At 50.4% G+C, this 66,642-nt stretch overlaps 6 protein-coding genes and 1 pseudogene across 20 annotated transcripts; 2 read left to right on the top strand and 5 right to left on the bottom strand.

The window, feature by feature from the left end:
• Positions 1-1,443: 1,443 nt before the first annotated feature.
• On the top strand, positions 1,444-2,883 carry LOC717855 (docking protein 1 pseudogene; annotated as a pseudogene).
• Positions 2,884-8,524: 5,641 nt separating this feature from the next.
• Positions 8,525-13,566, top strand: PHOX2A (paired like homeobox 2A). 5 transcript variants are annotated; one of them, XR_013404068.1, is made up of 4 exons: positions 8,525-8,957; positions 11,453-11,640; positions 11,994-12,201; positions 12,426-13,566. XR_013404068.1 is itself a non-coding variant. In XM_077963639.1 (3 exons), the coding sequence occupies exons 1-3, from the start codon at positions 8,741-8,743 to the stop codon at positions 12,051-12,053; spliced, it is 465 nt and encodes a 154-aa protein (XP_077819765.1). In that variant the 5' UTR covers positions 8,525-8,740; the 3' UTR covers positions 12,054-13,566. The 5 variants fall into 5 exon arrangements, 4 of the variants coding, with proteins under 4 accessions (XP_077819765.1, XP_014970629.1, XP_077819764.1 ...); XM_077963639.1 differs by having other exon boundaries at positions 11,994-13,566; XM_015115143.2 differs by lacking the exon at positions 11,994-12,201 and having other exon boundaries at positions 8,569-8,957.
• Positions 13,513-27,845, bottom strand: INPPL1 (inositol polyphosphate phosphatase like 1). 6 transcript variants are annotated; one of them, XM_077961291.1, is made up of 30 exons: positions 27,751-27,845; positions 27,470-27,627; positions 27,095-27,185; positions 24,297-24,360; positions 24,052-24,202; positions 23,703-23,823; positions 23,326-23,466; positions 22,998-23,091; positions 22,802-22,891; positions 22,536-22,631; positions 22,284-22,434; positions 22,087-22,193; positions 21,695-21,797; positions 21,398-21,594; positions 20,972-21,089; positions 20,257-20,353; positions 19,829-19,967; positions 19,619-19,718; positions 19,430-19,518; positions 19,071-19,152; positions 18,849-18,938; positions 18,223-18,336; positions 18,003-18,091; positions 17,428-17,515; positions 17,181-17,336; positions 16,874-16,952; positions 16,638-16,778; positions 14,828-15,500; positions 14,444-14,577; positions 13,525-14,356 (listed from the first exon to the last, which is right to left on the bottom strand). In XM_077961291.1, exons 2-30 carry the CDS (start codon positions 27,528-27,530, stop codon positions 14,266-14,268), a joined length of 3,747 nt encoding a protein of 1,248 aa, XP_077817417.1. In that variant the 5' UTR covers positions 27,531-27,627; positions 27,751-27,845; the 3' UTR covers positions 13,525-14,265.
• LOC144334325 (uncharacterized) lies at positions 27,723-29,297 on the bottom strand. Its single transcript, XM_077963642.1, has 2 exons — positions 28,800-29,297; positions 27,723-27,856 (listed from the first exon to the last, which is right to left on the bottom strand). Exons 1-2 carry the CDS (start codon positions 29,242-29,244, stop codon positions 27,789-27,791), a joined length of 513 nt encoding a protein of 170 aa, XP_077819768.1. The 5' UTR covers positions 29,245-29,297; the 3' UTR covers positions 27,723-27,788.
• A 1,341-nt stretch (positions 29,298-30,638) lies between these two features.
• Positions 30,639-35,820, bottom strand: FOLR2 (folate receptor beta). 4 transcript variants are annotated; one of them, XM_077961287.1, is made up of 5 exons: positions 35,675-35,820; positions 33,837-33,998; positions 31,524-31,712; positions 31,271-31,406; positions 30,639-31,112 (listed from the first exon to the last, which is right to left on the bottom strand). In XM_077961287.1, the coding sequence occupies exons 1-5, from the start codon at positions 35,699-35,701 to the stop codon at positions 30,820-30,822; spliced, it is 807 nt and encodes a 268-aa protein (XP_077817413.1). In that variant the 5' UTR covers positions 35,702-35,820; the 3' UTR covers positions 30,639-30,819. The 4 variants fall into 4 exon arrangements, with proteins under 4 accessions (XP_077817413.1, XP_077817415.1, XP_077817416.1 ...); XM_077961289.1 differs by having other exon boundaries at positions 33,837-34,010; positions 35,681-35,820; XM_077961290.1 differs by having other exon boundaries at positions 35,681-35,820.
• A 3,148-nt stretch (positions 35,821-38,968) lies between these two features.
• Positions 38,969-40,118, bottom strand: LOC100430401 (heterogeneous nuclear ribonucleoprotein A1-like). Its single transcript, XM_015115142.3, has one exon. The coding sequence runs from the start codon at positions 40,061-40,063 to the stop codon at positions 39,101-39,103; it is 963 nt and encodes a 320-aa protein (XP_014970628.3). The 5' UTR covers positions 40,064-40,118; the 3' UTR covers positions 38,969-39,100.
• Positions 40,119-59,739: 19,621 nt separating this feature from the next.
• On the bottom strand, positions 59,740-66,335 carry FOLR1 (folate receptor alpha). Of its 3 annotated transcripts, NM_001194647.3 has the most exons (6): positions 66,126-66,335; positions 65,248-65,313; positions 63,554-63,729; positions 60,603-60,791; positions 60,315-60,450; positions 59,740-60,165 (listed from the first exon to the last, which is right to left on the bottom strand). In NM_001194647.3, the coding sequence occupies exons 3-6, from the start codon at positions 63,719-63,721 to the stop codon at positions 59,885-59,887; spliced, it is 774 nt and encodes a 257-aa protein (NP_001181576.1). In that variant the 5' UTR covers positions 63,722-63,729; positions 65,248-65,313; positions 66,126-66,335; the 3' UTR covers positions 59,740-59,884. The 3 variants fall into 3 exon arrangements, with proteins under 3 accessions (NP_001181576.1, XP_001114655.1, XP_077817412.1); XM_001114655.4 differs by lacking the exon at positions 65,248-65,313 and having other exon boundaries at positions 59,763-60,165; positions 66,126-66,263; XM_077961286.1 differs by lacking the exon at positions 65,248-65,313 and having other exon boundaries at positions 59,763-60,165; positions 60,315-60,441; positions 66,126-66,263.
• Positions 66,336-66,642: the final 307 nt, after the last annotated feature.

The raw sequence follows: 66,642 nt of genomic DNA, 5'->3' as shown, positions 1-66,642 counted from the left end.
TGGAAAGCCCTGATGCTAGAAGCTAGAAGCTAAGAACAAAAAGGAAGACTGTGTGACCTAAGGTACTGGTAGGGAGAATGGTCAGCAAGTGTTGTCCTCATAACAGAGGGATGAGCAAAAGACTATGGATTCTGATAGAAAGGTCAGGATCATATACAATAGATGTGTTTGCTTCTCACCCTCCCTGGACCAGATAGTCCCAGCAGCAGAGAATAGAGACTTGAAATATGGCTGCTTATGAAGTTGGCAGATAGATGGGGGGTAAAAGTTCTTGTCCTTAAGCAGGACCAGACAATGTGTTAACTTTTCACTGATAGAGAAGTTTCATGACTTGGCCGGGCGCAGTGGCTCATGCCTGTAATCCTAGCACTTTGGAAGGCCGAGGTGGGCGGATCACCCAAGGTCAGGAGTTTGAGACCAGCCTGATCAACATGGAGAAACCCCATGGAGAAAACCCATCTCTACTAAAAATACAAAATTAGCTGGGTATGGAGGCGCATGTCTGTAATCCCAGCTACTCGGGAGGCTGAGGCAGAAGAATTGCTTGAACCCGGGAGGCAGAGGTTGCAGTGAGCCGAGATCGCACCATTGCAGCCTGGGCAGCAAGAGCAAAACTCTGTCTCAAAAAAAAAAAAAAAAAAAAGGAGTTTCATGACTTAATAGAAGTTAGATTGAACGTCTGATCAAGCTCGGCTTCTGATCATAATTGAATAACAATGACACTGAAGACATCATTTTGGAGGGTACAAAGATACATTTCGATGGTAGGGAAGAGCTGCTACTCCGTGTGCTCCCCCAGAGGGCTGACAGGAGTGCACTGGAGTAAGAAGCCAGCGCGGTGGCCACACTCTGAGCCCAGGACATTCTTGCTCAGAGTTCTGAGGGGAGGCTAAGATCAGTGTTGCTGGCAGAAGTGAGAATAAGGTGGTGGCAACTGGGAATCCCCAGGATATCACTCTCCAAATGAACACTGGCAGAAAGAGTTCTCCAGGACAGGGGTCCTTCCTCATCCGCTTCCACTGCCTGAGCTCACAGACTAAGTTAATGTCATAGCAGGGACCAAAGCAGAAGATCCAGGGCCGTCCCCACTGTATCTGTCCCCAAGAATCCTCTTATGTGCCGTTCCTGCTGTGGGGGACTCCTCCTCTGACACATGCTCATTGGTTTTACTTTTACTCTTTCTATGGGATCCCTTGCTGGGCCTTGGTCTCTTCATCTGCAAAAATGAAGGCATCAGGCTGGGTAATTCTGCAGGGCCCTGATGCCTTCTGAAATCTTTCAGGTAAAGGTGATGCTGTGGTGCATCGTGTCTGGGTTATATATGCAAGCGTCAGGAGTAACAGATCAGAGGGAGCCTGGCCAGAGTCTGGTGTGGATCTGTCAGTGCCATAGTACTCAGTCACTTGATAAGAGGGAGAAGCGGGGAAGGAACCGCTGGGGGCCATGGATGGAGCTGTGATGGAAGGGCCACTCTTTTTGCAGAGTGAGCACTTTGGGACCAAGAGGTGGAGGAAGACCTGGGCTGTGCTCTACCTGGTCAGTCCCCGTGGCGTAGCGTGGCTCAGGTTCTTTGACCATAAGGGGTCGAGCTCTGGGAGCGGCTGAGGGAGCTCGTGCTGCCTGTACTGCAAGGTGATCCATCTGGTGAAGTGTGTGAGTTTGGCCCCCGTGGCTGTGGAGAGCCCCCCTGAGCCCAGCGCCACTGCCTTCCGCCTGGACACTGCACAGCACTAGCACCTGCTGGCTGTTGATGTGCTGTCCAGTGCAGCCTGGATGCAGACACTGCCAAAACCCCTTTCGGAAAGGCAGCTGGATTCTGGAACCTACCAACAACCCACCTGAGCTTTCTGCCCTGGAGATGCTGGAGAACTCCTTGTGCAGCCACACCTGGGAAGGATCCCAATTCTGGGTAACGGTGCAGAGGACTGAGGCGGCTGAGCACTGTGGCCTGCATGCCTCTATTTGCTGACGGTTGGAGGCTGAGAGGGTGACTCTCCTGACCATGGGGGCCCAGAGTCAGATACTGGAGCTGTCCTGTCCTGGCCCTACACTCTGTTGCATTGCTATGGCCGGGACAAGGTCGTGTTCTCTTTTGAGGCCAGCGCCACTGCCTCCTGGGCCCTGGAACCTTCACCTTCTAGACAGCACAGGGAAATGACATCTTCCAGGCAGGTGAGACTGCCATCCACTGGCAGAAGACCCAGGGAAAGGCCAGACAGGGTCAGAATGTTCTCAGAGCTGACTCCCAAGAAGGAGAGGTGGCAAAGGGGAAATTCCCTTCCCTACCTGGCCCCCAAGGGCTTCTTGACAGCCCCCCAGCCCTGTATGCTGAGCCCTTAGACTCCCTGTGCATCGCTTCAGGCCCATCCCAGCACTCCCTATACTCAGACTTCTTGGACAGCACCCTTGCTCGGGCAGCAGAGGGAGTACAATGGAAGAAACCTCTCTATTGGGACTTGTACGGACATGAGCAGCAGCAGTTGCTGAAGGCCAAGCTGATGGACTCCAAACAGGATCCCATCTATGTTGAACCTGAGGGCCTGGTCCCAGCCCTTCCCCAGAGCCTTTATGATCTGCCTTAGGAGCCCAAGGATGTGTGGGGATGCCAAGCTCAGGTGAAGTAGGAGAGCTATGAGCTCCCCTACAACCCTGCCTGATGACTATGCTGTGCCACCCACCGAGAGCACAAAGACCCTCCCTGCTCCCAAGCCCCAGGGCCCAGCCCTCCCTGAACCTAGTACTGCAACTGGCAGTAGCAGCAAAAGCCACAACTCAGCTCTGTACAGCCAGGTCCTGGAGAGTGGGGCCTCAGGGAGCTGGGACTGTGGGCTCTCTAGAGTAGGGACTGACAGGACTGGGGTCAAGTCAGAGGTCCCTACCTGAGAAGGAGGGCAAGGCTGAAGTTGCTGAGGAGGACCATGGGGAGGTGGCACTAGGGATCAGAGAAAATGGTTAGAACCAGCAGAAGCCAGAGGGTGGGAGGGGCCATGCCATGTGAGACCAGGGGACCAGAGGGATGGGGGAGTCAAGGGAAGGACAGTCAATCCCAGGAAGTCCTAAGAAGTGGGGCAGATGGCATGGCTGAGGGACGGACTCTGCATCCCCCTAAAGCCATCCCTTCCCCGCTTCCCCAAAGGAAGGGACAGCTGCGGGACCAGGTCTGTGGAAGGTGGTGCATGGTCAGAGTGGGTGCAGTTTGAGGGGCCTGTGTGGAGGCCTCAGAGAGATGTTAGACTGTGCCTACATCCTTACCCCTGCATTATTCTTTGCCAGAGATATATTTAAAAATTTTTAATTCCTATTAAAGTCAGCTTGGGTTTAAAAATAAAAATTAAAAAAAAAATTTTAAAAGAGGGAGAAGGGGTTGTCGTGGTGGTGGTGGTTAAATAACTGATTTATTTAATGTGCCAGGCACTATTCCAACACTTTATGTACTTTAATTCATCTAATCATAAAATAAACTAATTTAAGCTGGGCATGGCGGCCTATGTCTGTAGTCCTAGCCACTGGAGAGACTGAGGCAGGAGGATCACTTGAGCCCAGAAGTTCGAGGATGCAGTGATCATGCCACTGCACTCCTGGGCAACAAAGGGACATCCTGTCTCTTCAAAACAAACAAAAACTAGTTTACAGATGAGAAAACTGAGGCACAGAGAGGTTGAATAACTTACCCTAAGTCACACAGCTCATCCATGGTGGAACCAGAGTTGGAACCCAGCAACCAGGCTCCAGAATTTGTCATCATTCTTGGAAGTGAAGCTGTCCTGCTCTGCAAGGAGGCTTCGCAGCAAGATTGCAGTGACAATGTTTCATGCCAGAGCATTTTTAGCTCCCCCAGGAGTACACACATTCTGGGGGTGGAGGCCTTAGTCAGGATGAGCTCCCCATATCAGACTCTCAACCACCAGTCGCTCTGGTATGAGGCCCTTGCAGAGTCCTTCCCACTCTGCCTGTCTCCTTCTTCTCTGATGGTGAGTTCTCAGGAAGCCCCTTTGCCTACCCCTATCTCACACACACACACACACACATGCACACATGCACACACGTGCACATGTGTGTAGGCTGGCTTCTAAAGTTCCCTCACCTCTGCCATCTGAAAGACCTGTCTATATAGGTCTGAACCCAATAGCGGACATGGTTTAAAACACTTCCTTGGAATGCTTCTCAGCTCCTATGCCGATCAGCAGATGCAAACGGATGCCTGCAGGGACAGAAACCCCAACTCCACATCCTGAGGCCTGGAAAGGCCAGTTCCTGCCCAGCTGACCCTGTAGCATTTTACAATAAAGCTTCTAATCACCACTACCATTTGTTTGATTACCTATAAATGTGTTAAGTCTTTAAAGATTGTATTGATCAGAACTATTGGTAGCAAGAGTCAGAAGCCCAACCAAAAGTAGTTTAGATAGAAGGGAATTTATTGAGTCAAGGACCAAACTGTAGAAATGACAGGGCGTAAGCCGGGCATGGTGGCTCATGCTTGTAATCCCAGCACTTTGGGAGGCTGAGATGGGTAGACCACTTGAGGTCAGGAGTTCGAGACCAGCCTGGCCAACATGGTGAAACCCCATCTCTACTAAAAACACAAAAATTAGTTGGACATGGTGGCAGGTGCCTGTAATCCCAGCTACTCGGGAGACTGAGACAGGAGAATCATTTGAACCTGGGAGGCAGGGGTTGCGGTGAGCCAAGATCATGCCTCTGCACTCCAGCCTGGGCAACAGAGCAAGACTCTGTCTCAAAAAAAAAAAAAAAAAAGAGAGGAAAGAAAGAAAGAGAGAAAGAAAGAAAGAAGGAAAGAAAGAAAGAAAGAAAAGAAAAGAAAAGAGAGAAAAGAAAAAAGGGGGGAAAAAAAACACAAATGACAGGGTTAGATCATGGTCTCTGAGACAGTTGGAGTCAGGGCCTTAGGCAGCACTGGGACTCTGCCTCCCCTCATATCTCTGCTTGTCCCTGAATGCAAGCTTCAGTTGCTCCTAGTGCTGGTCAGCTTCACTGGGGAAGGAGTATGGCCACCTGCAGGTTCCTCAGATGAGGAAGGACTGTCTTCCAGGCAGAGGTTGGAAGAAACCTCTACCCACAAGGGAAAAAGTCTCCTGTCCCTGGAGAGAGGGGAAATGAAGAGGGCAGGATGATCGCTCTTCAGAGAGTGCAAAGTGGGGTCAGGGGATGAGAATTTCTTCCCTGGAAGCGAGGACAGAATTTTCCAACACAAAGATTTCAGAGTAGCCTATTCCATTCATTTGACAAACAGATAAGAGAGGACCTATGACATGCAGAGTGACGGGCTAGGCACCACGGTAGGGCTGGGGAGTGAGTGAGAAACAAGATGACATAGTTCTGCCCTAAGACCTTGCACTGTATTGCAAACACTTCAACAAGGTCATTTGAGTGACCAAAAGAGAGGAGGCACTACTGTGGGACATGGCAAGGATGCCCAACCTAGTCTAGCGGCATCAGGGAAGGCTTCCAGGAAGCAGTGATATCCAAATTGAGACCCAATGGATAAACAGGAGTCAACCAGGCTTGGGTTTGTTTGTTTTTGCTTGTTTTGCATGGGAGGGCAGGGAATGAAGTGGGCATTCCAGCCAGAGAGAACAGCTCTGAACTAAAAGATTAGTGTGTGACAGCTGCAAAGAAAGCCAAGATGAGGGGGAGGCAGGCTGGAGCGCTAGCATCGAGGACATGGCCGGCCAGCAAGAGCTTGAACTTGATCATGAGGGCAATGGAGAGCCATGGGAGGGTCTGAGAGCAGTTACCCCATCTGATTTCCCAATTCTGAGATCCCTTGTACTCCCTGTAGAGGATGTATTGAGGGGGAGAGGTGCACCTCTCACACCAGGAGGGAGAATCTTTTGAAGCAGCTGAGCTGGCAGGTCTCAATCTCTACAAGTTTAGACCCAAAAAGTCATTTGAGAAAAACAGAAATTAACAAGTGTTGGCAAGGATGTGTCGAAATCAGAATACTGGTGCATTGCTGGTGAGAATGGAAAATGGAAAAGCCTCTGTGGAAAACATTGTGGCAGTTCCTTGAAAAACAAAAAGAGAATTACTGTATGATCCAGCAATTCCACCTCTGGGTATATATTGAAAAGATTTGAAAGCAGATACAAACATCTTAAGCAGGTATGTGTACACCCATGTTCACAGCAGCATTATTCACAACAGCTAAAATGTGGAAGCAACCGAAATGTCCATGGATGGACGGATAAGGAAAGGGGGTATATAAAAGGAGTATAAGTAAAAAAGACAAATACTGGGCTGGGTGTGGAGGCTCACTCCTGCAATCTCAATACTCCGGGAGGCTGAGGCGGAAGAATCGCTTGAGCCCAGAAGGTCAAGGCAGCAGTGAGCTGTGATCCCACCTCTGCACTGCAGCCCTGGTGACAGAGTAAGACTATCTCAAAAATAAATAAGTAAACAGACAAATACTGTGTGATTCCACTTATACGAGGTCCCTAGTCAAAATAACAGAAACCAGCCTGGGCAACATAGTGAGACCTCCAACTCTACAAAAGATTTAAAAATTAACTAGGCATGGTGGTGTGCACGTGTAGTCCCAGCTACTCAGGAAGCTGAGGCGGGAGGATCGCTTGAGCCAAGGAAGGCAAGACTGCACCATGATCTCGCTGCTGCACTCCAGCCTGAGGGACAGAGTGAAAGACTCTGAAAAAAAAAAAACACAAAATCATAGAGACAGAAAGAGGAATGGCGGTTTGCAGGAAGGATGGGGAAATGGAAGGTATTGTTTAACGGGTACAGAGTTTTGATTTTACAAGATTCGAAGAGTTATGGAGATGGATGTATTAATACATAAATATGAATGTATTTACTACCACAGAACTATAGCTTAAAGTGGCTAAGATGGTAAATTTTATGTTATGTGTATTTTGTCACAATAAAAACATTTGAAAGGAGGTAATCTGAGAAACCTCGAAGAAATCCCCTGGCATGGAGTGGTTCCAGAGATTGGGGATGGAGAGGCCTCCTGCGAAGCCCAGAAGGGATGATGGGGGAGGGATTACCTGAGGAAAGATGCACTCCTCTCTGACCTGACAAACTTGGGGAGAATTCCAGGAGTCCTTATACCAACCCCCAAGGACTTCAGCTGGAACCAAAGACACACCCTTCCCGCGGCTTCTCCATGGGTCTCAGACTCCCCATCTACAGGACCTGCCAAGATCGGTGGAGGAGGCTGGGGGTTGAGTGGACGAGCTCCCCAACGGTAAGGATTCTGAACGTGTCCCGCTGTCCCACAGCATGGGAGAGCTGGTGACTGAATCTGTGTAGGGATGTCGGGGCCAGGTGCAGACTGAGTCTAGGTGGTTTCCCTGGAGAAAAAAAGGGGGGGCCGTGGAGAACAGAGGTAAGAGACTGAAGAACAATAAAGAGGTCACGGGGTACGCTCCCTTCCTGACATCCATCACACCCTGAGCCCAAGGTCACAGGAGAGGGTCGCATACCGCAGATGGAGCTGAGGGAACTGGGGGAGGGAGAGGCAGGCGGGCCCTGAAGGTGCAGGGTCGTGTGGGCCTCGGGACAAGTCAGGGTAGAAGGACCTGGCTCCCACGACCCTCCCTCCCCGCAGCCCCCCAGAGCCTCCAGCACCATCCCTGGGCCCCCTCTGCGTTCCAGCCCTCGTGTCTAAGCTCCCCGGAGGCGTTTTCTCTCCGCCCTCAGCCCCTGCTCTCGCGCTTATGGCTGTCCCTGGCCCTGTCTCTCTGAGACTGTCCCTGGGCATATGTGTCTGTCTCACGATTCCTGCCTCTGTTTTGTCTCATCCCTCCCCTGCTCTCCACCGCAGTCCTGGTTGCCGTCCATGTCTCATCCTGACCCCTTCTGTCTCCATGCCTACCTCACTCTCTTTCTCGTCCCCCTCTGTCCCTGTCTCCTCCTGTCTCTCTCTTACCCTCATCTCCTGTCTCTGCCCTGTCCCCGCTCCATCCCGTCTTTCGCTGTGTATGTTCCGTTCTTGTCTCCCTCTGTTTACCTGTATCTCTTGTCCCTGTCTCCATCACTGTTTCTGCCCCTTTTTCTCCCGGTCTCTGTTTCCTCTGTCTACCCACGTCCCCTCCCTGTCCCCATCCCAGGCTCCGTCTCGTCCCGGTCTCCATCCCCCTTCCTGGGCCGCCTCCGCAGTCTCCACCGGGATGGGACCTCGCCGGGGGCGGGGCTGAGGGGCCAGATCGGAATAACTCGGTTATCAGAACGAATTGAATTAACTTCTTCACACGAGCGCCGCCAGGCCTGCATCCCCGCCCTTCCGCGGGGCCGCAGGTGGGGAGGCCCGGGAAAAGGGCCAGTACCCTCTGGCCTCGGACGCTGTGCAGAGACCGAAGATCTGGTCCGGATTGGGGCAGGATAGGCACTCCTGGGATAGGGTCCCGCGCATCCCAGCTCCACACCTCTAGAGCCCTAAGAGGGCGGCTGGGACCCTTCGGGGTGGGGGTCGGGGCGGCTGGGGGCGGGGTCTGTGCGTCCCAGGCCCCGCCCCGCCGGAGCTAGCCCCGCCTCGCCCCCCTCCGCGGGGTCCTGCGCGTTAAAAGGCGCGCGGGCCGGGCAGGCTGCACTTGCGTAGCACCCGGGCTGAGTGCGGCCGCGACGGGGCGGGCGGGCTCTCGGGCGCTCAGAGCCGGCCTCGGGTCCTCGGAGCCTGGCGCTCGAACCTCCCTTCCGACCTCGACCCGGACCCAGACCCCGACCCGGCCTGGCCCGGCCCCCGCCCCCGCCCCCCGGGCCGATGGACTACTCCTACCTCAATTCGTACGACTCGTGCGTGGCGGCCATGGAGGCGTCCGCCTACGGCGACTTTGGCGCCTGCAGCCAGCCCGGCGGCTTCCAATACAGCCCCTTGCGGCCCGCCTTCCCTGCGGCAGGGCCGCCCTGCCCCGCGCTCGGCTCCTCCAACTGCGCGCTTGGCGCCCTACGCGACCACCAGCCCGCGCCCTACTCGGCAGGTGAGCGCAGCCCCGGCCCAACCCTCCCTCCAATTCCTGCAGAATCCCCGGGCCCGCTCGCCAAGTGAATGCGACTGACTCCCTCAGCCGCCCCCATTCCTGCCTTGGCCAGACCCTCTAATGCCCCGAGAGACCCCCAGAATACGAGAGGTTCTCCGCAGGAATGAGCCTCACCCTCTCATCTCTCCTGTTCCTTTTTCTCGTTGCCAAATCTCTGTCTCGTGCCCTTCAGGTCAAGGAAATGGATCCCCATCCCGCTCTGGGCCCCTTACCAGGCCTTCCCCTCACCACCTGCAAAGACTGACCGCTAAACCTTCCCCTCACCACCTGCAAAGACTGACCACTAAACCTCTACAAGCCCTGGATCTTTGAAAAAGGCTCCCAGCTCAGCCCTGTCACCACTTATCACCCCACGCCGTCACCCCTGCCCCACAAGATGCATGACCCCCAGCAAGGACCTCTGCAGGCAGCTGAGCTGCCCAGACGGGAAGCTTCCTAGAGCCCCCCGTGGCCATCAGGCCCTTCCTGCCCTGTCTTGGACCCATGCTGCCTGGGCCGGAACCCTTCTGTAGCCACCAAAACCAGATCCCGTAGCCCGCAATAAAGGGGCCCGGGTTTTTAAGCCACTTGTATTTCCCCACTCCCCCACAGACTCTCCCAGCTAGAGTCCTGTAGAACATGGAAGCAGCTCCTGCATCCCCAAGCCTTTTGATCCAAGTCCCTGTCCAAACCCTCAACCTCACTGAGCTTCTCAGTCATCTCATCCCTCTGATTACAGTCCCAGCCTGCCTCATGGAATTTTATCTCCTTCCCTCCTGGGAAGACCACTGGGGACCCAAGTAGAAGACTGGGGCCTAAGGGCCAGGCACAGTGGCTCACGCCTGTAATCCCAGCATTTTGGGAGGCCAAGGCGGGTGGATCACTTGAGATCAGGAGTTCAAGACCAGCCTAACCAACATGGTGAAACCCCATCTCTAGTAAAAATACAAAAAAAAAAAAATTAGCCGAGCATGGTGACCCACGCCTGTAATCCCAGCTACTTGGGAGGCTGAGGCAGGAGAATCGCTTGAACCTGGGAGGCAGAGGTTGCAGTGAGCTGAGACCATGCCATTGCACTCCAGCCTGGGAGACAGAACGAGACTCCATCCCAAAAAAAAAAAAAAAAAAAAAAAAAAAAAAAAAAAAAGACTGGGCCCCTTAGACTGGGAGCTGGGGGAGAGATACGAGAAATGAGAACCTGGATTTGGAGAAATGAGAACCAGGGTGGGGAGATTGGGTACCCTGAGCCAGATGAGGGTAGGGATTGGGAAGAGGGGAGACAGGCTCCAGAGATACAGGGTTTTGAGACCAGAGAGATGGGGATAAGGTACAGAGAGATGGGAGCAGAGGTGGAAGCACTGGAAATCCTAGGAGAAATGGGGACTCAGGGTTGGGGAGATAGAGATAACAATCAGGCGATGGGGACCAAGGAAGATTAGAAATAGAGATGAGGAAGATGGGAATACAAATGGGGTGCTGGAGACAAGAATCAGGGGAGATGGAGGCCTGGAGAGATGGGGCAAAGATGGAGATTGGAGACCTCTGGTGAATATGAAGACTTAAACCAGGGTTAGAGACAGGGAAGGGAGGTACTGTCAGAAACACTACCTATGGGGCAGTGGAGACTGGGATGGGTATAGGAAGACAGTTAGGGGGCAGTGTTGGCTTTGGAGGAGATGGGACATGGAGAAGGTGCCTGGGGAAGAAGAAGAAGGGCAAAGAGAAGATGGAGGAAGTCTTCTCAATGGGCACAAAGAGAAGAATGGCCCAGAAGTGGAAAGTTGAAGAGAGATTCAAATGGAGGAAGATGAGGAAGAGGAGAGGGGGACATCTAGGGGAGAATGAGGGCCAGGGGAGTGGGGCAGGATTGAAGAAATGAGGCTTGGGAAGGGGGGAGGTTGATGGGTGGAGGGAGCCAAATGTGTATACAGCTGAAAGCCAGTGGGATGGCTGGTGGTAGGGCTGAAAGGAGAGCCGGTGGGAGGTTCTCTGTTGCAGAGCCTTGGCCCAGAACTGGTTAGTGGGAAGCCTGGCAATGCTGATGAGACTTGACAGACATCCAGGGCCAGGGTAAACAGAGGGAGCAGACGGGCTGAGAGACAGGAGGGGAGGGCCAGAGGCAGGGGTTGAATGGGGGTGCAAGGGGAGGTGGAGGGAACAGGGCTTGGGAGGAGGGCGTTGACGGGGGTGGGGTGGGGGAGGGGGTGTCTTGGCTGGAGTATTGGATTATGCTTTCCCCTTGGCCGCTCTTGGGGCTCGGGTCTCCCTGATCTCCATCCGCCTTTATCCCGCGGGCTCCACTGAGTGATAGGGTGAACAGGCTGTTGGGACCAAGAGGAGGGACCAGGCCAGGGACGGGGGAAGCGTGTGATTCCCTCGGAGCTGGAAACAACGGGTTGAACTCTGCTTCTCCCCTATCCTTGTTGCTCCCCCACCCGCCCTGCACACACCCGCAGTGCCCTACAAGTTCTTCCCAGAGCCGTCCGGCCTGCACGAGAAGCGCAAGCAGCGGCGCATCCGCACCACATTCACCAGCGCACAGCTCAAGGAGCTGGAGCGCGTCTTCGCTGAGACCCACTACCCCGACATTTACACGCGTGAGGAGCTGGCTCTCAAGATCGACCTCACTGAGGCTCGCGTGCAGGTGCGTATATGCACGTGTGTGTACGAGAGTGTGTGCCCATGGAAGGAGGAGACCCGATCTCCCAAGGTAGCTTCAGGCCACCTCCGCTCTGTCTCCCTCCTAGGGCAGAACGTTCCTAGAGATGCTTGAGAAGCCAGGAGGGAGGCCGAGGGGGTAGAGGGAGAGACCCAGGCGACCTCAGGGCCGAGCTGAGGAGTGGAGGGAGGCCAGTCAGCACCCCTGGGGTTCCCTATCCCGGCGCTGCAGCTTTGAAAACCCGGAGCCCGGGAGGCTGAGTTTGTGGCAGGCACAGGACTGAAGAGAGCCGGGCTAGAGCAGACTGTTGTTGTCTATTTGTACAACTCCGTGTACAGATGTTCATTTGGCCCACCTTGACTGGACGCCCTAGACAAAAGGTTTTCCTGGTGCCCTAAACTGCTCTCCACGGCCCTGGAACGCTCCAGGAGGGAAGTCCCAGAGCTTCCTAAAAGAAGGAATTGGGGGAAGAACTTAGGGTGAGGAGAACGGAGGCAGGGTCCCCTCCAGGAGACCAAGAGTGCTGGGAGGCAGCGGAGTCAGCGGGTGAGTGGATCCCAAGGGCAAGAACCCAGGGATCTGGAGGCAGGGGCCAGTGGAGCGCGCAGAGGGCAGCGGGCTGAGTGCAGGAGGGCCGAAGGCCCCTCCAACTAGTAAGAACCCGGGCCCGGTTCTCTCCGAACCAGGATCTCACTCGGGCCTTGCGACCGCGGGCTGACCCCGTGCGTTCTCCGACCCTCGTCCAGGCTGACTGGCCCCTGTGCCCGCAGGTCTGGTTCCAGAACCGCCGGGCCAAGTTCCGCAAACAGGAGCGCGCGGCCAGTGCCAAAGGGGCGGCGGGCGCGTCGGGCGCCAAAAAGGGCGAGGCGCGCTGCTCCTCAGAGGACGACGACTCCAAGGAGTCCACATGCAGCCCCACGCCGGATAGCACTGCATCGCTGCCGCCGCCGCCTGCGCCCGGCCTGGCCAGCCCACGCCTGAGCCCCAGCCCACTGCCCGTCGCACTGGGCTCCGGGCCGGGACCCGGGCCAGGGCCACAGCCGCTCAAGGGCGCACTGTGGGCAGGTGTGGCGGGCGGTGGGGGCGGCGGGCCCGGCGCAGGCGCGGCCGAACTGCTTAAGGCTTGGCAGCCGGCAGAGTCCGGCCCCGGGCCCTTCTCCGGGGTTCTGTCCTCCTTTCACCGGAAGCCCGGCCCCGCCCTGAAGACCAATCTGTTCTAGCTGCCAGCCTCTGGAGGCTCCGAGCCTGCCCCCAGAGACGTCCCTGCCCCTCCAGGACCTGACAGTCCCTCCCATCCTGGCCACCCACCTGGAAGTCCCCATCCGTCTCCACTCCCTACTGTCTCACCCCTGGGTGTGTCCTCCCTAACTTTGGAGACCAAGTCAGGGCCACTCTCGTCCTCACCCACCCTCTACCAGCAGAGCGGAATTCTTTTCACCGGGACCCCCTCCAGGAGAACCCCGGAGCCCCTTCTAGCTTGGCCTTCTTTGGATGCGGTACCACATGAGGCCTGCCCGTAACACAGTGCCCTCAAAGTGAAGGTCCTCAAGGAGGAGCGGCACAGGCCCCTTCCCTGGCTCTGCAGTGGCTGGGTCACCCCTTACGTTGGTGACCAGGAAAGTCTGCTGCCCCACCCCTCGGGCCCACCCGCCTTAACCCCACCCATACAGAGGCTGGTGGTTGCGGGATAATCAGTGGCCACTGCCAATTCGTCCCTCACGTGTCTCCTCTCTTCCCTAGCCCGTCTGGCACAGAGGGTGGACCTGTTGGAGGAGTGGAGGGGCTGCCCAGGGAATGGGACAGAGGTATTTCCTTTCCCTAAATTTTTTGGTTGTCCTTTTTCTTTGAAAAACTTGTAATTTATTGAAGTTTTACTCAATCCAAATAAAACTTAATTTATTGAAGACATCACGCCGCAACCCTTCCGACTGCCCAGGAGACTGCCTGTAAGACCTTGTCCCAGGCTGAGACCTGCGAGGAACCTCCCTCCCCAAGCCCGCCGCCATGCATCCGCAGCGCAGGGCAGCACGGACAAGGAGACAGAACTAAGCAAACTGGCACTTTATGGCTGAGATCCTGCCCCACCCCAACTAACCCCAATAATATTAAGGTGCCCTCCCTCCCCAACCCACACAGAACAGTTTAAATAAACCCCAGCCCGGTCCTCGGGCTCTTCCTTCATTTCCGGAGGGACACCCGCCCCCACCCCCAGCGGGGTTGGGGAGGTCTTAGCGAAGCGCCTCCCCTGTGGTTCAGGCCCGGTGGAAGGCTGCAGAAACACTGGTGAAAGTGGGGGCCCAGACGTACCCAAATGGGCCCCCACAGGTACCCCTGGGGCTGGGAGGCGGAGTCCAGTAAAAGGACAGCACCAGAGTAACCAGGGTCCTCGGTAACCATGGCAACTGACCTTCCGACCTGAGCCTAAAAGGCGAAGGGCAGGATGCCCTAATTAGGGCATTGCAAATGATTGGGCAGCGGGGAATGCTGATCCCCAATAAATAGGCAGAGACATACTCCCCTGACCCTCATAACTTTTCAACCCTGGGGCCATAGCTGGGCCTTGGTAGCAGGGAGGGGCGCTGAGTTCACAGCTTCGTGGTGCCTCCGCTATCACTTGCTGAGCTGCAGGGTGTCCAGAAGGAGGCGCTTGTGAGCCGGGTCCTGCACCCCAGCCTCCTCCAAGTCCTCCTCGGTGATGTCACTGTGGAGTAAAACGGCCTGGGAAGTGAGATGGGCTAGGGGGTCCTGAGGGCCCCAGCTCCGCCCCCGGGGCCAGCCCCTCCGCCACCTGAGAAACTCCAGGTCGTCCCAGCCATTATGCACCAGGCCCTCCTCATAGCGCTCCAAGCCGATAGCCCGCAGCCAGGCACCCATGCCTGCCTCGCCCAGCCCGCTGGCCCGCCCGCCCTGCGGGCACGGAGCCTAAGAAAACAGGGCATGTCAGGGGGAGCTCAGTGTCCCCCATAGAAACACCTGCAGACAGTCACATTCTGCTGCATGCTCTGGGGAAAAGGAAGGGAAAGGCTGGGCTGATTCATGTGTCTCCCAACTTCCCAGTGCTCGGTTCAGGGTAGCGGGGACACCATGAGAGCTGAATGGTGGAGTGAAAGGGTACCAGTCTGTGGGCAAGCACACTCCTCAGGCACAAAGACAGCCACCCTGCTCCACACACCTCCTCTGCCAGGTCTTCCTGGATGCTCTCCCGGATGCGGGGTGGAGGGAAGCTGAGGGGCCGGCCATAGTCCGAGGACAGTCCCCGGTGTGGCTGCAGCTCCAGGGGGCCTGGGAGGAGTGCTGAGCGTGCGGGCCCAGCAGGGGCGTAGTCCACCTCGCTCAGCGTCTTGGCCATCTGCAGCACCGAGCAGGACCGGTCATCCCCACCGGCCACTTCCCCCAGGAAAGTGCTGGCTGGTGAGGGGCCTGGGGGCAGTGGGGGCCTTGGATGGGCCTTGGGAGGCGGCGGGCCACGGGCCTCACCCCCACCACGGCCCCGGACCACTGGCCCTGGTAAAGGATCCAGGCTAGGTGACAGGAAGATGGCTGAGTCCGGCAGTGGTGGAGGTGGAAAGTCTGGAGGGGGCAGCGTGCCTCCAGACTCTTCATCTGAAGAACTCCCCTCTCCCACACGAGGTGGCCTGTGGCGCCCAAGCTGTGGAGCAGGCACTGTAATGGCCACTTTGTTCTTCGTGGCAGGTGGGACAGGGGCCCTGGCAGGCGAGGGTGGCTCCGGGGGCAGCAGCTGGTGTGGGACCCCTTCAAGGACGTAGTAGGCAGGGTTATTGAAGCTGTTCTTGGGTGGGGGGGCGGCCACCCCTTCTGGTTCAGGAGTTCCCTCTGGCTTCAACCTGGGTGTAGAAGCAGAATGACTCCAGGATCCAGGAACCCAGGTCTAAGGCAGTGGGAGCAGTGGAGGGAGAACTAGACAGGAGTCAGAAAGGCCCCTGGTCCTAGACTTTCTCATGACCTTGAGCACATCAGCTGCCCTTAGTTTCCTCATCTATAAAGGTCAGTGGGAGGATAACCCTTTGAATGGATAACCCTTGCCTCACTTGCTAAGATTCTTAGATCTTTCATATCTTTATCTGTGGCTGTGAAACCTAAGCTAAATGGTTCAGAATAGAGGTGCCAGAAGACAGGTCAAGTAAAGCCTCCAATGAGAGGCCAGGTTTGGAAAGCCTCTCGAGGCACCCACAGTCAATCCACTGCAGAATCTTTCTCAGAGATTCAGGTGGGTCTTATTCAAACCTGGGGATAAAACCCGGGTGCCTGACAACAGCTGAAGATGAGTAAAAAAGCACCAACCTGTACCTAGGAATTTATGTAAGTTTAAGCAACCATTGGATATAATTAGAAAGCAAGCCTCACTTTCCCAAAGTGTGACACAGAGCACTAATTCCCCAGGACGTTAATAGTTACTATGTGGAAAATAAGTTTCCTGGCCCATTAAGTTTGAGAAACCATATTAAACAGAGCTGAAAAGAGGTTTCCTTCCTGTCCACATGCTCAGAGCTTTTGGTAATACCAATGTGCACTGGGAATGTCTAAGAAAAGAATCTAGAAAAAAGCATTTCCCAAACTCATTTGACCACAAACCCATTTCAAGTGGGGCCTCTTGCAGGACAGAGTTCCAAAGAAGGTACCCTGGGAAATCCCAGGCTGAGCCGTGTGCCTCCTCTAAACAGAAGGCTCAAGCTAGGTCTGTTTACATGGAGGGAGCTGTCTTAAAAACAATTTCAAATTCCATTTTTAAAGGCGGAATTGAGAGGAAAGGCTGACTGCTCCCTTTGACTCAGAGCCACACCTAAGGGTGGCCTGGCTGGCCAGAGTGGCCACAGGCATAAGGCTGTGGCACCTTCAACCACAGGGTAGCAGGGCACCTAAGCAGCTGACGATCCCCAGTCCAGCCCTGAGACCCTGCAGGGGATAGTGATGGATAGAGGTGGGCAGGGGAAGCAGGGGCAGTGACAGGTTCCTTCTCTCACCTGGGGGTCAAGGGCTCCTCCCGGGGAGCTGCTCGGGGTGGGGCTGGGGGCCTCCCAGTTGGTGGAGGTTTCTCTGGTTCTTCGAATAACCTGGAGAGCGGGCAGGAGGCCTCTGTGAAGGCTGGCTTGCGGCTCCCTGACCTGCCAGGGATGCACAGGAGAGAGGAGATGAAGTGGGGTTGACCAGATGCCCCCAGGTGCCCTTTCATATGACATTCAACACAGCCCTAGCTCACCTGGGCTCCTGGATCCCTCGGGACACAGAGGGGGCTTTGCTCTTTGCTCCTGCCTCATCCTTATCAATGCTGATCCATTCTGAGGGGGCAGGAAGGGAGACTCAGAGGAGACCTAGGGTCCTGGATCCCACAGACACCCACGGGGCCTTCCAGCCCTTTCCCAGCTATGCCTTGGGGCAGACAATTCCCAGCTGTGGCTGCAGAACCTCCAGGTATCCCAGAGGTTCCAACATGCCCCCGACACCCCAGTCCTGCCCTCCTAGATCTGTTCACACCACCCTATCTCATGTCCCATTGAAGTCCCCACCGTAGAGCCGCTCACGGGTGCCCAGGCGCTCCGTGGGCACCCGCACCTTCATGGAGCCTCTGATATTGCCTGTCTCCTCGCCACGGTGGGACAGGAAGGTCAGGAACTGTTGGGCCGTGCTGCCAATCATGGACTTGAGTGCAACCACACATTCCCCTGAGGGGCAGATGGGACAAACCAGCAAATTACCAAGCCAATCTAGGCCCTGCCTGGCTTCCTGTTCCCCTCAGCACCCCTCACTCCTCACCATAGGATTCATAGCCATCCATGGACTTGACTGTGAGCAGGAGGTGCTGGTCCTGCAGGTACTCAATATCAGCCAGAATTGGTTTGAGCTGGGAAGCAGGGAGGCCCAGTGAGGAACAAAGCCCTGCCACTTCCTCCTGCCCCTCCCACATGCTGCTCCTGACACTACTCATTCTTCACCCTCAGGTCATCTGTGCTCACTCACACTCAACTCTTCAGAGAAGAGCCAAATCCTTAATGCAGAAGACACAGCCCTATACAGGCCTTTTACAGCACTTAGCATCACTGTAACTAATTAATTTTCTCAGTAGCTAACACAGGACCTGACATTTAGCAAAAGCTCAAGAAGCATCTCCTGAATGAATGAACAAACTGCAACAAGGTTCCACACTCCCAGAATAAAGCAAAGGCCTTTATCCTCACTCATGCCCATACACACACACACACACACACACACACACAAACACACACGCTCTGCTGGCCCCACACTCCCTCCCAGGCAGGCTCCTCAATAAACTCTTCTGCACTCCTCTCTGTGCCCTCACCCATAAGCAGGGGCCCTGCCCACAGCCTCACCGTGGGCAGCTGGCGTGAAGACCACTGCACTTTGAGGAAGTTGATGTTGTCACTGCTTTGGGCATCATTCTCAAAGCTCTTCTTGTATTCTGGGTGGGGGTGGGAGACACCCAACTGAGTACCACCTCTCAGCTTCCCTTCCCACTAAGTAGGGGGCTGACTGCACCCTCTGGCCTCCCATCCTCCTTGGCCCACACCCAGCCCCTGACCCGCCTCTGACCCTCCAGGCAGGTAGAGTAGAACTCGATGAAGAACTTGGTGCGGCTGGCTGTCTTCACAATGGCCTCGATGCTCTCAAACTCAATGTAGGCCTGGTCTGAAGTCTTCGAGAGCCCTGAGGGGAAAGGGAGAAGAGCAAACAGGAGGGCTGAGAGGATCACAGGAGGAATGGGACAGAGAAGCAGGGCCCTGGGACATGAAATCAGGGGTCCAGAGCAAGGAGGCAGGGCCACCAACAGGGAAACTCCAGAGCCCAGACCCTGGACCAGAGCAAAGAGACAACCCAAGAATAAAATGCCCATTGAAGAGGATGCTGGGGACCAGAATGCCTGCGGGATTGCCACATGTCCAGGCATACTCAGGGACACACACGTGGGCCCAGACAGACACAGGCACATAGATACGTGTACACTCACGTATGTACACACGCAAGCATGGGCACATAATTCTTGTGATGGCCCCAGCACACAGACACCCTGACACATCACACCTTGAGAAGCACTCCTGCACTCACTGGTACACACACCCACACACACACTTACATAGTCAAACCTATGTACATCCCGAGGCCACCAGCTGTGCCCACTCAGATTATGCCACATCCACAAGCACATCTGGAACAGTCACCTTTCTTGGAGATGAACTGGGAGGTAACTCCAACCTCAAATGTCCCAAACACAGGGGAGTGGTCACTGGTGACGATGTCATCAGTGCAACCTGGGGAGAGGCGATAGGAATGGGGACTCAGGGAGAATATTCCCACCCTCTGCACCCACCTCCCAAGGTTAGGGCAGAGTCCAGATGGTGACCACCCCAGATCTCCCATCACTCTGTCCGGGAGGCTCTGACCATAAGAATTGCAGATGATGTGAGTTTCAGGGTAGGATTTCCACAGAATCCGGTCACACCATGAGGGCACATTGGTCCGGACCTGGGGCAGGGGATGGCAGCATGGTTAGAGCTGACAGCTAGGGGGCTGCTTGGCATGGACCCCACTCCAGAGCTGATAAGTCCCCACACTTCTATTACAAGGGGCCCCAGCACCCACCTCCCTTCTCGGATCCTCACAATACCCAGGATCACCCAAAGGCCTCAGAGGGGCCATGAAGGCTGGAGTGGAAGCTGCAGAGACCCATACCCTTGACCCAAATTCTTGATTCATCGCAGGCCTGGGGTCCCCCAAGGCCCATGCCATTTTCTTGGCTCACCCCAGTTGGCTTCTGCTTGTGCCAGGCATATGTGTCCCGGGAACCCCGCTCATAGCGGTAGGTGGGTGGGAAGGAGATCTCCTCCTCACCTGAGGAAAGCAGGGGACAGGTGGGGTTCAGGGCCCTGATACCCAGGGATACTGCAAGCCTCCCAGCCCTCAGATCACCACCTGCCGGGCCCACACTCACTGAATCGAAGGAAGACCTTGTGCTTCTCCCGCTCCAAGTTGAGCTGGTCCACCCTGAGGAGGGGCTCAAACTCCTTCCTGCTGATGTAGTTCAGGATCTCCTGGGGTGCAGGATGCAAAGGCTGGAAACTTTCCTCCTGAGCCAGAGCCAGGGGTGATAGCCCATGTGACCCTTAGTCTCCCTACAGCCATGGCAGGGCCCTGCTCACACCTGGATATCCATGTCCAGGCGGTAGTTGAGGTCCCCAAACCAGAAGAGGTGTGTGAAACGCAGAGAGATGTCAAAGGCACTGAGCTGCCGGTCGCCCAGCGAGAGCAGCCGCAGGATGTCCAAGTAGTTCTGGTTCCTCCTAGGGTGAGGGGTGTGGGGTGGGGAGGGGTAGATCCCCAGGGTCAGAGCCAGAAGTCAGGGATAGGCGTAAAGGGAAGAAGTCTCAGGAGTCAGGGATGGGATAAAGATCCGGACCCCTGGGGACAAGGTCAGGGTCAGGAACAGAAGGGTCTTGAACTGGGGTAAGAGAGCAGGGGGTCTCTGGAGACAGGCCTGCGGGAGGGCCATGGGCTGGGATATGGGAGCGGGAACAGGCCTCAGGTGAACAGGATGGGTGTAAAGAGACCATGGGAAAGGTGCCCCCTCACCGAGCCGTCTTCTCATTTCCTGAGGTAAGGTGACAATTCACAAAGCCAAATGAGGTGCCATTGAACATGAAGGAGACTCCCACAGCCCCCTTGTTCCCTTTTAGGACAAGCAAGAGAGGAAGGCCTGGGTCACCCTCAGAGGGCTCCCAAGTCTCCCTTCTGCCTCTCAAAGCTGCAGTGAGAGGATCCTCCCACTGAGCCACCAGACGCTGTGACACGGGCAGGCCCCTGCACACACCCACACCTTCCCTGGGGGGGGGTCCTCATTGGGCACACATGGTCTGTGTGGATGGCCTGAGTCTGTCTGCAGGTGTGAGCAGAGCCCCTGGAGATCACAGGGGACCCCAAGGGTGAAACTGAAAGGCCCTGCAAATTCTGAGCAGAATCTCTCCTGGGAGAGCACCAGACTAAAAATCAGGAGACCTGGGCACAATGCCTGGCCCCACCACTTACTTGCTATGTGACCTTGGGCAGGTCACTCAACCACTCTGGGTTTGAGTTTTATCATCTGTGAAACGGGGGTAATTATCCTGGCCTTGCCTTCCCAGTGGTGCTGGGAGAGATTTGGAATATGAATATGCTTTTCAAAGTTCAAAGTACCCTATATATGGGAAAACTAAGATCACCAAAAAAGGGGAATACTAGGCTTGAGAGGAAGCAGAAGCCATGGACAGAGGGACGCTGCCACCCTTGGGCACCTGCCAGCCCCGCTTACCCAGGGTATTGGCGATGCCAGTCTTCACACTGGACGTACTGACGTGGCTGATACGGTTCTCGTGCTCTGGCTTGACCAGCACTGCCACCTTGATATTCCACAGTGATTGCATGGCAATCTGGGTAGAGAGTGCATGGTCACCACTGCCCTGCTGCACCCACTGCCTGCATTTCCCCCTGCACTGTAAATAGACTTTTGTGTCCATCACAGGATAGGAAGGCTTGCCACCCCTCTTCCTGAGGGACTGGAGATAAATGGTTCCTCTTGTGGCATGAAGGACTCAGGTCAGATCTCCCAAAGGATATGCTCAGGGATCAGAGAAAAAGCCAGTGAAGCTGTGCTCCCGGGGTTGCCCATGAAGTCAAGTAGGATAGTTTGGAGGTGGTGTGTGAGGACAGGGGCCTGGACAAGATGACCCCCCCTCACCGGGCGGTAATCCAGATCCGTAAGCTCCTTGAGGCCCCCGCGCAGTAGGTCCAGCCACTCGCGGTCACCCACTGAGTTCTCCTGGGTCCCAAAGACATAGATGTCATGGGGTATGGTCACTGTGACCTCGTCCAGGGTCTTCCCCAGACCCCTCGATGTGAACCAGGATGTCACATTTTTTGGAGGTGGTACACTTCCTGGAGGTGAAGGGGGTAAGTTGGGTCTGGAGGGGTTAGGCACCTGCTCTGGAGCCATCCCTCCCTCCCGCCCCAGCCCCAGCCCCAGCCCGGGCCTGACCCATGTTCCAGGTGCCTATGAAGATGGAGATCATGTCGGGCTCATCCTGCTTGGAGTGTTTGTTCTTCATGAGCTGCAGCAGCTGGCAGAAGGCCTCCCGCTTCTGGGGGGACAGCAGCCACTCAGGGGCAGGTAGGCATCCAGAAAGCCCCCCTTCCAGAGGGATACCCTGCCAGTTGGCTCATGTCCATGAGGAGAGGGTCTGTCTGGTTCTCCACTGTATACCCACTGCTCAACCACCCGTTCTCAACACCCTCTATGCTGTCAGACCCACCCTTGCCAGGAGGGAGGGCATGCCTACATCATGTGTTCCCTCTCTTCCCATCCAATGGGAAGCACCCATGTGGGGGACTCCCGCAGTCCCCAGTGGCCTGGCCCAGCCTGCTGCTCACCCGGGCACTGACAAAGATGAAGTCCTTGCGCTGAGTCCGGTCCTTCTCCTTCTCAAACACAACACCCAGCTTGTTCTGGACACGCTGGGACTTAATGAGCTGGCGGACTAGGGCATGGAGGACGGGTCACACAGGCCTGTGCCCCTGGGCCAGGGGCTCCACCCTGCCCACCCCTCCCAGGTCTGGCCCTGGCTCACTGCGGTCGTGCGTGAAGGTGGTCCAGTCCTCCTGGGAGTCCCGCTGTCTCCGCAGCAGCACCAGCCGCCCACCCTCCACATCTACGCTCAGTGTGAACTTCTGCGACTTCCCAATCTTGGTCAGGTCACCCAGGGTCACATCTAGCTTCACCTGTAGGCCAGGTGGGGAGGCTGCTGACAAGACCTTGGAGCAGGCAGCACCTTGGTCACCTCCAACCACCCTTTGCCCTGTGAGGCCCCACTGCCACGTACCTCAAAGGCCTGCACGGGGATGGTCTTGGCCTTACGTGTGGATGGCTGCGGAGCCGGGGGTGCTGTGGAGCTCATGTCCTGTAGGGCCTTTAGGGCCTGGAGGGAACAGGGCAGGGTGGGGCCAGGGGACACACTGAAGGCTGGGGCAGGGAGGGGCACAATTGATGTTGGGGCCAATGTTAAGTTGCAGACTCAGGGTTGAGATCAGTGCTAGGCCAATGACAGTGGCCAGTGAATTGGGGGTCAAGGGTCAGAGGTCATGCTACCTTCTTCTGGATGCCTGACAGGAAGTCCTTTAGCACTGACAGCTTCAGCACCAGGCTCTCTAGTTCCTGCTCCCCTGTCTGTGGCAGGTTCTGGCGGGGAGGAAGAACCAGGCTTGTACATGAGTCACCTACACAGAGCCTCCCACCCAGCTCCAGAACACGAACCCACCTCCCAGAGGTCTCCCTACAATCCTACCTGCTGCTGCAAAAGGCGGGTCACCATGGGCGAGCTCTGCTGGTCAAACACCTTGGACAGGATCTCCAGGCCTGACAGGACTTTGTCCACCTCACTAGAGGAGACATCAGATCAAAAGAACCCCCACCCCAGCCTAAGTATAGGGAAGGGGGCACTGGGTGTAGCCTCCACTTCACCACAAGGATAAAGGGTACTGGTGAGGAAAGTCAAGAGGCAATGGCTAGTTCACTGTTCAGGGTCAGAGATCAGGGCACCTGTACAGCCAGGAAGCAGGTGAGGACAGGTCAGAGGTAAGGGTGTAATACATGGGGTTGGATGTCCCAGATACCTGTGCAGCCTCCGGCATGAGGTGGCGAGGGTACGAGTGAGGTGGGGCAGGTGGCTGGCTCCACCCCGCACAGCCTCCAGGTCCAGCCCGTAGCTGCCTTTCAGGTACTCGTGCGAGACGGTGCTCAGTCCATTGGGAGCACTTTGGGGAGGGGTTAAGAAGTCAGTGGAGGTCCTGCTGACCTGTCCCACACCTCTGCCCCATCCCTAGAGGAGACAGTACCTGTGGCAACCAGGATTGATCGGGGTATCTGCCTCTGGGCTGAGGTGGGGTAGGGGTTCCTAGTGGGGCCTTAGAAGGCCTCCCCACCCTTGGTAGGGAAATAGTTCTCAGAGGAGAAAAGGTCTCCTGTTCAGTGAATGGGATGGGGGTCTCACCTCTCAGCAGCTGGAGTTGTGGGAGTCTCAGGGACTGACAGGGGACTGCTGGGCCCAGTGGTGGCAGAAATGCTGGTGGAGCCAGAGCGTGGTGGCAGCGGGGGCTTCTCATCCTCCCCATCTGTAGGCAGGGGTCAGTGGGCAGCCGTTTGGACCTCCCACACTCAGTGGAGTAGGAGGCACGATGCAGCTGTAAAGTGACTTCCATGGAAAGAAGGATAAAGGGCCCCGGCATCATGGCCAAGGAAAAGGGGGTTACAGGAGAGGTGGGGTTGAGAAGGGGGGATGGGAAGAGGCAGGCAGAGCCAAGGGACAGGGGCAGGGAGGGGACCTGCACACTGGGAAGTACCTGAGGCATCCCGGTCATCCGGCGGGTCCGGCTCTCGCTCCCCCTCTACAGGAAGAAGCAGGGCGCACACAAGGCCCTGGTTGGGCTGGGCATAGAGGCCGATGAGCTCGCCCAGGGTCTGAAAGCGGCGCACAGGCACACCCTGCGAGGTCTGTGGGCCAGCAAGAGGGGGAGGAAGGGTCAGCCAGCAGGTCCCCAAGCCCTAGGCTGGATCAAGGTCAGGGGTCAGGGACCCAAGCTCCTACCTGTACAGCCAAGAAATCTTCTCCATCAGGCAGAATGCGATATGTGTGCACATGCTTCTGATACCTGATGCCAAGGCAGGGACAGAATCTGTCACCCCCAGGCTGGGGTCTAAGACCCAAAGCACCCCTTCCTCCTGCCAGCAGGCTCAGCACACCGACCCCCTCTGCTTGGTTTCCCTAAAACCACCTCACAGGGTTAATGATGGGGCCAGTCCACTTCCACCCTCCTGGTGTTGCCTATTGGGCAGGAATGACCAGAACACCCCCCTCTCCCCACCAGACCTACACAGACTCCACATTCACCACAGGGCAGGGCCCGGGAAGCAACAGGGAGATCTTTTGTGGCCTCCACAGCTGTCTAAACAGCCCCTGTGGGCTGTGGTACCAGTCTGGGCCCCCCGCCAAACTAAGAATCTTCAGAAGCCTGGTTAGCCTCTGTTTGCACACACGGGCAACATGCTAACACGCGTGTGTGCCTCCCGTGTTTATGCTGCTGTCTGGCTCTGCTGGAGTCGGGTATGTCTAGGGCACTTTTGCCGAGGAGTGTGGGGACATCACCCTAGGCTTTCCCACCAAAGACGGCCCCCATGGGAAACCCGGGCCTCTAGAAGCCCCAAGCCAAGGAGGGGCAAGAGGGGTGCTGACAGACAGAAGCCCAGCTGAGCAGGTGACAGCTGAGCCAGGTGCACAATCAGTGGGGTATGGAAGATCCTCTGCCTCCACACCTCAGGGCATGCTCCCCCAAGGAGTCACCCAGGAATCACCCTAGGTATTTGGCAGGAGGGAGGTGAGGACCCCCGTACCGTGGCCCCCTCAGGGGCTCTCCTAGCTGCTTATGCTGAGTGAGTGTCTGTCACTGGGTGTTCCTTTGTAGACTATTATAAACACTATCTGTGTTTATTACAATAGCATACCATTAACTGAATCCTATCTGTGACACGCTGGGTACCCAGTGTCCTATCAATCTTACTCAATTCTCACATTTCCAAACAGATATTATTATCCCCATTCTCCAGCTGAGGAAATAGGCTCAAAGAGGAAAAATCATTTGCCTAAGGTCACAGAGTAAGTAAAAGGTGGAGTTGGGGTTTTAAACCATGGCAAAAGCCAGGGCCAGTATCCTAGCCTGCTGGTCAGATTGCCTGTGCCTGCTGGGGCAGGGACGTGTCTTGCATGTTATCCATGAACACCCGGAATGTATAAAGGTAAGCAAGTATGTGTGTATTTGGCAAATCTAAGATATTGCCCATGTCTGATCGTCCACGTCTGATCCTTATCCCCAGGCTCTTGAGATGCAGGGAGGAGCCAGAGTCAGCTGGCAAACCTGAAGCCCCCACTCACAGACAGACCCCTCACCCCATTCACAGCCTCCCCTGGCAATGGGGCCAGAATTCTACCCCTCCTGGGACAATAATGTTCCTCACCCAGACACAGGCCTCAGCTGTCCCCCTCCCACTCAACAGCTGACCCAGCACCTGCCTCCCTCCCCAGCCTAATTAGGGGGTATGCCTTAGAGGGGGCTGGGAGGCAGGACTCGGGGATATTCATCTGCCTAGTCTGTCCCTCCTTAGTCTCCCCCTACTGGGCCTCAGACTTGAGGCCTAAGCTGAGACTTACAGGGCCCCTTCCTTGTTGGGTCAATTGACTAGGCTAGAGTTTTTCAACCTCCATACCACTGACATTTTGGATTGCACAGTTCTTTGTTGTGGGGGACTCTCTTGTGCACTGTAGAATGTTTAGCAGTATCCCTGCCTTCTACCCACTAGATGTCAATAGCACCATCCCAGTTGTGACAATTAAAAATGTCTCCCCAGCTGGGTGAGGTGGCTCACACCTGTAATCCTAGCACTTTGAGAGGCCGGGGCAGGTGGATCACTTGAGGTCAGGAGTTCAAGACCAGCCTGGCCAATATGGTGAAACCCCATCTCTACTAAAAATACAAAAATTAGCCGGGCTTGATGGCAAGCGCCCGTAATCCCAGCTACTCGCGAGGCAGAGGCAGAAGAATCACTTGAATCCAGGAGGTGGAGGTTGCAGTGAGCCGAGATCGCACCACTGCACTCCAGCCTGGGCAACAGAGCGAGACTCTGTCTCAAAAAAAAAAAAAAAAAAAAAAGTCTCCCGTGGTCTAGGCTAATGTGCCCCCCCACCAAAGATGTCAGGAGAACAAAGGGGTAAGCCGGGCGGATGGCGTGGGGCAGCGGGCGCGGGCGTTGCTGAGCCCTGCTCGGGCCATGGCCAGGACAGCCAGACAGGAGTTTGGGAGGGGGTTCACAAGGCCAAGAAATATCTAAATAAAGATCTAAATAACTGATCTAAATAAAGCAGCCCCCCCAGTTTCCCACTCACTGGGCCCACAGAAGCCAACTCAATGTCAAACTGCAGGGCAGGAGGTACAAAGCAGGTAGAAGGCTGCAAAACCAGGAGTGCTAACTCACTCCAGCACCACTACCACACTCGGCTGACAGGCACAGCCACAGGACCTGGCCCACTCAGAGAAGGACGAAGTATGGCTCTGCTCTCAGCACTCATAGCTCAGGGCTAGGGCAGCCAGGTAACCAGGGCTCCAGCCCAGAGCCAGGGCTCACTCACTCATTGGTTCAGAAATAATGGCAAGGTCCCATACAGCCTCAGCCTCTGCTTCCCCAAGCCTTCCTCTCTACACCACCCACCACCGCCCCCACCAGCCATACACGGCCAGTCAGAACCCCAAAGCACAAAAAGGGGCCCTAAGGAAGCTGCCAGGCATCCCCACACACCCCGTCAGTCCCTCTGCCCCGACTCCCTCTCCTGCTCACCACTCAGTCCCTATCCAAACGGGACTGCACACAACGTGGAATGCACATCCTCTCCCCTGCTCACTTCTACCTGGAGGATGCCTGAAGGGGTCTGCCGGGGAATGCCCGAATGTTTCGTCCATCACAGTCACACTGGGCCGCAGAACCCCATATCCTCTGCCCTCAAGGCTCCTGAAAGTGCCCCCAGACACACAGCAGGAAGTGCCCCTGCGTTCTTCCTCAGACCCAGGAGAAAGCCAAGGCTCCCACTCTAGGGGGTGGAGGCGGGTCTGGCGTCCCGCCGCCCCACGCACCCTGAGCCGGGCCCTCTCCACACCCCGCCGTGCCCGCGCTCCCTGTCCACGCCAGCCCGCAAGGAGCCCCCGCCCCACTCACAGGACGCAAAGCGCGAAGGCCCCCGCCACGCTCTCGCTGTCTCGGACCAGGAAGCTGCCATCGCGGCCCGCCCGGGCCAGCAGCTCCTCCGCGGCCGCGCGGCTCAGGTCGCGGTGGTACCAGGAGGGGGCCTGGCTGCCCAGCGCGCCCCCCGGGCCCGGCGCCCCGCAGGCCGAGGCCATGGCCCGCGCAGGGCTCAGCACCGCCCGCGCCCGTCTCCCCGCGCCATCCGCCCCGAGACGCTCGGGGCTGAGGCTGGGGCCGGGCCCGGGGCCCGGGCCTGAGGATCCGTGGGCCGGACAGAGCCGGGGATCGGGACTCAGCACTCCGCCGCGCAGGCCGCCTCGTTCGCCGCGCAGCCGCCGCTGCCTGCAGCGCCGGCCTCAACTTGAAGAGAAAGAAAAGTTTGTTCAGAGGCGGCGGGGGAGGGGCGGGAGCGGAGCGCAGAGCCGGCGGCCGCCCCCTCCCCCTCCGCTCGGCCCGCAGCCGGGGCCGCCCCTGCCCCCAGCTCCTCCTGCGGGGACTGTGCCCCCACCTTCCCGCAGGGCCCGGGACCTCCCCGACCCCACAGTGATCCTGCCCCCACCATTCACCCGAGGAGATCCAGTCCCCAAACCCCCATCGAAATCCAAGTCCCCCAATCCTGGCCCGACACTTCGGGATCCAGGCACCTCCTGGAGAATTCAGCGCTTCTCAGTTCTCCCAATGATATGACCCCTAAACCCCATAATGGTCTGATTCCACTCCATGGCTCTTCCTCTCGGCCCCCGTACAGCTTGGCTGCATCGAGTTCCCCAAACCTGCGAAGGATCCAGGACGACCCCCCCACCCATTCCCTCCACCCAGGCAGGCAGGGCCCCCAACTCCCGCGAAATGCAGCCCCCTCTTAGATCTGAGCCCCCAACTCCATGGGGACCGTTCCCCGGCAAAGCCTGCGGTAAGATCCGCTCCCCCACACACCCCCAGACGAAGTGGGACGTTCTCGAGCCCCTCACGCAGCCCCTCCCAGCCCGGCAGAGCCCTTCCCCCTCTCGGCCAAGTTCCTCGGCACCACCCCCCACACCCGCAGGCCGGGCCTTGCGGGGGTTCAGCAGTCCGAAGCCAGAAGGATCCCCTGGCCCGTCTAGGAGAAAGTTCCCTCCCGGGATCCTGGCCGCCGCACGCAGACCCCCACCTCCCGGGCTGCTCCGGCGCCCCTTCCCCGGACAGCGGCCCTGGGCTCCAGGCGGCCACTTAAGATGGCCATCCGCGCTCGCCCCCGCCCTCCGCGCCTCCCGCCCCGCCCCGCGCCGCCCCGGGGAGCTGGGGGCAGCACCGCGCCCCGCCTCACCCCGCCCCGCGCCTCGGTCCGGGAGCCGCTGGCCCACTGGGTGACCTCGGGCAAGTCGCGGCGTGGGGCTGAGCTCGGCTTCCCGCTCTGGAAAATGGGGATCCTGTGGCGAGGACCGGCTCTGGGGGCCAGGCTCGTACCGCGCTCGGCACCGGGCCTGGCGCCCAGCCCGCGCTCCCGAACGGCGGCTATTTTTATTATTAATTAAGGAGGAACGAAGGTGACAGCTGTGTAAACTGTAAAGCGCGGCTGCTGGACGAACGGGTATTATTAGCACTCGCCCCCGCCCCAGCGGCTCCCTCCGAGTCAGCAAACTCGCGCCTCCGCGGGCCGGACGCCCAGCGGGGAGCTCCCAGACGGGGTCCACTTCAACGACCCCTGGCTCCCTCCCCTCACGCCGTGAGCGGAAAGGGGACGCGGCCGCTGGAAAGGGGGCGGAGTCCATAAAAGGGTCTGGCCCGCCCCCTCCCAAAAAAAGACCTAGCCGGTGGCGGCGTCTCCGGGGAGTCGTCTTCCTGCCCCGCCCCTCCGCCCCCTGGCTCCTTAAAGGCGCAGGCCTCCAGTCGGGCTCCCGCCGCCACCATCTCCTGGGCCGCCTTGGGAGAATCCCTTTAACCTGGGAGAGAACTTTCACTTTGCTACGTTGAACCTGTTGACGGAGCCCGGGTCAGTCCCGCGAGCTCCTTCGTCTGTTTCAAATATGCATTGACTTAACCCAGCTGGAACAGAGCCTGGGACGTGGAAGGGGCTCTGTGGGGCCTTCCACACTAGATAAATGTAATAACTAAGAGATCCACCCACCCACCCAACAGTGCCTCCAGAACGCAATAACTCATCCAACAATCTGTGCCACCTTCCTCATCAGCCACCTTTTAGTATAAGAAAAGATGAGCCTGATGTGAGGGGACTCCTTGGTAGTGGGGGAGAGACCTGGACTAGGAGTCTGCACACCTGGGTTCTAGTCCTAGCTGGGCCACCTACCTGCAGGGTGTTCTCAGACGCTTACCTGTGCCTCTCTGGGGACAGTTGTAGTAGGAGTGTGCAAACAAAGACTTATCCAAAGGGAAAGGGGTGTTGGGAGACCCAGAGATAACTCAGGCCCAGCCCCCGAGGGCCTTGCGAAGACATAGCAACCCCCTCAAGATAGGCATATCTACCAATCCTAGGAGGAGACAAAGGTGCCAGAGGCTCCTGACCCCAGGAAGCCCTTAAAGGTGTCTAACTCTTCCAGCCACACCTCAAGGACACCAAAGCGCTGGACCAGTTCCAGGCTGTTGAATATTCCACTCCAGGAACCCCCTAGACCGCCCTCTCCAATTGGCTCTGTTCTTCCTCTGAGAGTTCCAAGCCCCAACTCTGCTCCTTCAATGTGCATCACATTTTTTTCATCCCACTGGCAATCCGGAGCCTTTCCTGGACTCCCATTCCCAGCTTTTCTGTTAGAGCCGAGCACAGAGCCAGGCAGACAAGGGCTGGAGGACCAGGAGGCTGTTCGGAGACCAAGACAAAACAGCTCAGGACCTGGCTCCCACTTGGGGCAACAGGAGCAACAGGATCCCTGAAGACTATTAATGTGCAGACACCAGGCTCATGGGCTTTCTAGGCAACAGCTCCTCTATATTTCACAAGCCTGAGGGCAGGACTATTATCCTCTTTATACCTGGGAGGAAACAGAGGTTTAGAGCAGTGAAGCAAAGTGTTTCATTTTCACAAAGTAAGTAGCAGAGCTGGGATTCAAACACAAGTCTAGTTGCTCTAATTTGAAGGAATCCAGAAGCCATAGAATCTGTCTCCCACCCGCCCCCCCACAAACTCACAACCATAATAATTCCACAGACATGGATGTGTCAGTCTGTTTATTAGAAATGACTGTTGGCCCCACCATGGAGCAGTGACTGACCGGGTGACAGAGGGTTAGGTGACTTATAGAAGCATGCTTAGGACGCTGTCTTTTGTGGGAGCTGAGCTGAGCCCAGCCTGGTTATCCAAGCTGAGGGCAGGTAGTCTGGGAGAACTGAACTCAGCCAAGGAGCCAGAATTGCAGCATCAGGGCCAGGCTGAGCAGGAGACCCCCAATCCCATGAAGCATCTCGCCAGCATTTACATGCATGACTGCAGCATAGAACCTCGCCACTTCCTCATTGGGGTTGCCCTGGGCTGAGTCAAACCACATCTGGATGCAGCGGCCGCTCCCTCGGCTGTAGTTGCTGACCTTGTATGAGTGACTCCAGAGGCCCTCACAAAGGGCGACTGGAGTGGGGAAGTAGGACTCAAAGGTGAGGCAGAGGGCCCCAGCTGGGCACTTGTTAACTCCTTTAGGGAGAGACATGGTGGACACCGACATTCAGCCCCTGGGCCCAAAGCTCACTTCTTGCCACCCCCAGAAATCTTCACCCCACCCCAAATCCTGGAGGATCTTCCAAACCCCACCTCAATCTCCTTTTTCCTAACCCCACCTCAATCGCCCTCACCTGAGGTCCAGTCCCATCCTCTGTGCCAGTTACTCTTGCAGGTGTGGGAGGTGTGACAATCCTCCCACCAGCGCTGACAGTCCTCTTTGCATAAGGGCACATCCAGGAAGCGTTCTTTGCGCCAGCTCTGATTCACCTGGTTGGGAAGTGGGGAGGCAGGGCTCCACTCAGCCAGGGCTGCTGGCAGCCATCACCTTGAAGTGATGGAGGGGGATGGCAGTCTGCTGGGGTGGGTCGGGGGGAGACACGCTACCTGCCGGATCCAGGGCCCCAGGTTGGGTGAGCACTCATAGAGACAGGTGTCCTGGATAAAGTGGCGCTTGCAGGCGGGCTCCATCTTACCACAGTGGTCCCAGTTAAAGTTGTAGAGGCGAGAGGTGTCCTTGTGCAGCTCCTGGCTGGTGTTGGCCGTGCAGCAGGCATTCTTCTTCCAGGGACTGCACTGGGTGGGGAAGACACAGGACTAAGTGCCATACCCTCCTCCTCCTGCCACCTCCTGTCTCTCCCCCATTTGGTTCTTACTCCTCTGCCCTAAGCAGGTTGCCCTGGGAACACTGACTGTGATGGACCCTCTGTCCTAGGCCTCCAGGAACCCCTTTCTTGGAGGAAACACAATTACAACCATGTGATCAGGGGACTGTGGGAGCCCAGGGAAACCCTGTCTTGAAAGTAATAGCTATCATTTATGAGGCACGTAACACTTCATAAAAAGTTTTCACATACTCATTTAAAAATTATTGAGCACCTACTTTATGCCAGTCATGCTTATAGATGCTGGAAATACAGAAGAGAACAAATCAGACAGAAATATGTGTTCATGGAATTTTCATTCTGGTCAGAGGAGACAGACAGTAAGAAACTAAATATATATATGTATATATAGTATGTCAGGATATGATAAATGATATGGGAAAAGTTAGAGCAGGAAATGGTAATGTGGAATTGCTGAAATTTTAAATAGGTTAGGAAACGCCTCATTGATAGGTGACATTTTGAGCAAAGGAAGAGAGGGAGTGAGCCATGCAGTAATGGAGTTTGAATACATTTATTCTTCTTGGCATGTAGTAAGATCTGTGTCCCCAGTGGCTAGGCCAGTGCCAGACACATAGTAGGCCCATGAAAATATTTGCTGGAAAAAGTAAGCAAAAGCCAGGCTGGGCGTGGTGGCTCGTGGCTGTAATCCCAGCACTTTGGGAGGCCGAGGCAGGTTCCTAAGGTCAGGAGTTTGAGACCAACCTGGCCAACATGGTGAAACTTCATCTCTGGTAAAAATACAAAAAAATTAGCCAGGCATGGTGGCGGGTGCCTGTAGTCCCAGCTACTTGGGAGGCTGAGGCAGGAGAATCACTAGAACCCTGGAGGCAGAGGTTGCAGTGAGCTAAGATCACACCATTGCACTCCAGCCTGGGTGACAGAGTGAGACTCCTTCTCAAAAAAAAAAAAAAAAAAAAAGTAAGCAAAAGCCCTACTTTTTAAATCTATCTCTATCTTACATAGAGGCACATCATATTCTCACAAGATTATAATCTAGACTGGGTTTTCCAGGACTGCAAATACCATGAAATAGAAGGTTGTACTATGTGTTTTGTTCTACTAGAATTATTCACTATTTTAGAAAAGTATGACATCAACAGCAACATTGCTTATATTATAGTATCTTAGAATGTTTAAGTCACCAATAGAATATACCTGTATCAATCTTCATTTGTAGCTCCCCATTCATAATGATTTTATGACAAAAGCAAGCATGTGCTATTTCCTAATGCCTTCTAATATAGTCATACCAGAGAACTGACATATTGAAATACGTATTATTTTATTACAAGTTACTTTCTGTGTGTTTCTCCTTTATATTACAGAGCATTATGTTGATATTTGCAAAAATTATGCATATAAATAGGTTCTTTGAATTTCATTGCAGGATAGAAAAAATAATCTAAAAAAAAATCTGTAATAAAAGGGAGACATTGAATCTAATAGGGTTGCAATCCACTGGCATACATGTATATAGACTGTGTGAATGTCTAGCCCCTGTGCCTCAAATTACAGCCAGAAGGGCCTCCTGCTCTTCTCCCTTGGCACTCCATGGAACTGGCACTTAGTGAGGGTGGGAAAAGCCAGAGCTTCCCTAGTCTGTTGCCCACCAAAGGAGGAGCCTAACCCAGTCATATTCCTACCCCTCCACAGGGGCCATTCCTGTCCAGCTCCTTTGTGGGCCTATGTGCTTTTGTGAGCCTCATTTTCACTTACTTGTGTAATGTGGAGAATATCATCTACCTACATCAAAGAACCCCTGGGAATATGAAATTTTATACAAAAAACACATGACAATTGGCAGGTGCCCATCGAATGACGACTCAATATCATTGCCAACATGGTATCCACCTCTGGGGAGGGCCCCCCTAAAATCACCTCTCTACTCTTCCTACTCCACCTTCATCTTCTCCCACAGCAAAAATTCAGGGTGTAGAGGTATCTGACCCCTCAATCCCTCTCCCACCATCCTGACTTTCTCCTCCCTGTTAGAACCATCCCCCTCCTTAGCAGAGGCACACTCCAGCCATACTTGGTCATGCAGCTTGTCCTCAGGACCTGGCTTTGTCTTGTGGTGCTTGGCATCCATACAGACATTGAGGAGATCACTCCTGTCCTGGGCACTGCACATGGTGGCTACCCAGACCAGAAGCAGCAGAAGTGGCATCCATTTCCAGGCCATGTCTCTCTGTCCCTGCAGGGGGAGCTAGGGCAGGGAAACCAAATCCTGAGGGGAAAGGGCTCCAGGCTGGGAGCCCATTCACTTCCTGCCTCAGTCTCCCCATCCCTACAGTGGCAAATGAGGTCAGACCCTGTTCCTTCAATGCTGGGGCCCTGAAGCTCCCTGAGGCTAGGGTAGAGAGGGTTGACCAGGAGGACTCCCTCGCCCCCAGGCTTTAAGGGCTCAGGAGAACTGGCATTAGTGAGTTGAACCCTGGGGAAGTCTTCCCAATTTGGAGGAGATACTTTGTGCCCTCATCTTTTCTCTAGGCTTTATCTATGACAAGTAATTAAATTCTTCAGGCCTATGCCCTGCTTCCCTGAACAGAGCCAGGGACACATAATGTCTGTCCAGCAAGGGCTCTGTGGTTAGATGCTGGATCACCTGGGGTCTTGTGCCAGCTTAGAAACCAGGTTAGCCCTGGGGAAGGCAGTGACCCAGCTCTGCCGAGTTCTCAGATCAGCATGAGGATCAAGTGACAGAACCCACAGGATAGTGTTTGGTTAAATGATGCAGAAATGGAAAGAGCAGTGTTTTTAAGTAGTTTTGCTTCCTCAGATTTTTTCCTTCCCTTTTCTCTGAAAGCCATTTTCCTTTCCAGCCTCCTCAGCTGTCTCTGGGCTAATGCAGCAGACCTCACTTTACCTCTCAAAACACAAATGCAGATGAGAATGATATAGACTGGGGGCGGGGCAAGGTGAGGAGGGGGTGAGGAAAAGACTACATATTGAGTACAGTGTACGCTGCTCCGGTGGCGGGTGCACTAAAATCTCAGAAATCACCACTAAAGAACTTATCTATGTAACCAAAATCACCTGTGAAACGATAGAAGTTTAAAAAATTAAAAATAAATTTTTTAAAAATGCAGAGAGCCCCTTAGATCTGAGAGACAACATGAAAGTTTCCCGTGCTGGAGCAGCCCGACCAGCACTTGGTATCCTGGAAGGCACTCAACAACAGGAGCAGCCCTCACCTCCTCTGTTCATTGCTGCCCTTGTCCCCACCTCCAGCCGTTACAGAGCTGTTCCTTTGGGCTCCGTCACTACAGAGTGGGTAATGGAGACTGCTTCCTCTCCCTCTATGGTAAAGATCCCTCCAAAAACTTACTGCCCATGGCTCTACATTTAGTGTCAAGTCTTCCCTCTTCCAATTTCTTCCCCTTCAAGTTGCCTTCCCCACAGGAGCCAGCGTGATCTTACTAAAGAAAGATGTGGCCAGGCATGGTGGCTCATGCCTGTAATCCCAACACTTTGGGAGGCCGAGGCGGGCAGATCACGAGGTCAAGAGTTCGAGACCAGCCTGACCAACATGACGAAACCCCGTCTCTACTAAAAATACAAAAATTAGCCAGGCATGGTGGCAGGTGCCTGTAAACCCCACTACTCGGGAGGCTTAGGCAGGAGAGTCTCTTAAACCTGGAAGGCAGAGGTTGCAATGAGCCAAGATTGCACCACTGCATGCCAGCCTGGGTGACAGAGTGAGACTCCACCTCAAAAAATACAATACAATACAATACAATACAATACAATACAATACAATACAATACAATACAATACAATACAGAAAGAAAGGTGTATTCCTCCCCTCTGCACAAACCCTCCAAGTCTCTCCACTGCCCTTGTCAACCTTCCCTCCTTTGGGCATCTTACCTGAACCTCCATTGCTGCTGGGAGCATACACGGCTGTGTCTGAGTTGGCCTCTCTCTAAGTGGGTAATAGATCCAGGCCCCTAGGCTGTCCCCACAGCTTCTGTCTTCAGTACAGGGTAGACAATGCACTCTGGTAAGCACAGAGTGAAATCTCCCGACTTAGCTATTCTCCTTCCTCTCTTCCTTCCCTTCCAGGCCCCACCCCCTTCTAGGCTCCCTAAGTCTGTCCATTTAGTCATTCCTCTTTGCATTCATCTCCTTACTTGTTAATTTACTCATTCCAGCATTCACACATTCAACTTTCATCAAAATCTAGAGAATTGCTCATCACCAGGGGGCATCTGGATTTTGTAGGTACTCCAAGTGGTTCTTAGGATAAGGCCAGCTCGATGGAGATAAGGTCTGGTGGAGACGAACCCAGGCTTTAGGGTCAGGCCAATGGGAGCCAGTGAGAGCTCCATCTCTTGCACAACCTTGGGAAAAGTCACTGGACCTTACTGTGCTTCAGTTTGCTCACTAGAAAATTGTTCAGAATTGTATAGGGAAAAACCTGGCACATACTGAATAGGCTTAAGTGACAGCTATCGGGTTAATTTATGGGCAGCTAGGTGGACATAGGTAGAAGCTGAGGTATAGGCCGGGCACAGTGGCTCACGTCAGTAATCCCAGCACTTTGGGGGGCTGAGGCGGGCAGATCGCTTGAGGTCAGAAGTTCAAGACCACCCTGGCCAACATGGTAAAACCCTGTCTCTACTAAAAATACAAAAATTAGTGGGGCATGGTGCTGTGCGTGTGCCTGTAATCCCAGCTACTTGGGAGGCTGAGGCACAAGAATTGTTTGAACCCTGGAGGCAGAGGTTGCAGTGAGCTGAGATCATACCACTGTACTGCGGCCTGGGTGACAGAGTGAGACTTCATCTCAAATTAAAAAAAAAAAAAAAAGAAGAAGTTGAGGTATAGAAGTCAAGGGTTACAGAAAAATTAAAATTGTCTCAAATCTGTTAAACAGCAATATATTACCATCTGGCATTTCTGAAATCATAATTAAGCAATTTTCGATGGCCTTTTTAAAACTGTGGTAAAAACACACATGACATACAATGTGCCATCTTAACCATTTCTAACGGTACAGTTCAGCAATGTTAAATATATTCATACTGTTTGCAATCAATCTTGGAAACTTTTTCATCCTGCAAAACTGAGACTCTATATTCATTAAACAATTCCCCATTTTCCCTTTCCCCAGCCCCTGCCAACCACCATTCTACTTTCTGTCTCTGTGATGTGGACTACTGTACTATAAGTAAGTTCCTTGTCTAAGTGGAATCACCCAATATTTGTCTTTTTGTGACCGGCTTATTTCTCTAAGCATAATGTCCCTAAGATTTGTCCATATTGTGAGGCGTATCAGAATTTAATTCCTTTTTAAGGCTGGGTAATATTTCATTATATGTATGTACCACATTTTCTTTATTTATTCATCTATCAATGGACCTTTGGGTTGCTTCCACTTCTTGGCTATCATGAAGAATACTGCTATGAAAATGGGCATCTAAATATGTCTTTAAGACCTTTCTTTCAATTCTTTTTGGTACATATTCAGAAGTGAAATTGCTGGATTATATAGTAATTCTATATTTAATTTTTGAACAGCTGCCTCACTGTTTTCCATAGTGGCCACACCATTTTACATTTCCATCAGCAGTGCACAAAGGTTCCAATTTCTCCACATCCTCACCAACACTTATTTTCTGTTTTGGGAGTTTTGGGTTTATAGTAGCCATTATATTGAGTGTGAGGTGATATCTCATTATGACTTTGATTTACATTTCTCTAATGATTACTGATATTGAGCATCTTTTCCCATGCTTGTTAGCCATTTGTATATTTTCTTTGGAGAAATGTCTATTCAAGTCCTTTGCCTATTTTTAAAAGTGGGTTTTCTTTTTGTTGAGTTGTAGTACTCTTTTATGTATTCTGGATTCACCCTTTATCAGGTATATGATTTGCAAATATTTTCTCCCATTCTGTATGTTGCCTGTTGATTATCCTTTGATGGACAGAAGTTTTTAATTTTGATGTAGTCCAGTTACCTATTTTTATTTTTGTTTCCTGTGCTATTGGTGTCATATTCAATAACTCATTGTCTAATTCAATGTCGTGAAACTCTTTGCCTAGGTTTTCTTCAAAGGCTTTCATCATTTTTGCTTTTATGTTTATTTAAGTCATGGATCTATTTTGAGTTGCTTTTAATATTGTATAAAAATGTGTTTATACAAATGTATTACACCTGTGTAAAGCTGTAAGATAAAGGTCCAACTTTTTTTTTTTTTTTTTTTGCATATGAATATCCAGTTGTGTCCCAGCACCATTTGTTGAAGACTATTCTTTTCCCCATGTTTTAATACCCTTGTCAAAAACCTGGACTCTCAGTTCGATTCCACTGATGTATGTCTCTCCTTATGCCACTACCATGCTGTCTTGATTATTGTAGATTTGTAGCAAGTTGTGAAAGTGAAAAGTGTTATTTCTTCAATTTTTTTCTTTTTCAAGATTGCTTTGGCTATTTTGGATCTCTTTCATGTCCATATGAATTTTAGAATCAGGTTGTCAATTTATTTTTTTTGTTTGTTTTTGAGACGGCCTCTCACTCTGTCGCCCAGGTTGGAGTGCAGTGGCGAGATCTCAGCTCACTGCAAGCTCCGCCTTCTGCATTCCCGTCATTCCCCTGCTTCAGCCTCTCGAGTGGCTGGGACTACAGGTACCCACCACCTCGCCTGGCTAGTTTTTTTGTATTTTTTAGTAGAGACGGGGTTTCACCGTGTTAGCCAGGATGGTCTCCATCTCCTGGCCTCGTGATCCGCCCGTCTCGGCCTCCCAAAGTGCTGGAATTACAGGCTTGAGCCACCGCGCCCGGCCCAGGTTGTCAATTTCTACAAAAAAGACAGCTGGGATTTTTGACAGGTCTTGAGTTGAATCTGTAGATCAGTTTGGGGGAGTATTGCCATGTTAACAATATTAGGTATTCTGACTGATGAATACGATATTTGTTTCTATGTATTTAGGTTTTTAATGTCTTTCAACAATTTTTTTTTTAAAGACATTTATTCAGTGTCACGATCAGACTATTACATTTAGCAATCAACAGCATGGGTGCAAAAAACAAAAATCTACATTAAAATCCTTTGTTGGAATGCTTTACACTTTCCACAGAACAGAAACTAAAATAACCTGTTATACAATTAGTCACAAATACAGTCCTCAAGTTTTTTGCCCATACACATGAGTGTTTGTCTAAAACATGTCTTCTTTGTAGCAGCTAGGCCCTGCCACCACTGTGCTTGGCTGAGTTCACAAATCTGTTGTAACCTGTAGCTTCCCTGTCACTTCTCTGGCTCTCCTCTCCTGCTAAGCTTTGTTTCCTAATTAAAATCTTCTGCCACTGCCATAGCTACTGCTGCTGCTGGAACCGCCATAGCCAACTTGGTTTTGTGGTTTTGCAAAGTATTGGCCTCCACCGCCATAGGGGCCAGAGCTTCTGCCTCCAAAATTTCCTCCCTTCATGGGTCCAAAATTTGAAGACTGATTGTTGCAATTGCCAAAATCATTGTAGCTTCCACCACCTCCAAAATTGCTTCCATCATTACCAAATCCATTATAGCCATCCCCACTGCCACCATATCCACCACCACCATGGCTGCCACCAAAGCCACCACGACCACTGAAGTTTCTTCCACGACTGAAGTTGTCATTCCCACCGAAACCACCTCCACGACCGCCACCAAAGTTTCCAGAACCACTTCGACCTCTTTGGCTGGATGAAGCACTAGCCATCTCTTGCTTTGACAGGGCTTTCCTAACTTCACAGTTGTGGCCATTCACAGTATGGTATTTCTGAATGACAGTCTTATCCACGGAGTCATGGTCGTCAAAGGTTACAAAGGCAAAGCCCCTTTTCTTGCCACTGCCTCGGTCAGTCATGATTTCAATCACTTCAATTTTCCCATACTGGTCAAAATAATCTCTTAGGTGATGTTCTTCTGTGTCTTCTTTAATGCTGCCAACAAATGTCTTTTTCACAGTGAAGTGGGCACCTGGTCTTTGAGAATCTTCTCTTGAGACAGCTCTCTTTGGTTCCACAACTCTTCCGTCCACCTTGTGTGGCCTTGCATTTATAGCTGCATCCACCTCCTCCACAGTGGTATATGTGACAAACCCAAAGCCCCTGGAACGCTTGGTGTTTGGATCTCTCATTACCACACAGTCCGTGAGTGTTCCCCATTGCTCAAAATGGCTCCTCAGGCTCTCATCAGTTGTTTCAAAGCTCATCCCTCGAATGAAGAGCTTCCTCAGCTGTTCGGGTTCTTTAGGAGACTCTGACTTAGACATGATGGCAGGGAGAAGAGAGACTTTCACATGCTTCTTCGGCGGCGTCCACAGGCAGTCAACAATATTTTATAGTTACAAGTCTATTACTTGTAACTTTTACTTTTGTTAAACTTATTCCTACATATTTTATTCTTTTTATACTATTATGAATGGAATCATATTCTTAAATTCATTTTCACAATTGTTCACTGCTAGTGTATAAAAATACAATTGATTTTTGTATTTTCTTTTTTTTTTTTTTTGAGTGAGGCAGAGTCTGGCTCTCTTGCCCAGCCTGGAGTGCAGTGTCCGGATCTCAGCTCACTGCAAGCTCTGCCTCCTGGGTTCATGCCATTCTCCTGCCTCAGCCTCCCAAGTAGCTGGGACTACAGGCGCCCGCCACCTCGCCCGGCTAGTTTTTTGTATTTTTTAGTAGAGACGGGGTTTCACTGTGTTAGCCAGGATGGTCTCGATCTCCTGACCTCGTGATCCGCCCGTCTCGGCCTCCCAAAGTGCTGGGATTACAGGCTTGAGCCACCGCGCCCGGCAATTTTTGTATTTTCATCTGGTATCCTGAAACTTGTTGAATTCATTTAGTGGTAGTGATATGGTTTTTATGAATTCCTCAGAATTTTCTGTGTACAATATCATATCATCTATGAATAAAAATAGTTTCACTTCTTGCTTTCCAATTTGGATACCTTTTATTTCTTTCTTCTTGAACAATAGCCCTAGCTACAACCTTCAGTACAATGTTAAATAGACACGGTGAGAGTACATATCCCTTTCTTATTCCTGATCTTAGGGTGAAAACCTTTCACCATTGAATACGATGTTATGTGTTTTTTTCAGAGATGCTCTTCATTGGGTTTTGGGTTGAGTTCTCTTCTACTTCTAGTTTGTTCAGCGTTTGTTTAATCATTAAAGGATATTGAATTTTGTCAAACAAGATTTTCTTCACTAATAGAGATGATCACGTGGTTTTTGTCCTTTATTCTAATAATATGGTGAACATCAATTGATTCTTGGATGCTAAACCAACTTCCATTCCTGAAATAAATCCTGCTTGGTAATAGTATATACTTTTGGCCGGGCGCGGTGGCTCACGCCTGTAATCCCAGCACTTTGGGAGGCCAAGACGGGCGGATCACGAGGTCAGGAGATCGAGACCATCCTGGCTAACACGGTGAAACCCCGTCTCTACTAAAAAGTACAAAAAACTAGCCGGGCGAGGTGGCGAGCGCCTGTAGTCCCAGCTACTCGGGAGGCTGAGGCGGGAGAATGGCGTAAACCCGGGAGGCGGAGCTTGCAGTGAGCCGAGATCCGGCCACTGCACTCCAGCCTGGGCGACAGAGCGAGACTCCGTCTCAAAAAAAAAAAAAAAAAAAAAAAAAATAGTATATACTTTTGACATGTTGCTGGATTCAATTTGCTAGTATTTGTTTAAGAAGATTTACATCTTAATTCATAAGGAATATTGATCTGTGTTTTCTTTTCTTGTGATATCTGTGTCCGATTTTATAATAGGGTAATACTGACTCATATAATACAACTTACAGAATGAGTTGAGAAATATTTCCTCCTTTTATTTTTTGAAAGAATTTGTGAAGGATTGGTGTGAATTGTTCTTTAAACATTTGAGCCAGGTGCGGTGGTTCATGCCTGTCATCTTTGAAAGGCAGAGGTGGGAGAATCACTTGAGCTCAGGAGTTCGAGACCAACCTGGAAAACCTTGTCTCTACTAAAAATAAAAAAAAATTAGCCAGGCATGGTGGTATGCACGTGTAATCCCAGTTACTTGGGAAGCTGAGGTGAGATGATTGCTTGAGCCCAAGAGGTTGAAGCTGCAGGAAGCTGTGATCCTGCCACTGCACTCCAGCCTGGGTGACAGAGCGAGACCTTGTCTTTAAAATAAAATAAAATAAAATAAAATAAAATAAAATAAATAAATAAATAAATAAAAATAAGTAACATTTTGTAGAAACTACCACTGAGGCCATCTGGGTCTGAAATTTTCTTTGTGGGAAATTTTAAAATTACTAACTCAACCTCTTTACTTGTCACAGGTCTATTTGTATTCTTTACTTCTTGTGTTATCTTTGGTAGTTTGTGACTTTATAGGAATTTGTTCATTTTATCATTGTTATCTAATATGTTGCGTACAATTTTTTATACTATTCCCTTATAATCCTTTATATTTCTGTAAGGTCAGTACTGATCTTCCCTTTGTCATTCCTGATTTTATTGATTTGATTCTTCTCTCCTTTTTTCTTGCTCAATCTAGCTTAAGCTCATCAGTTTTGTTGATCTTTTTAAAGAACTAACTTGATTTTGTTGATTTTTGGTGTTTTTCTATCCTCTATTCCATTTATTTTTGCTCTAATCTTTATTATTTCCTGCTTTTTCCTAGTTTATTTTGCTCATCTTTTTCTGTTTTGTTTTGTTTTGAGACAGGGTCTCACTCTGTCGCCCAGGCTAGAGTGCAGTGCCATCTTGGCTCACTGCAACCTCCACCTCCCAGGCTCAAGCGATTCTCCTACCTCAGGCTCCCAAGTATCTGGGACTACAGGTACACGCCACCACGCCTGGCCAATTTTTGTATTTTCGGTGCTTCGCCATGCTGCCCAGGCTGGTCTTGAACTCCTGAGCACAAGTGATTCACCCACCTCGGTCTCCCAAAGTGTTGAGATTATAGGCATGAGCCACTGCACCCAACCCTTTCTCTGTTTTTTTTTGTTTTTGTTTTTTTTGTTTTTTTTTTTTAAAGGTAGTAGGTTAGCTTATTGACTTAAGATTATTCTTCTTTTATATGACATTTACAAATCTAAATTTCTCTCCAAGCACTGTTTTAGTTACCTCTCATAGGTGTTGGTATTTTGTGTTTTCATTTCATTCATCTTAAAGCATTTTCTAATTTTCCTTGTGATTTACACTTTAACTCACTGGTTATTTAGGAGTATATTTAATTTATACATACTTGTAAATTTCCTAAATGTTCTTTTCTTATTTTTTAATGTCATTCCATTGTGATCAGGAAAGATATTTTCTTCTATTTCAATTATTTTTAATTTATTGATACCTTTTTTAATGGCTCAAAATATAGTGTTCCATGTGTACTTGAGAAGAGTATTCTGCTGTTTGGTTGGAGTGTTCTGTAGATATCTGATAGGTCTAGTTGGTTTATAGTGTTGTTCAAGTTCTCTACTGCCTAGTTTTTCTAAATACTACTGGTAGTGGGATATGGAAATCTCCAACTGTTATTGTTGAATAATATATTTCTCTCCTCAATTCTGTTATTTTTTGTGTCATGTGTTTTGGGCTCTGTTGGTAGTTGCATTTATATTTATATTTGCTATGTCTTCTTGATGGATTGACCCTTTTATCACTTTTAAATGACTTCCTTTGTCTCTTAACAATTCTTGTCTTAAATTTCTTTGTCAATATCATTACATTACCTATACAGGTACAGGTACAAATTACACCTGTGTAGTAGAGACAAGGTCTCACTCTGTTGCCCAGGCTGGTCTCAAACTCCTGAGCTCAAGTGATCCTCCTGCCTCAGCTCTCTAAAGTTAAATGATTTGTATTCCTTTTTTTTGAGACGCAGTCATGCTCTGTCGCCCAGGCTGGAGTGCAGTGGCCGGATCTCAGCTCACTGCAAGCTCCGCCTCCCGGGTACACGCCATTCTCCTGCCTCAGCCTCCCAAGTAGCTGGGACTACAGGCGCCTGCCACTTCGCCCGGGTAGTTTTTTGTATTTTTTAGTAGAGACGGGGTTTCACCGTGTTAGCCAGGATGGTCTCGATCTCCTGACCTCGTGATCCGCCCGTCTCGGCCTCCCAAAGTGCTGGGATTACAGGCTTGAGCCACCGGGCCGGCCAATAATTTGTATTCTTAACAAAGTGCTGTAGCTTTACTTGTTTTAACTAGATTTTCTTTCAACCTTTTTTTTCTTTGAGACAGAGTTTCCCTCTTGTTGCCCAAGCTTGAGTGCCGTGGTGCGATCTCAGCTCACTGTAACCTGCACCTCCTGGGTTCAAGCAATTCTCCTGCCTCAGCCTTCCAAGTAGCTAGGATCTTTCAACCTTTATCTAGAGATATAAAGTTGATTTACCTACTGCCATTATAGTATTTAAATATTTTGAATTTAACAACATACTTTTTTTTTTTTTTTTGGAGACAGAGTCTTGCTCTGTCACCCAGGATGGAGTGCAGTCTCATGATCTCAGCTCACTGCAACCTCTGCCTCCAGGGTTCAAGTGACTTTCCTACCTCAGCCCTCCAAATAGCTGGAATTACAGGCATGTGCCCAGCTAATTTTTGTGTTTTTAGTGGAGGCAGGGTTTCACCATGTTTGCCAGGTTGGTCTCAAACTCCTGATCTCAGGTGATCCACCTGCGTTGGCTAGGATTACAGGTGTGAGCCACCACGTCAGGCCTGACAACGTACTTACTTTTACCAGTGAGTTTTATACTTTCATATATTTTCATGCTACTAAATTAACATCCCCTTCTTTAACTTAAATAACTCCCTTTAGCATTTCTCATAAGACAGATCTAGTGGTGATACATTCTCTCAGCTTTTGTTAGTCTGAGGAAGTCTTTATCATTCTCCCTTTTTGGGAGACAGGGTTACTTGGTATTGTACTTGATTAAAATTTATTTTTCCTACGAGGATTTTGAATATGTTAGTCTAATTCTTTCTGATTTGCAAGGTTTCTGCTGAAAACCCACTGATAATCTTATGGGTTTCCTTGCATGTAATATTTCACTTTTCCCTTGCTGCTTTCAAAACTCTCTCTTTGTCTTTAACTTTTGACAGTTTGATTATGATGTGTCTCAATGCGGGTCTCTTTGGATTAATCTTATTTGATGTCCTTTGGGCTTCCTGGATCTGGATTTCTATTTCTTTCCCCAGGTTTGGGGGGTTTTCTGCCATTATTTCTTTGAATATGTTTTCTAGCCCTTTCTCTTTGTTTTCTCCTTTTGACATACTGATAATGTGTATGTTGTTATGCTTCATGGTGGTCCATAAGTCTCTTAAATTATCCTCACTCTTTTTTTATTATTTTTTCCTTTTTGGTCTCAGATTTTGTAATTTCCAGTAACCTGTCTTCAAATTCACTATTTTTTTTTCTACTTGATCTAGTTTACTATTAAACCCCTCTATTGATTTTTTTCATTTCAGTTACAGTATTCTTCAGCTCTATTATTTACTTTTTAAATACTTCCTGTCTCTTTATTGAAATTTTCAGTTTGTTCTTACATTGCTCCCCTGACCTCAGTAAGCATCTCCATGATCATTATTTTGAATTCTCTATCAGGTAAATCACATATCTCCACTTCACTCAGGTCAGTTTCTGGATATTCTTCTTGTTCTTTTATTTAGAACATATTCCTCTATTTCTTCATTTTCCTTGACTCTCTGTGTTGGTTTCTGCACATAAGATAAAATAACTATCTGTGTTAGTCTGTTTTCATACTGCTATAAAGAACTTCCCAAGACTGGGTAACTTATAAAGGAAAGAGGTTTAATTGACTCAAAGTTCAGCATGGCTGGGTAGGCCTCAGGAAACTTACAATCACGGCTGAAGGTGAAGAGGAAGCAAGGCACCTTCTTCACAAGGCGGCGGGAAGGAGAAGTGCCAAGAAAAGGGGGAGGAGCCCCTTATAAAACTATCAGATCTCCTGAGAAGTCACTCATTATCACAAGAACAGCATGGGGGAAACTGCCCCCATGATTCAGTTACCTCCACCTCATCTCTCCCTTGACTCATGGGAATTATAAGGATTATACTTCAAGATGAGATTTGGCTGGGGACACAAAGCCTGACCATATCACTATCTCTCTCAGTCTTGTCCGACTGGCCTCGTGTAGAAGAAGGCTCTCACCTATCTGTCTGACCAGAGATTTTAAGGTACCTCTCAAGTCTTTGTGTTTGTCCAGGCCTCTATTCTGTTTTTGGTGGCCCCCTGGAGTTTATGTCATATCATTTCAGTATTCTCAGACCAGGAAGGCAGGAGCCAGACTCTGTAGGTGTAGCTGGAAATGTTGGAGTGTTGTGTGTGTGTTTCAGCTACTTCTATCTTTATGGTAAAGCTGAATACAGGTGTCTATCTCCCATTCTCTCTGCATTAAGCTGAGGAGAAGATCTGTGGCAAATGCCTATGCTAACATCCAGGTTGTGCCTTCTGATCCTGGGGAAATAGCTGTTGGAAGCGTGCCTATTGTATGTTCACCTCTTCATTTTCTGTGGTCTCAGCCCACCCAGGAATGCAAAGCTCCATTAACTTCAAGAGCTAGGTCATTAAGGAGACAGTCCCCAGGGTTGGAGCCATAGAAGTTGTGGCACTCAGTGCATGGCCAAGCTCCTTCCTGGAAGAATGAGTAGACCTGGATTTATTTAAGGAGTGAGCCAGAGGAAAGTTTCATGAAGTTCCCTTGCTAAAGCTGTAATAGGGCTATTGTTTGTTTGCTCCATGATCTCCCTGGTGCAAGTTTCTTCGCTGTTAGGTCATCAAGTAGCCACTGGAAGTGTACTGTAAGCCCCTTTGGGAGAGAAAATGGGAACTAGATGTTCCCTCCCCTTTTCTCAATTGTTCCGAAGAAGCATAGCCCTAGAACTGTTTGTGCACCAATTTAAAACTATCTGTTTGTTCTGTGATCTAGAAAGACTCACATATGGCTGGGCGCAGTGGCTCACGACTGTAATGCCAACACTTTGGGAGGTCAAGGCAGGCGGATCTTTTGAGGTCAGGAGTTCGAGATCAGCCTGACCAACATGGTAGAACCCCGTCCCTACTAAAAATGCAAAAAAAAATAGCTGGACATGGTGGTGCATGCCTGTAATCCCAGCTACTGGGGGCAGGGGGCTAAGGTAGGAAAATCACTTGAACCTGGGAGGCAAAAGTTGCAGTGAGCTGAGATCGCACCACTGTACTCCACGGTATTCCATCCTGGATGACAGAGCAAGACTCTGTCTCAAAAAAAAAAAAAAACAAAAAAAAACTCACATATACCTAGTCCCTTCTGCTCACAGACTTAAAAGGTTTAGGATGGAGACCTGTGGGAGGTAACTGAAAAGTTGTGCACTCAATGCATGCCAAAAACCCCTTCCAAATAGAAACAGGAAGTTGCTTTATATAGAGAGAGAGATGAGGTCTTGCTATGTTGCCCAGGTTGGTCTTGAACTCCAGGCCTCAAGTGAACTTCCTGCCTCAGCCTCCCAAAGTGGTGGAATTACAGGTATGAGCCACTGCACCTGGCTTTTTTTTTTTTCTTTTCTTTTTCAGATGGACTCTCCCTCTGTTGCCCAGGCTGGAGTGCAGTGGCACGATCTTGGCTCACTGCAACCTCTGCCTCCCAGGTTTAAGCAATTTTCCTGCCATAGCCTCCCAAGTAGCTGGAAGTATAGGCACCTGCCACTATGCCAGCTAATTTTTATATTTTTAGTAGAGACAAGGTTTCACCATGTTGGCCAGGCTAGTCTCAAACTCTTGACCTCAGGTGATCCACCCGCCTCAGCCTCCTAAAGTGCTGGGATTATAGGCATGAGCCACCATACCTGGATTTCTTTTTTTTTTTTTAATGGGGGATGCATTTCTCTTTCTTTCTTTCTCTCTCTCTCTTCCTTCCTTTCTTGCTTGCTTCCTTCCTTCCTTTCTTTCCTTCTCTCTTTCTCTCTCTTTCTTTTTTTTGGGTCTCACTCTGTCACCCAAGATGGAGTAGAGTGGCCCACTGCAATCTTCGCTTCCCAGGCTCAAGCAATCCTCCCACCTCGGCCTCTGGACTAGTTGGAACTACCGACATGCGCCACCACATTGGGCTAATTTTTTTATTTTTTGTAGAGATAGGGTTTCACCATGTTGCCCAGGCTGGTCTTGAACTCCTGAGCTCAAGTGATCCGCCTGCCTCGGCCTCTCAAAGCGCTAGGATTTTTTTTTTTTTTTTTTTTTGAGACGGAGTCTAGCTCTGTCGCCCAGGCTGGAGTGCAATGGCGCGATCTCGGCTCACTGCAAGCTCCGCCTCCCGGGTTCACGCCATTCTCCTGCCTCAGCCTCCCGAGTAGCTGGGACTACAGGCGCCCACAACCGCGCCCAGCTAATTTTTTGTATTTTTAGTAGAGACGGGGTTTCACCGTGGTCTCGATCTCCTGACCTTGTGATCCGCCCACCTCGGCCTCCCAAAGCGCTGGGATTACAGGCGTGAGCCACCGCGCCCGGCCCAAAGCGCTAGGATTACAGGCATGCACCCCTATGCCCTGCTGGGAGCTGCTTTTTTTTTCTTCTTCTTCTTCTTCTTTTGAGACGGAGTCTCTCTCTGTCGCCCAGGCTGGAGTGCAGTGCAGTGGCGCCATCTCCGCTCACTGCAAGCTCCACCGCCTCCTGGGTTCATGCCATTCTCCTGCCTCAGCCTCCCGAGTAGCTGGGACTACAGGGGAGCTGCATTTTTAAAAACCCTTTCTGTGCACCACCCCTGGGGGATGAAGCCCTTGGAAATACTTACATGCCCATATAAAGCTGCCACTTTTTTCTTGTCGTCTAGCTCCTCCCAGAGCTAGGAAGTTTAGGATGCAGTCCCTTGGGTTGAAGCTATGAAAGTTGGGGCAATTGATGTGTGGACAAACTCCTTCCAGGGGGTATTTATATACTTGGGGGTATTGCTGGAGTGAGCTGGGGAGAAGGATTGGGAAGTGCCAGTCTGCTTCTCAGGCTGGCTGCAGGTTAATATCTGTCTGAACCTTTAACTCCCCATTGCAAATTAGTTAGAAGCCACACCATCAAGTAGCTACTGGAAGAGTGTGTCCCTTCCAGGGAGAAACAGGAGCTGCATTTTAAAGTCCCTTCTCTGTACTGATCCAGGGAATGAAGCTCTTGGCAATACTTAAGTGCTAATATAAAACTCTTGCTTTTTGACCAGGCCCAGTAGCTCACACCCTTAATCCCAGCACTTTGGGAGGCCAAGGCGGCAGATCACGAGGTCAGGAGTTCGACACCAGCCTGACCAACATGGTGAAACCCCGTCTCTAATAAAGATACAAAAATTAGCCGGGCATGGTGGTGCATGTCTGTAATTCACCACACCTGTAATCCCAGCTACTCAGGAGGCTGAAGCAGGAGAATCCCTTGAACCTAGGAGGCAGAGGTAGCAGTGAGCCGAGATCGTGCCAGTGCACTCCAGCTCTGGGCAACAGAGTGAGACTCTATCTCAAAAAAAAAAAAAAAAAAAAAAAAAAAAAATGTTGCTTTTTTCCTATTGTCTGGAGAGACTTGTTCAGGTCTAATTCTCTCCACTTCCCAAGTTGGTGAATTAAGAGCCAAACAATGGAGCATTTAGAGTTAGGGCAGTAGATGTGAGGTTTAATGCCATCTCTTCACAGGGAGAAGCTGGGTGTTGGGATTTCTTTCCCACTTTTATGGTATAGTGCTTGGGGTGAGGTCTGTGCCCGAGTGTGCCTCAGCTTTTCCTATCCATATGGTGTGGATGTTTCCTTAATTGCTCAATGGGTAGGAGTCTCTCAGCTGGCTCTCAGAGGAGTTCCCTCTGGCTTTCTGTCAGAGGTAAAGAGATTTATTTGGTATGTTCATGGGTAGAGGGTCAGGAGCTTCCTAGTCCACCATGTTGGTGACATCACTCACAAATATTCTTTAGATTTTTGAAATTTTTGGTTAGTTTTAAGAGTTCTAGAAAAGTTGTGGGGTTTTTTTTGTTTTTGTTTTTGTTTTGAGACGGAGTCTCACTTTGTCGCCCAGGTGAAGTACAGCGATGTGATCCTGGCTCACTGCAACCTACGCCTCCCGGGTTCAAGCAATTCTCCTGCCTCAGCCTCCCAAGTAGCTGGGATTACAGGCATCTGCCACTATGCCTGGCTAATTTTTGTACTTTTAGTAGAGATGGGATTTTACCATGTTGGCCAGGCTGGTCTCACGCTCCTGACCTCAGGTGATCTTCCCGCCTTGGCCTCCCAAAGTGCTGGGATTACAGGCGTGAGCCACTGCACTCAGTGAAAACAGTTGATTTTGACCATTTTTGCCAGTGTTTTTCTTGCTTTTATGGAGGAATGAATTTTCAAACGTCCTTATTCTGCCCTTCTAAAAGTGCTTCTTCAGATGACTTCTGTTTTAAGAAATAGAAAGCTTTAAACAATACTGGCTGCTCGTAAAAAATCATCTTTGAGTATAATATTTGAGTATAAGTCTACTCTTAACATGAAGAAACAAAAGTTATTTTTTATTTCCTTTATGTTTTCCCCTGACAGCAGAGTTTAGGTCCTTACGTAAACTGAATGTGAATTTCACTTCTCAAAAAGCATGTTATTTTTCTTTTTTTTTTTTTTCACTTTCCTGTTGTGCTGACTCATGTCACAGTCTTGGGTCATGATATAACATAAAACAAGAGGATTCTTCACCTATAAAGAAGTTAGAATTCCTAATGACAAGGTTGTTGTAAAATATAGTTTTCTTACACAGCCAAGATGAAGGCCTTTCCCAGAGAACACTTTTTCTGTTGTCCTCCAAGATCAGGTCCTAATTCAGAATAATATAACTATCAGGGCATTTTTTTTTTTTTTTGGAGACAGAGTCTCGCTCTGTTGCCCAGGCTGGAGTGCAGCGGCGCGATCTCAGCTCACTGCAACCTGCACCTCCCGGGTTCATACCATTCTCCTGCCTCAGCCTCCCGAGTAGCTGGGACTATAGGCACTTGCTACCACACCTGGCTAATTTTTTGTATTTTTAGTAGAGACGGGGTTTCACCGTGTTAGCCAGGATGGTCTTGATCTTCTGACCTCGTGATCTGCCTGCCTTGGACTCCCAAAGTGTTGGGATTACAGGCGTGAGCCACTGCGCCCGGCCAAGGCATTTTTTTTTTTAACAACAAAATCATCTCACACTTCCCAGACAGCTACTGGATTACACCAAAAATTCTCTCCCACACAGCATAGCACTCATAAGTAAAGAAGGATACAAGGAGGGATGCTAAAAATAATTAGGTATAATTGGCATGCTCCATATTTTAAAAATTAGTTTATCAGTATTATAAGCTGCCTTGTCCATCATGTCCACAAAGTAGAGAAAGATGTCAGACCAAAAAAAGGGGCTCATTCCCTCTAGACGGTATTTTTTTTTTTAGATAGGGTCTCACTGTCACCCAGGCTAGAGTATAGTAGCACAAACACTGCTCACTGCAGCCTTGACCTCCTGGGCTCGAGTGATCCTCCTGCCTTAGCCTCCCCAAGTAGATGGGACTACAGGTGTGCACCACCATGCCCAGCTAATTATTGATTTTTTGTAGAGACGAGATCTCACTGTGTTGTCCAGGCTGTATAGGTGTGAACTGCCACACCCAGTCAAGATTATTTTTATGCAAAGTAAAGCGTTGTGACTATGATTGTGGACCTTCCTGGAAGGATAAAAGTAGACTCATATTCATGTACAAGGCCTTACATGATGACTGTCAAATTTATGCCCATGTTGATTTTATTCCATAGTTTAACCTTGTATTACTGGTACCAATTGTAGTACACATGTTACAAAATAGACTATAAGGCCCTCAAGATTTGTAAATACATTCATTATCTATATCACCTGCAGAGCTCAGCCAAATAGAGAAGACACATAGAATTATCAAACATAAGTTAGGCTAGGCACAGTGGCTCACACTGGTAATCCCAACACTTTGAGAGCCCGAGGCAGGTGAATCACTTGAGGCCAGGCGTTTGAGACCAGCCTGGCCAACATGGTGAAATCCCGTCTCTACCAAAAACACAAAAAAATTAGCTGGATATGGTGGCATATGCCTGTGGTCCCAGCTACTCAGGAGGCTGAGGCATGAGAATCGCTTGAACCTGGGAGGCGGAGATTACAGTGAGCTGAGATCACGCCACTGCACTCCAGCCTGGGTGTCAGAGCAAGACTGTCTAAAAATTAAGAAAAAAGTTAGTTAAATCGGTTGAGAAGACTAACCCTCCCTGTCCCTTGCTCCCTCCCCAGGTTCTAATAATAGGTTCTATGTAGCCATCATCTGAGACCTCATGAAATCTAGCACTCACCAGTAAGTTTGTGCTGTTATGTAGTACACCCCAGTGAATATTCTTTCATTATGATATTGAAAATGAATAGATTGGCCGGGCTGTTTGATACTCTCAACAACTGGTTTCTTTCTTTCTTTCTTTCTTTCTTTCTTTCTTTCTTTCTTTCTTTCTTTCTTTCTTTCTTTCTTTCTTTCTTTCTTTCTTTCTCTTTCTTTCTCTTTCTTTCTTTCTTTTTCTTTCTTTCTCTCTCCCTCCCTCCCTTTCTTTCTTCCTTCCTTCCTTCCTTCCTTTCTTTCTTTCTTTCTTTCTCTTTCTTTCTTTCTTTCTTTCTTTCTTTCTTTCTTTCTTTCTTTCTTTCTTTCTTTCTTTCTTTCTTTTTTCTTCTTTCCTTCCTTCTTTCTTTCTCTCTCTCTCTCTCTCTTTTTTTTTTTGAGACAGGGTCTCACTCTGATGTCCTTGGTCCTTGGCTGGAGTGCAGTGGTATGATCACTACTCACTGCAGCCTCATCCTCCCTGGGTTCAAGCTATCCTCCCACCTCAACCTCCCAAGTAGCTGAGACTACAGGCACATGCCACCACACCCAGCTCAACAACTGGTTTCTGTTCTCCCCTCTTGTTTGTTTAAACATACCTGCTATACTTTGCTGACAGGAAATAAACCCGTGTATCTGATATCATCACTGTAAACTAACACTTGGTTGAGTCAACCTATCAGAGTACTGAGACTAGGGATTTCTAGCAAAATTTCAGCCCTCAGGCAGAAGACTTCTCTGGGGGAAGATGCTAGCCCAAGAACATGTAAATAGAAAATGAAGGAGTAAAGTTAATGAAAGAGATATGATTGTGGTTATTGTCTTGGTATTTTTGGTAATGTACTTCATATTCCCTTTTCTTTAATTTTTTGGGGGACTAGTCATATGATATAGCCTTTTTCTTTCCCCTGGCTCTGGTCTGTAACACTCAATTTAGCAAACCTTACCTTTGCCAGCTGGAATAAACACTCTTTTTAAAAAAAGGTCCTTGGTCAATGGGCCGCCTACTAAACATCTCTAATGGTGTTATCTACATCTACACCAAGAATAGACTCGCTCCTTAACTGCCAAATCCCATCAAATTTTTTTTTTTTTTTTTTTTTTTTGGTGGGGAGGACAGGGTCCCACTCTGTCAATCCAGGCTGGAGTGCAGTGGTACAATCAGCACTCACTGCAGGCTCAACCTCCCCGGGCTCAGGAGGTCCTCCCACCTCAACCTCCCAAGTAGCTGGGACTACAGGCTCGCGCCATCACTCCCAGCTAATTTTTGTATTTTTTTCTAGAGACTGAGTTTCACCATGTTGCCCAGGCTGGTCTCAAACTCCTAAGCTCAAGCCATCCACCCTCTTTGGCCTCCCAAAGTGCTGAAGTTACAGGCGTGAGCTACCACACTCAGCCTCCAACCAATCTTTTAAAGATTGGGGATGGAGTTTGTCTCAGATGATAGATTTTTATGGAGCCACATGCCAAATTTTTTAGAATACTTTCCCTCATGTGCACACCCCACAGAAACTCAGAATCATCCCCTCAGTAATTTTCATCCCCCATCATGCCCATTTACAATTAATCCCTGTTCTCACTTCCAGCCCCAGGCAGCTACTACTCTACTTTCTGTCTCTATAAATTTGTCTTTCCTGCACATTTCATGTAAGTGAAATCAACCACATGAAGCCTTTTAGGTCTGGCTTCTTTCTCTTAGCATAATGTTTTTGAGTCTCATCCACAACATAGCAAGTGTCATCACGTTTCATAGCTGCACAGTCTTTTATTGTATGGATTCACCACATTTTGTCTATCCACTCACCAGCTGCTAAAAATTTAGGTTATTGCCAGGTGCAGTGGTGCATGTCTGTAATCCCAGCACTTTGGGAGGCGAGGCAGGTGGATCACCTGAGGTCAGGAGTTTGAGACCAGCCTGGTCAACATGGTGAAACCCTGTCTCTACTAAAAATACAAAAATTAGCCAGGCGTGGTGGTGTGTGCCTGTAATCCCAGCTACTTCGGAGGCTGAGGCAGGAGAATTGCTTGAATCCAGGAAGCGGAGGTTGCAGTGAGCCAAGATCATGCCATTGCACTCCAGCCTGGGCAACAAGACCAAAATTCTGTCTCAAAAAAATAAAAATCATATATATATATATGTTATTGCCAGCTTGGGGCTATTACGCATAATGGTACCTAATATTATGAATATTCATAATTAAGTTTTGTTATGTTCATTTTCATTTCTCCTGAGTAGATACTTGGAAGTGGAATTTTGGGTTGTATGGTAGTTTTACATTTAACTTTTTGAGAAACTGCCACACTGTTTTCCAAAGGGCTGTGCCATTTTACACCCCCACCAGCACTGTGTGAGGGTTCACATCCTTGCCAACATTCGTTATTGCCTATCTTATTATTATTGCCATTCTAATAGGTATACAATGGTATATCACTGGGGGTTTAATTTGCATTTTTCTAATGATTAATAATGTTGAGCATCTTTTCGTGTAACTACTCATAATTTGTGTATCTTCTTTTTTTTTTTCCGGAGACAGTCTCGCTCTGTTACCCAGGCTGGAGTACAGTGGCACGATCTCAGTTCACTGCAATCTCCACCTCCCAGTTTCAAGCAGTTCTTTTGTCTCAGCCTCCCGAGCTGCTGAGATTACAGGCATGCGTCACCGCACCTGGCTAATTTTTGTATTTTTAGTAGAGACAGGTTTTGCCATGTTAGCCAGGCTGGTCTTGAACTCCTGGCCTTAAGTGATCCGGCCGCCTCAGCCTCCCAACGTGCTGGGATTACAGACATGAACTACCGCACTCGACCTGTGTATCTTCTTTAATGAAGTTTGTTCATTTCTTTTGCCCATTATTTGATTGGGTCAACTGCCTTATAATTACTGAGTTGTAAGTGTTCTTTGTATATTATGAATACAGATCCTTTATCAGATGTGTTTTGTAAATATTTCCTCCAGTCTGTTGCTTGCCTTTTAATTTTCTTAAGGCTGTCTTTTAAAGAGCAAGAGTTTTGAATTTTAAGTCCAATTTATCAATTTTTGCATTCATCACTTATACTTTTGGTCCAAAAAAGAAGTAAGTGGGCCAGGCTTGGTGGTTCATGGCTGCAACCCCAGCACTTTGGGAGACCGAAGTGGGTGAATCGCTTGAGCCCAGAAGTTCCAGACCAGCCTGGCCAACATGGAGAAATCCTGTCTCTATTAAAAATACAAAAATTAGCTGGGCATGGTGGCGCAATGCTTGTAGTCCCAGGTACTCAGGAGGCTAAGGCAGGAGAAGCTGGGAAGCAGACATTGCAGTGAGCCGAGAACACGCCACTGCATTCCAGCCTGGACAAGAGAGAGACTCCGTCTCAAAACAAAAACCAACACACACACACACACACACACACACACACACAAAATAAATAAGTAAAAGAAATAGGTCGGGCATAGTGGCTCATGCCTGTCATCCCAGCACCTTGGGAGGCCAAGTCAGGTGGATTGCTTGAGGCCAGGAGTTTGAGACCAGCCTGACCAACATGGTGAAACCCCGTCTCTAATAAAAATACAAAAATTAGCTGGGTGTGGTGGCACATGCCTAAAATCCCAGCTTTTTGGGAGGCTGAGGCATGAAAATTGCTTGAACCCGGGAAGCGGAGGTTTCAGTGAGACGAGATTGTGCCACTGCACTCCAGCCTTAGTGACAGAGTGAGACTCTGTCTCAAAAAAAGAAAAAAATTTGGTTTTAGATGGTACTTATCTTAAATTCCACTAATCCAAATATATCTGTAAACAAATCATATTTGGGTTTTTTTTGTTGTTTTTTGTTGTTGTTGTTGTTTTTTGAGACGGAGTCTCGCTCTGTTGCCCAGGCTGGAGTGCAGTGACCGGATCTCAGCTCACTGCAAGCTCTGCCCCCCGGGTTTACGTCATTCTCCTGCCTCAGCTTCCCGAGTAGCTGGGACTACAGATGCCCGCCACCTCGCCCGGCTAGTTTTTTGTATTTTTTAGTAGAGATGGGGTTTCACCGTAGCTAGGATGGTCTCGATCTCCTGACCTTGTGATCCGCCCATCTCGGCCTCCCAAAGTGCTGGGATTACAGGCTTGAGCCACCGCACCCGGCCAACAAATCATATTTGTAAATGGTGTCACTGATCCTGTAGAGAACATGATGCATCAATTGACCTTGTTTACAAGACTACCCTGGGCGGTCAGCAGTGGATTGCTCCACTTTTCAGGTTGATGTAGTTTTTCTGGTTTTTTCTGTGTGTGTGTGTAGTTTTCTTTGTTGTTGTTGTTTTTGGTTTTTTGTTGTTGTTGTTGTTGTTGTTGTTTTGTTTTTGAGACGGAGTCTTACTCCATTGCCCATCGCCCAGGCTGGAGTGCAGTGGCACGATCTTGGCTCACTGCAACATCCACCTCCTGGATTCAAGCAATTCTCATGCCTCAGCTTCCCAACAAGCTGGAGTTTACAGGCATGTGCCTTCATATCCAGCTTATTTTTTTGTATTTTTAGTAGAGATGGAGTTTCACCATGTTGGCCAGGCTGGTCTTGAACTCCCGCCCTCAAGTGATCCACTTGCCTCAACCTCCCAAAGTGCTGGGGTTATAGGCATAAGCCACCATGCCCAGCCTGGGTTGATGTAGTTATTTGCATAGGTTTAAAGAGTTGGTCCTCCTTCTTACTAGGATCTAGCTGAAAAATTAAATTTGTAACTATGACCATGTCAGAAATAGAAACTGACCAGAAAATAATGAGGTCTTTGTAGTCATCATTAGGTCTGTTGCAAACCTTGTGATTCTCCTGTCTTTCCAAGTACATGATAAGATCATGTTTTCCTGGTCTTCTTGAATTTAGGCATGCTCATGACTTGATTTGGCCAATGATATAAGTGACAGGTGGAAATCTGAAGAGCCTTATGGAATTCGCCAAGTTCCCTCTTCCTGTCTCATAGAAGATGGAGCCTCCAATCAGCCTGGGCCTCCAGTGAGAAGCAGAACTTCCTGGCTGCTAATGTAGTCCAGGAAAGAGAAATGAACAGAATCCCTCTGATAACCCACATTAAACATTGTAGCTTGAGCAAGAAACAAACATGATTTGTGGCCAGGCGCAGTGGCTGACACCTGTAATCCCAGCATTTTGAGAGGATCACTTCAGCACAAGTTCAAGACCAACCTGGGTAAGATAGTGAGATCCTGTCTTTATTATCATATATACAATACATATTTTATATGCGTATATATTAGCTGGATGTTGTGGCTCACACCTGTAGTCCCAGCTACTCAGGAGGCTGAGGCAGGAAGATCACTTGAGCCCAGTTTGAAGCTGCTGTGAGCTATGATCACGCCACTACTCCAGCTTGCATGACAGAGAGAGACTCTCTGTCTTTAAACAAAAGAAAACAAACAAACAAAGAACCCAAAAAGGTGAGTTGTATGAAGCCACAGAAATATTAGGAATGTTACTGTAACATAACCTGGCTTAATACAAAGGTTACAAACTATATTTAATGGAGAACACTGCCTTAAAACCCTTCAGATTATTAGTTTGGAACCTGCTTAGGAGTCGAAGTTTGGGTTCCAGTCCTAGCTCTGGCAGAGCAGGTTAGGCTCAGCTCCTCTGGTCAGCCACGGAACCATTATCCCTTCAAGACACACACACACATATTTATTCGCTCCATGAGGGGAAAGAGCATGTTCTTTTTTTTTTTTTTTTTTTTGAGATGGAGTTTCGCTCTGTTGCCCAGGCAGGAGTGCAATGGTGCGATCTCGGCTCACTGCAACTTCTGCCTCCCGGGTTCAAGAGATTCTACCACCTCAGTCTCCCGAGTAGCTGGGATTACAGGCGCATGCCACCACGTCGGGCTGTTTCGTAATTTTTTTTTTTTTTTTTTTTTTTTTTTGAGATGGAGTCTCGCTCTGTTACCCAGGCTGGAGTTCAGTGGTGCGATCTTGACTCACTGCAAGCTCCGCCTCCTGGGTTCACGCCATTCTCCTGCCTCAGCCTCCCAAGTAGCTGGGACTACAGGCGCCCACCACCACATCTGGCTAATTTTTTTGTATTTTTAGTAGAGACAGATTTTGCCATGTTAGCCAGGATGGTCTCGATCTCTTGACCTCATGATCCACCCGCCTCAAACTCCCAAAGTGCTGGGATTACAGGTGTGAGCCACCACGCCCGGCCTACATTTTGTATTTTTAGTAGAGACAGGGTTTTGCCATGTTGGCTAGGCTAACCTCGAACTCCTGACCTCAGGTGATCCGCCCGACTCGGCCTCCCAAATAGCTGAGATTATAGGTGTGAGCCACCGCACCTGGTCAGGCAATGTTCTTTAATTTATGTGTCTGTTTCTACATATGGAAAATGCAGACAGTAGTATCTACATATCATCGATATAAACAATTTAGGTAGGATAGTGCCTAGCAGATAATGCTTTGTGGGTATTAGCTGTTAGTGCTGTATGGCTCTTGCTGCCACCCTTACCTTCTTCCCAGCAACCCATCCAAAACATGCTGGCTACAGCCTTCCCATCTCTTCTTTTGGAGAGCTGAGCACAGCACAGGAATCAACCCTGGGAGACTTACGTTCAGTTTAAATGATAAAATCCTGAGCTAGGCTGGGCATGGTGTCTCACACTTGTAATCCCAGCACTCTGGGAGGCCAAGGTGGGTGGTTCACCTGAGGTTAGGAGTTCCAGACCAGCCTGGCCAACATGGCGAAACCCCATCTCTAATAAAAATAGAAAAATTAGCCAGGCATGGTGGCCCACACCTATAGTCCCAGGTACTCAGGAGGCTGAGGTAGAATTGCTTGAATGTGGGAGGCAGAGGTTGCAGTGAGCTGAGATTGTGCTGGGCATGGTGGCTCATGTTTGTAATCCCAGTACTTCTGAAGTCTGAGATGAAAGGTTTGCTTCAGGCCAGGAGTTTGAGACCAGCCTGGACAACATAACAAGATCTCCTCTTTACAAAAAAAATGTAAAAATTAGCCAGGTGGGGCCAGGCGCAGTGGCTCATGCCTGTAATCCCAGCACTTTGGGAGGCCGAGGCAGGCAGATCACCTAAGGTCGGGAGTTCAAGACTAGCCTGACCAACATGGAGAAAACCTGTCTCTAGTAACAGTACAAAATTAGCCGGGCATGCTGGCGCATGCCTATAATCCCAGCTACTTGGGAGGCTGAGGCAGGAGAATCACTTGAACTTGGGAGGCAGAGGCAGAGGTTGCCATGGGCTGAGATCATGCCATTGCACTCCAGCCTGGGCAACAAGAGCGAAACTCCATCTCAAAAAAAAAACAAAAAACAAAAAACACCCAGGTGTGGTGGCACATGCTTGTGGTCTCAAGTTGAGAGGCTGAGGTGGCAGGATTGCTTAAGCCCAGGAGGCAGATGTTGCAGTGAATCAAGATCATGCCACTGCACTCCAGCCTGGTGACAGTGAGACCCTGTCTCAAAACAAACAAAAAATTCCTGGGCTTGGCTCTAGATTGGAGCTATAGTGAAAAATGAAATTGAGAGCTACGAATGTCTCCTAAGTTAGAAGAATAGTTAAGTATCAGGTTAGTTCATAGCAACTGTCAGAGCTAGGAATTGGCCCAGTCTCACTGGTTTCAATCAACGGGAATTGGAAAACAAAACAGTCACGTTCCCATTCATACCCAAATAATTCTCAAGACACATGTGCGGTGTCCGGTTTATTCGAAGTGGCTGTCAGAGGCTCAACCAAGGAGCAGGAACCAAATAGCTGGGAGCTATGGGGCTAAAGAGGGCAGAGATTTCCAGGTATCAGAAGGTAAAAGGAGGTCAGCTTAGCAGCCAGAGCAGCGTTAGGGCCAGGCTAAGTAGGAGAGGCCAGGCCGCCCAGGGCCCAGCCCCACTCATGGCTGCAGCATAGAACCTCGCCACCTCCTCATTGGGGTTGCCCTGGGCTGGGTCGAACCACATCTGGATGCAGCGGCCACTCCCTCGGCTGTAGTTGCTGACCTTGTAGGAGTAAGTCCAGATTTCATTGCACAGAACAGTGGGTGTGGGGAAGTAGAAATGGAAAGGTTGGCAGGCAGCTCCCACTGGGCACTTGTTAAACCCTGTAGAGAAGAAGGAAGACCTTTATCCACAGGGCCCAGAACTATCTTGGGGTCTGCCAGCCCTACAACCCCAAATTGTCACATCCCTGTTCCACACCCACATACCTCCATTTCCAAATCCCTCCGTTCCTGCCCATCCCAGCCCTCACCTGAGGTCCAGTTCCAGCCTTTGTGCCAGTTGCTCTTGCAGGTGTAGGAGGTGCGACAGTCTTCCCACCATTGCTCACAGTCCTCTTTGCACAGGGGCACGTTCAGCACCCGCTCTTTGCGCCAGCTCTGATCCACCTGGGAGATTTTGTTACAAAAGAAGGGCTCAGGTTCAAGAATCCCAGCAACCCAGCCCTGAATAGAACTGGAGCTGGGATCGCAGCCTGCAGAGATGCCTGGAAAGTTCAGCTCTTCTGCTAGGTCTTGTACCTACAGGAAGCCATGCATACCTGCTGGATCCAGGGCCCCAAGTTGGGGGAGCACTCGTAGAGGCAGGTGTCCTGGATGAAATGCCGTTTGCAGGCAGGTGCCATCTCTCCACAGTGGTTCCAGTTGAATCTATATAGGTAGGAAACATCCTTATGGGCTTCCTGGCTGGTGTTGGTAGAACAGCAGGCATTCTTCTTCCAGGGACGACACTGGATGGGGGATGACACAGGACTCGGTCCACAGCCAGAACAGCCAGAATATTCCACATGCAGTGTCTCCCCTCTTAGTCCTTCATTCCCCAGCCCACTGGAAGTCACCCAGGAAAATACTTGCTGTTGGGACCTCTTTAGGGGAGAGGGCCGTCAGAGACTGTGGGAGCCCAGAAGGGAGCTCCTGTTGGAGTTGCAGTCATTACAAAATTTGTTAATTCAACCTTTATTGAGATCCTACTTACTCTCACCCAGGTACTTGTGTAGAAACTAGAGTTACAACAATGAACACATCACCTGATTATTGCTTTGGACAACAATTAAGCAAGGGAGAAGGATGGGGACTTGCAGTGTAATAGTGTGGTCAGATTAAGCCTCACTGAGGTGACAAAGATTTGAAGGTAAAAAAGCAATTTAAATTGTAACCTCAGGCTTGGTGCAGTGGCTCACTCGTGTAATCCCAGCATTTTGGGAGGCCAAGGCAGGTGGATCACCTGAGATTAGGAGTTTGAAACCAGCCTGGCCAACATGGTGAAACCCCGTCTCTACTAAAAATACAAAAATTCGCCAAGTGTGGTGGCGGACACCTGTAATCCCAGCTACTCAGGAGGTGTTTTGTCCCTGACTAGCTGCCTCACCCATTATCTGTTCCCGGAATTTGTGATACAAAAAACAATGTATAGCCAATCAATTGCGGATGTCATTTTTATTATAAATTATTGAGAAACAACTTAGGAACTACTATTTTTCCTTAAAAACTAACTTGTGATGGCTGTGAAATTCAGGATGAGTGGAATCTATGCTCCTGTGTGGCTATCCTCAAGCTTTCTGAATCTCGTTACTTAAGGCTGATGAGCTAAATATTAAAATGTGGGCCGGGTACAGTGGCTCACGCCCGTAATCCCAACACTTTGGGAGGTGGAGGTGGGCAGATCACTTGAGGTCAAGAATGGAGACCACAGCCTAGCCAACATGGCAAAACCCCATTTCTACTAAAAATACAAAAATTAGCTGGGCGTGGTGGCAGGCACCTGTAGTCCCAGGTACTCTGGAGGCTGAGGCAGGAGAATTGCTTGAACCCGGGAGGCGGATGTTGCAATGAACTGAGATTGTGCCACTGCACTCCAGCCTGGGCGACAGAGCAAGATTCCATGTCAATAAATAAATAAATAAATAAATAAATAAATAAAATGTGCACTTAAGGCCGGGTGCGGTGGCTCGCACCTATAATCCCAGCACTTTGGGAGGCCAAGAAGGGCGGATCATGAGGTGAGGAGTTCGAGACCAGCCTGGCCAACATAGTAAAACCCCTGTCTCTACTAAAAATACAAACAAACAGAAAATTAGCTGGATGTGGTGGTGTGTGCCTACTCAGGAGACTGAGGCAGGAGAATCACTTGAACCTGGGAGGTGGAGGTTGCAGTGAGCTGAGATTGCATCACTGCACTCCACCCTAGGCAACAAGGGCAAAACTCCATCTCAAGAAAAAACAAAAAAAAAAGAAATGCATACTACAAGTTTCTCTCTCTTTCCTCCCTCCCTTTCATCTTTCTTTCTTTCTTTCTTTCTTTCTTTCTTTCTTTCTTTCTTTCTTTTTCTTTCTTTCTTTCTTTGTTTCTTTCTTTCTTTGTTTCTTTCTTGCTTTCTTTCTTTCTTGCTTTCTTTCTTTCTTGCTTTCTTTCTTGCTTTCTTTCTTGCTTTCTTTCTTTCTTTCCTTCCTTTCCTTTCTTTTTCTTTTTTTTTCATTCTTTCTTTCTTTTGACAGGGTCTCACTCTGTTGCCCAGGCTGGAGTGCAGTGGCACGATCTGCAATCTCTGCCTCCTGGGCTCAGTTGACCCTCTCACCTCAGCCTCCTGAGTAGCTGGGACTACATGTGCCACCACACCTGACTAATTTTTTGTGTTTTTTTAGTAGAGATGGGGTTTTGCCATCTTGCCCAGGCTAGTCTAGAACTCCTGATCTCAAGTGATCTGCCCACCTCGGCCTCCCACAGTGTTGGGATTACAGGCGTGAGCCATAACACCGGACTACAAATTACTTTTCCTCTGCTTTTTCTTTAGTTATATCATCATGTTCAGGATATTAAACGGGTGGTAGCAAAATAAATGTTATAGGGAGAACTCAGGTCCAATGTGGTTGAGAGACACAGCCCAAAGTTTTGCTAGATGCATGAACCAAGATGCTTCAGGAGGGGTATGGCTCATTTCTGTAATCCCATATTTTGGGAGGCCGAGGTGGGAGGATCACTTGAGTCCAGGAGTTTGAGACCAGCCTGGGCAACATATGGAGACCTCGTCTCAGGAAAAAAAAAAAAAAAAAAAGAATGCTTTGCACCCAGCCTCATAATGTGAGAGACTCTCCCTTCTTGAGCTGTTTAGGGCTGGCAGAAAAGAGGCCACTATGCACAGTATGCAGTTTCTTCCCTCGGATCTTTGGAGGAGTCATTCAAAGTCTAAATCCCTAAATCAAGCAACCCCAGGATGAGTCACTCCAACTTCAGTTCCCAGGCTCTCCTCTGGGCCTGCTTCCTTATCTATGTCATGCGGAAACTCAACAATCAAGAAGGTGAACTGTTGGCATTGTACCGACATTTGGCACACAGTGTCTGTGAAATAGTCACCCATATTAATGCAAACTGAAGGGCTCCTCCTGTGGGTCTGTCTGCCTTCACTTCACCAGTGAATGGAGTTTGACATTTCCATGTCCTGGTTTCCTCTTCCTGAGCCAGTCCCTCACCACCCCAGATCACCCCCTGGCCCACCTGCTCATGCAACTTGTCCTCCGGGCCTGGCTTTTCCTTGTGGTGCTTGGCGTTCATGCAGACATTGAGAAGCTCAGTCCTGGCCCGTGCAGTCCTTGTCTGAGCCTCCCCTACTACAGCCACCCACACTAGAAGGAGCAGCAGCTGTGTTGTCATCCGCTGAGCCATGTCTGTTCCTGAAGGAAGAGCTGTGGTCAGTGGCACCAAGGAATGCGGAGGTGGGGCCTTAAGTTGTTCGCAGGGCTCCAGGAGGGTGGGGCCTGGACTGAAGCCTGGGGCAGATAGAGCCCTGCCCCCATCTCCCTCAGTTTTCCCAGACCCAGTGAGAGGTGGGATTAGATACCACCCCTCCCTGGCTTGAGCCTCATTGCCTTCTCCAGGTGATCACGAGGTTCAAGTGATATAATTCAAGGATGGATTTGGTCAAAATGCAGAAATAGCCAGGAGTTTGTCATAGGTCCACAATGCCTCATTCAAATGTTTCAGAGTTAAAATTTTTTAGGATTTCATCAAAGGTGATTCAAATATAATATAATTTTCATATACCCAATAATCAAGTGTATGTTCTGGGGTGAAACAGTTACACTGGTGGGATAAATTAAAACTATACATAAGCTCACATTAATTTTCAGGTCAGATTTTGACACGTTGTAAAAGTTTACAAAAATGGGCTGGGCATGGTGGCTCACGCCTGTAATCCCAGCACTTTGGAAGGCTGAGGTGGGTGGATCACCTGAGGTCAGGAGTTTGAGACCAGCCTGGCCAACATAGTGAAACCCCATCTCTACTAAAAATACAAAATGAGCTGGGTGCGGTGTCATGTGCCTGTAGTCCCAGCTACTCAGGAGGCTGAGGGAGGAGAATCACTTGAATCCAAGAAGCGGAGGTTACGTGAGCCAAGATTGTGCCATTGCACTCCAGCTTGGGTGACAGAGTGAGACTCTATCTCAAAAAACAAAACAAAACAAAAAGTTTATAAAAATGTTTTAGCTGGGGGGCTGCAGTGTGGTTTTTCATAGTTGCTTTTTAAACCTTGGTCCCAGCCCTTTCTAGCCTCATCACTCAAGCTAGTTTTGTAGGCCCCTCCTGGAAACCATGGGATCTTGGGGCGGGGCGGGGCAGGACGGGGGTCACAGGGCACAGGGGCTGGCAGGGGGCAGCCAGCTAGACAGCCCTGGGGCCTTGGAGAGCTCCTGTGCCCCCTACCACAGAGCTGGCCTCTCCTTGGTCATCACGGAACTTCAATCCTTTGACCTCAGACACTGAATTTTGGGAGGTGACTGTTTCCTTCACTCCACTGGTCACCAGGTGTCTGGGTCCCCCTAAAATGCTCGGAATTTATTTCCTATGACTTCTCTCCATCTGTCTCCTCTAACTCATCTTCCACATACCAGTCGCTAAAGTGGACATGCTTTCCCACTCTCAAGCTTGCCTTGCCCCCGTGCTGCCCCTCCTCTCCTCTTGACAGGCCTCCTTGACAGGGGTCTAGGCAGGGCCTGAGCTGGGCTGTCTCCAGGCTGACTGCACAGCAGGGTTCAGATAGGCCTGGAATTGAACTCCCACCCAGCAGCTCTCCTTCCTGCTCCACAATCCATTATTCTGCTACTCTATTGATTCCAGTGTTCATTCATTCTCTCATGGTTGATTCATTCATTCCAGGATCCAGTCATGCCTCTGTGGACCCACTCACTAACCTTGAGGGACACGCCAGAGAAATCTGTACTCTCAGGGAGTACCAGGTGATCCTTTGGGTTTAGCTCCTGGGAAACAAACCCTAACTGTTTAGAGCACAGGGTTCCCGTTCAGCCTGTCCTGACCCCAGCCCTCGCTCCACCTTCTCCTTGGCCTTGGGGGAAAGAGAAGCAAACTATCTTGAGGCTTAGCTTTCTCCTGCAAGGATTAAATGTAAGAAGGGGAAATCAACAAAGGATAGCCAGTTTAATCTTTGCAGAAGCATTTGAGCACAGATAAGGGCCATGCCCCAAGTCACACAGCAGGGACCACCCAAGTTCAAGCCAGAGCTCTTTTGGCCTTTGCTCCCTGCACCTTCACAGTGCTGAGGCTCTCATGGGTGCAGCCAATATGCAGTGCTGGGGATGGGGGCTGAGAAAATCCTTTCCCCAGCCCTCAGTGGAGCCCAGCTGTTCAGTCAGTAGTCTCTCTTGCCGTGGCTGCTTCTGAAGCCAGGCTCTCTTCCTGTCCTTTTGACCAGCATCACTCCGCAAGCCCCCTTCCCACCTTCCTAGTTTCACCTTCAGGTCTTGGTCCAGCTGTGACCCCTCCCCACCAACAATCATGACCCCCACCCCCAACCTTGGGGCCCCAGACTAGAAGAGCTGAGAACTCAGTGCTGGACTGAAGGGCTAGAGCCCAGGTACTAGTTCAGGGAGATGAACACTAACTTGTCATTTAAGCTTGAGCAGGCCACACTCTGGTCTGGGCCTCAGTCTCCACTTCAAGATTCTCTGGGCTTCAGGCAAACAGAGGGCCCTTCCCGTTCAGCAAATCCTTAACACATGCTGGGAGTACCATAGGGTGTGTGGCCTCTGAAGGGGGATGGGGAGTGTCATACCTGGGAGAGGAGGTGGCTCTTGGTCTGGCTCAGGCTTCTGCTCTGCTCTGCACTCCCCCTTGCCTTATTCCAGGGGACAGCTGTGGTTTAGTGGCCTAGGAGACGGGCAGTGGGGCAGGGAGTGGGAATGGAGCCCAGGAGTGGAGCCTGGGATTGGGCGAAGGCCACTCAGCAGTTAATTATTGCTTGTGAGCACCAACCAAGCCTCCATGGGGAAGTGGGAGGGGGTGAATTAACAGTACAGGCCTAAGGCTAGTCCCTAAGCTCCACCTACCCCATTTTTTCCCAAATGCTCAGGTCTGAAAAAAATCTTGCAACCTGAGCTGCCAGGATCCTTTGAGCTAATCTCATCAGTTTCCAACCCCTCTGTCCTGTTACATAGATGAGGAAAATGAGATCCGGAGGATCAGGGCAAGGACTAGAGCCCGGGTTTCCAACCTCCCAGACAGCTATAGAGAGCAAGGATCTCAAAAGGCCATAAATTGTAGAGCCACCAAATCTCCCAACTTCCCCAACC

Source organism: Macaca mulatta, chromosome 14 (genome assembly GCF_049350105.2).
Source record: "Macaca mulatta isolate MMU2019108-1 chromosome 14, T2T-MMU8v2.0, whole genome shotgun sequence".
NCBI classification, from domain to species: Eukaryota; Metazoa; Chordata; class Mammalia; order Primates; family Cercopithecidae; genus Macaca; species Macaca mulatta.
Note: the sequence above shows the minus strand (reverse complement) of the source record. Positions and strands in the feature narration are given on the sequence as shown.

What these genes read in the sequence shown, in the direction of transcription:
- PHOX2A (XM_077963637.1), top strand. Translation starts at nt 8,741, where the DNA reads ATGGACTACTCCTACCTCAATTCGTACGACTCGTGCGTGGCGGCCATG. An exon ending in GCCCGCGCCCTACTCGGCAG is followed by an intron (nt 8,958 to 11,452) that starts GTGAGCGCAGCC and finishes ACACACCCGCAG; the next exon opens with TGCCCTACAAGTTCTTCCCA. An exon ending in TCACTGAGGCTCGCGTGCAG is followed by an intron (nt 11,641 to 12,341) that starts GTGCGTATATGC and finishes TCTCCGAACCAG; the next exon opens with GATCTCACTCGGGCCTTGCG.
- LOC144334325 (XM_077963642.1), bottom strand. Translation starts at nt 29,244, where the DNA reads ATGGACTCCGCCCCCTTTCCAGCGGCCGCGTCCCCTTTCCGCTCACGG. An exon ending in GGACCGAGGCGCGGGGCGGG is followed by an intron (nt 27,857 to 28,799) that starts GTGAGGCGGGGC and finishes TTTCTCTTCAAG; the next exon opens with TTGAGGCCGGCGCTGCAGGC.
- LOC100430401 (XM_015115142.3), bottom strand. Translation starts at nt 40,063, where the DNA reads ATGTCTAAGTCAGAGTCTCCTAAAGAACCCGAACAGCTGAGGAAGCTC.
- INPPL1 (XM_015115130.3), bottom strand. Translation starts at nt 27,651, where the DNA reads ATGGCCTCGGCCTGCGGGGCGCCGGGCCCGGGGGGCGCGCTGGGCAGC. An exon ending in CCCGCCTTTTGCAGCAGCAG is followed by an intron (nt 22,892 to 22,997) that starts GTAGGATTGTAG and finishes CCTCCCCGCCAG; the next exon opens with AACCTGCCACAGACAGGGGA. An exon ending in GCCTGGACATGGATATCCAG is followed by an intron (nt 19,719 to 19,828) that starts GTGTGAGCAGGG and finishes CCTGCACCCCAG; the next exon opens with GAGATCCTGAACTACATCAG.
- FOLR2 (XM_077961289.1), bottom strand. Translation starts at nt 35,701, where the DNA reads ATGCTCCCAGCAGCAATGGAG. An exon ending in TGCTCCCAGCAGCAATGGAG is followed by an intron (nt 34,011 to 35,680) that starts GTTCAGGTAAGA and finishes TCCCTGCCCTAG; the next exon opens with CTCCCCCTGCAGGGACAGAG. An exon ending in TGGGGCCCTGGATCCGGCAG is followed by an intron (nt 31,407 to 31,523) that starts GTAGCGTGTCTC and finishes CTTCCCAACCAG; the next exon opens with GTGAATCAGAGCTGGCGCAA.
- FOLR1 (NM_001194647.3), bottom strand. Translation starts at nt 63,721, where the DNA reads ATGGCTCAGCGGATGACAACACAGCTGCTGCTCCTTCTAGTGTGGGTG. An exon ending in TGGGGCCCTGGATCCAGCAG is followed by an intron (nt 60,451 to 60,602) that starts GTATGCATGGCT and finishes AAAATCTCCCAG; the next exon opens with GTGGATCAGAGCTGGCGCAA. An exon ending in AGGCTGGAACTGGACCTCAG is followed by an intron (nt 60,166 to 60,314) that starts GTGAGGGCTGGG and finishes TCTTCTCTACAG; the next exon opens with GGTTTAACAAGTGCCCAGTG.